This window comes from Manihot esculenta, chromosome 2 (assembly GCF_001659605.2).
Source record: "Manihot esculenta cultivar AM560-2 chromosome 2, M.esculenta_v8, whole genome shotgun sequence".
Classification (NCBI taxonomy): domain Eukaryota; kingdom Viridiplantae; phylum Streptophyta; class Magnoliopsida; order Malpighiales; family Euphorbiaceae; genus Manihot; species Manihot esculenta.
Window position 1 is genome coordinate 2,805,259 of NC_035162.2, and position 70,106 is coordinate 2,875,364.

At 34.0% G+C, this 70,106-nt stretch overlaps 9 protein-coding genes across 13 annotated transcripts; 3 read left to right on the plus strand and 6 right to left on the minus strand.

Moving 5' to 3' along the window:
- Positions 1-6,504: 6,504 nt before the first annotated feature.
- Positions 6,505-7,564, plus strand: LOC110609496 (probable calcium-binding protein CML13). Its single transcript, XM_021749093.2, has one exon. It carries the CDS (start codon positions 6,830-6,832, stop codon positions 7,271-7,273), a length of 444 nt encoding a protein of 147 aa, XP_021604785.1. The 5' UTR covers positions 6,505-6,829; the 3' UTR covers positions 7,274-7,564.
- A 2,123-nt stretch (positions 7,565-9,687) lies between these two features.
- LOC110609491 (maspardin) lies at positions 9,688-15,387 on the minus strand. Its single transcript, XM_021749084.2, has 8 exons — positions 15,138-15,387; positions 14,395-14,520; positions 13,600-13,698; positions 12,720-12,862; positions 11,856-11,964; positions 10,664-10,771; positions 10,426-10,566; positions 9,688-10,293 (listed from the first exon to the last, which is right to left on the minus strand). The coding sequence occupies exons 1-8, from the start codon at positions 15,207-15,209 to the stop codon at positions 9,877-9,879; spliced, it is 1,215 nt and encodes a 404-aa protein (XP_021604776.1). The 5' UTR covers positions 15,210-15,387; the 3' UTR covers positions 9,688-9,876.
- Positions 15,388-17,109: 1,722 nt separating this feature from the next.
- On the plus strand, positions 17,110-19,968 carry LOC110609489 (primary amine oxidase). Its single transcript, XM_021749082.2, has 5 exons — positions 17,110-18,532; positions 18,611-18,724; positions 18,808-19,257; positions 19,341-19,438; positions 19,532-19,968. Exons 1-5 carry the CDS (start codon positions 17,240-17,242, stop codon positions 19,743-19,745), a joined length of 2,169 nt encoding a protein of 722 aa, XP_021604774.2. The 5' UTR covers positions 17,110-17,239; the 3' UTR covers positions 19,746-19,968.
- A 202-nt stretch (positions 19,969-20,170) lies between these two features.
- LOC110609490 (flavonoid 3'-monooxygenase CYP75B137) lies at positions 20,171-23,191 on the minus strand. Its single transcript, XM_021749083.2, has 2 exons — positions 22,044-23,191; positions 20,171-21,033 (listed from the first exon to the last, which is right to left on the minus strand). The coding sequence occupies exons 1-2, from the start codon at positions 23,019-23,021 to the stop codon at positions 20,413-20,415; spliced, it is 1,599 nt and encodes a 532-aa protein (XP_021604775.1). The 5' UTR covers positions 23,022-23,191; the 3' UTR covers positions 20,171-20,412.
- A 6,152-nt stretch (positions 23,192-29,343) lies between these two features.
- Positions 29,344-31,426, minus strand: LOC110609493. Of its 3 annotated transcripts, none has more exons than XM_021749087.2 (2): positions 31,268-31,426; positions 29,344-30,215 (listed from the first exon to the last, which is right to left on the minus strand). In XM_021749087.2, the coding sequence occupies exon 2, from the start codon at positions 30,181-30,183 to the stop codon at positions 29,644-29,646; it is 540 nt and encodes a 179-aa protein (XP_021604779.1). In that variant the 5' UTR covers positions 30,184-30,215; positions 31,268-31,426; the 3' UTR covers positions 29,344-29,643. The 3 variants fall into 3 exon arrangements, with proteins under 3 accessions (XP_021604779.1, XP_021604780.1, XP_021604781.1); XM_021749088.2 differs by having other exon boundaries at positions 29,344-30,401; positions 31,268-31,415; XM_021749089.2 differs by having other exon boundaries at positions 29,344-30,209; positions 31,268-31,412.
- Positions 31,427-35,747: 4,321 nt separating this feature from the next.
- On the minus strand, positions 35,748-37,835 carry LOC110609497 (MYB-like transcription factor ODO1). The gene is made up of 2 exons (XM_021749095.2): positions 37,421-37,835; positions 35,748-36,800 (listed from the first exon to the last, which is right to left on the minus strand). Exons 1-2 carry the CDS (start codon positions 37,681-37,683, stop codon positions 36,221-36,223), a joined length of 843 nt encoding a protein of 280 aa, XP_021604787.1. The 5' UTR covers positions 37,684-37,835; the 3' UTR covers positions 35,748-36,220.
- A 6,285-nt stretch (positions 37,836-44,120) lies between these two features.
- On the minus strand, positions 44,121-48,649 carry LOC110609492 (FAM10 family protein At4g22670). Its single transcript, XM_021749085.2, has 11 exons — positions 48,171-48,649; positions 48,037-48,088; positions 47,763-47,918; positions 47,559-47,646; positions 47,364-47,444; positions 47,193-47,257; positions 46,930-47,070; positions 46,054-46,170; positions 45,774-45,965; positions 45,343-45,400; positions 44,121-44,572 (listed from the first exon to the last, which is right to left on the minus strand). The coding sequence occupies exons 1-11, from the start codon at positions 48,278-48,280 to the stop codon at positions 44,475-44,477; spliced, it is 1,158 nt and encodes a 385-aa protein (XP_021604777.1). The 5' UTR covers positions 48,281-48,649; the 3' UTR covers positions 44,121-44,474.
- A 1,233-nt stretch (positions 48,650-49,882) lies between these two features.
- LOC110609495 (non-specific lipid transfer protein GPI-anchored 7) lies at positions 49,883-51,713 on the minus strand. Of its 3 annotated transcripts, XM_021749090.2 has the most exons (4): positions 51,311-51,710; positions 50,890-50,928; positions 50,638-50,676; positions 49,883-50,199 (listed from the first exon to the last, which is right to left on the minus strand). In XM_021749090.2, the coding sequence occupies exons 1-4, from the start codon at positions 51,633-51,635 to the stop codon at positions 50,114-50,116; spliced, it is 489 nt and encodes a 162-aa protein (XP_021604782.1). In that variant the 5' UTR covers positions 51,636-51,710; the 3' UTR covers positions 49,883-50,113. The 3 variants fall into 3 exon arrangements, with proteins under 3 accessions (XP_021604782.1, XP_021604784.1, XP_021604783.1); XM_021749092.2 differs by lacking the exon at positions 50,638-50,676 and having other exon boundaries at positions 51,311-51,713; XM_021749091.2 differs by lacking the exon at positions 50,890-50,928.
- A 13,638-nt stretch (positions 51,714-65,351) lies between these two features.
- On the plus strand, positions 65,352-68,161 carry LOC110608684 (21 kDa protein). Its single transcript, XM_021747962.2, has 2 exons — positions 65,352-65,848; positions 67,709-68,161. The coding sequence occupies exons 1-2, from the start codon at positions 65,480-65,482 to the stop codon at positions 67,946-67,948; spliced, it is 609 nt and encodes a 202-aa protein (XP_021603654.1). The 5' UTR covers positions 65,352-65,479; the 3' UTR covers positions 67,949-68,161.
- Positions 68,162-70,106: the final 1,945 nt, after the last annotated feature.

Below are 70,106 nucleotides of genomic sequence, written 5' to 3' on the forward strand. Positions count from 1 at the left end.
ATAATTTGATCAATATCATTTTGTTTTATCAGTCTACTTAGAGATCAAGAAATCATAAGTTTGAATATTATAAATTTGACATTGACCATAACTTATATTCAAACTAGATATCATGTAACAAAGGGATTAATACATATTTTGTTTATTAGCCTTTATCGGACTATCGATCATCATATTAATTGGGTAGTCATAACGTCTTGCTAGAGACCGCTTATGATTTATAAATCTTGTTGGATTGAGTCTATTGTCAATTAATGTGAGTCTATTAGGTCACACACAATGGAACGTCATTCATGTGCTATGTCATATTAATGGGTCAAGAGCCCGTTAGTATAATTAATAATAATATTAATAAACTTAACTAAGAGACTCCTGGAAACTTAACTCCTGGAAACGTCATTGCTTGTCCCGTGCAGGTAAAAAAATCTTACTAAGAACAGTGCTCCAAGCACTTCCTAATTATGTGATGAGTTGTCACGACCTCCAACAGATGATGAATATGTTTTGGTGGGGTAAAGGTATTAACCATGAAAGGGGAATCCATTGGATGAGTTGGGATAGGATGAGTCAACCAAAATTTGTTGGAGGGTTGGGCTTCAAGAAGTTAAGGGAGTTCAACTTGGCTATGGTTGGAAAGCAAGCTTGGAATATTGTGACTAATCCTTCTTCTTTGGTGGCAAGGTTAATTAAAGCTCGTTATTTTCCTGATGCTAATTTTATCACGGCTCGTCTGGGGTCCAATCCGAGCTATTTTTGGTGAAGCATTTGGGAAGCACAATCTGTTATTAAGGCCGGTATGTGTTGGAAAGTTGGAAATGGACATCAAATTCGAGTCTGGGAAGATCCTTGGATCCCAAATTTGCCTTCCTCCTGGGTGCAAACATCGCAGCTTGTTAACTCACAGGTAAACTTTGTTCATGATTTGATGATTAATGGTTTTTGGAATTTGCCATTGTTACGTTCAATTTTTAGTATGGAAGAGCAGCAGGCCATACTGTCTATTCCCCTCCCTCGATTTGCTGCTAGTGACAGATTGATCTGGAAGTTGGAGCCAAAGGGTCAATATTCAGTTAAATCAGTTTATAAATTCCTAACTAATATTGGGGATGGAGTTGTGGGAGGTCATATTAGTGCGATGTGGCGGAAATTATGGAACGTCAGGGCTCCTCCTAAGTGTCGCGACTTAGTGTGGAGGGCAGCCAATAATGCCATACCAGTTTTGCAGCTGCTTCAACAGCGACATGTTCCTGTGCATAATTCATGTCCTTTATGTAATTCTGTTAGTGAATCTGTGCTCCATGTGCTGGTTACATGCCCTTTTGCCAAGAGGGTATGGCTTGCGTCTTCGATTGGATGGCTTTTTCCTCAGTCGGCGTCATTTTTGGCATGGTTGTGCTCAGTTTTGCAGCTGGTGAGAAAGGAAGACCAAGCTATGGTGGTAATGATCTGCTGGGCTCTTTGGCAGGCACGGAATGATGTGGTCTGGTCTTCGAAGTGGTCGAGCCCTGCTGCTGTGGTGTATCGGGCTAGGACAATCCTCTACGATTGGTGTAATGCGCGACACGTTGATGACAGTTCTTCTGATGCTGTGCCAGCTCCTCCACCGTTACATTTCTGGGTTCCACCGCTTCAAGGATTCTTGAAAGCTAATGTAGATGCAGCAGTCTTCCCTGATGGCTTCATTGGAGTTGGTGGAGTGCTTCGCTCATATGATGGCTCTTTTGTTGGCGTTTGTCAACATAGACTCCTTGGTTACTTCTCTCCTAAAACAGCTGAGCTAATTGCCATTAGAGAAGTTCTGAGTTGGATTAAGAGGCTGGGTTATGATCAGATAGTGTTGGAATCAGATGCTCTTACGGTAGTGAAGGCTTTGCTTTCTTCTTCAACTTCTGATTTTTCTAGTTTTGGGTCCCTTGTTGATGATTGTAAATCTCTAATAGCAGAGATGAATTCAGTATCTGTGAGTTTTGTTCCTCGATCTGCCAATAGTGTGGCACATCTTATAGCTAGAGTTGCCTCTACTATTTCAGACAGGATGGAGTGGCTGAGCACCCCTCCACAATTGATTGTTCATGCTTTAATGTTGGACTTCCAAATTTGAATGCAATTACATTTTTAGTTCAAAAAAAAAATAATATTAATAAAGATATTATTATTATTATTAATTATTTTTAATTATTATAAGATAATAATATCTGCAACCTATCTGTAACGGTTACGGATAAAAAATCTTTTCATTTTCTTTTAAAAAAGACTTATTGCACAGATATATTGGTATCTGCGATTGTGTGTCTGTTATGATCACCACAACTCTTTTATGAAAAGAAAAGTGTGAAAACGAAAAGTTTTTTAGAGAAAACAAGTGAACAGAAAACACATTTTTTTAGAGTTTTACAAAAAGCGTGAGGAAGATTTTTGTGATCGTTTTCTATGTTGTAGATTTGGAGCATATAGCTATTCCATGTAGCACTCCAGACAAAAATATTCATATGGATACTATTGAACGTGTTCGTTTCAGAAGCAGCATCGACACCATCAGTATTGATAGAATTTTCAAAATCTAAAAGGTTAGTTTCTTTATCTTTCTCTTCGAATTAAATGAAGCACTAGGATCCTAAAAGGGAAAATAGAGATCTTTTATTTTTTCACTGCGTATTTTTTGTTGCAGTGATCTCTAGGATTTCTTACACTCGGAACTCGATTGTATGAAAGAACAAATGGCTAGAACCAAGACAAGTGCTTAGATGAGCGAAAAACATACTGAACGAGTGGCTGCTAGCTCAAGAAAGCACTAGAATTTCTGCTGCAACATCAACAGCTATTGGTTGGACAAAACCTCTATCAGGTTATTTCAAAATTAATGTTGATGGTGCGAGTTTTCAAGGTGAGTATGCTGGTTTAGGGTGTGTTGTAAGAGATGATAATGGCCTTTTTGTAGCTGCTCCTCAAATTTCAATCGTGGGTAATTTTGAACCGCGAGATATCAAGGCGATGACAATTTAAGAACCTCTAAGTTGGTCTAAGGAAGAAGAGTGATCTTCTTTAGTTATAGAGACAGATGCTCAATCTTGTATTCAGACTATTACTAATCTTAATTACAGGAATGTCTCAATTTTCGATTTATTAATTTGTGATTGTAAATTTCTTCCCCTTGATTTGAGAGATGTCAATCTTTATTTTGTAAGACGTACTGCGAATAATGTTGCTCATAATTTAGCTCGAAAATATATTATTTCGATAGGCATGCGGTTTAGAGAAATGCTCCTCCATTTTGTATTTCGAATTTGTTGATGGATGAATAAAATGGTCTCACAATTTTCACTAAAAACAAACTAAGTGGATTGATAAGATACATTGATAAATTTTGACAAAAATTTATTTATTTTTTCGTTATGCTAAATATCTAGCAATAGAAAACAAAGTTTCCGGCAGTAATTTTCAATCCCTATATGCAACAATTTTGTATCTTCTATTGGTATCTATTCCAATATAATGATATTAATAATATTTTCAAATTTTATAAAATAATTTTATGAGAAGCCATTTTAAAAAAAATAATTTTTCTTTTTTATTATAAAATATTTTTCTTTAATCAAATTTTAAGTATTTCAAATGGTAGGAAAATGTGAAAAATATAAAAAGTATTTTTTTTTCTTCAAATAAATGGAATATAAAAAAAAATAATTGTACAAATTAAATGACCAATCAGTAAAATAGCTTAAACTAAAAAAATGCTTATTTCCTTTGCATAAAGTACAATGCCCTACTTCTCAATAAAATAATGTAAACTAAACAAAATCAATTTTTATACTCAAGTTGAAAAACCATGACATGACTATTAAAAAACATAGGATTCCCTTGAGTCTTCATACAAAAATTCTCATACTTACATAAAATGCAATTATGATGGAAATTGATTTTTTCATGCTTTTAGTTTTTTTTTTTTATTGCTACCGACAGTGGAAGCATTAGGTAATTAATAAACCATGAAATAATCCAATGATGACAACCTATGAAGCCTACAACATCTTCATGTTAAACACAATCAACCAACGAAACAAAATAATCTTTCAATGCAGGATTAGCAATAAAAGACAATTAAACCAAAATTGTACCAAATAATATTAAATTTAGCGGGACAAAGCTACTGGACACAAATTTAATTAATATTGTTCCACAAGAAAAAGAAAATAACTTGCCAAGTTTATCTCGTTGCTAAAACTAGCGACAAACGCTAAAAGCGTTGCTATATTAGCAACAAAGAGGGATTTTGTCCGTGGGAAATAATCTTTTAGGGATTGGAAAAATTCCAACCACCCATTTTGTACATCAAATTAAATTGAAAATTTGAATCAATTCAATTTGATATTTTTCTATCAATTTGTAATTTTTTTTTTTTAAAAATCCAGTCTATTAAAATTAAATGTGTATCAAATTTGAAAACTTAATTGCCATTTGATTTATGCTAAAAATATAGCATAATTAAATTGTATATATTGAGTTAGTATGTACAAAATATATTAATTATGTTTTAATTATATAATATTAATGTGAAATAAATATTATTAGTTGTGACATTTGATTCATGTCGAGACTTGACCCATTACAATTATATATATTTGTAAGAGAGAAAGAAGGCAAGAAAGAAATGTTGAACATACCAGAACGTGTACTAGTGCACGTGTTTTGTATTAGGGACATGCTCGGCATTTCCATCTCATCCTCTGTCAAAAAGTAACAACTTTTCCATTTTGAGATTTGAAGATCACGACATATATGCGACAATATCGGGCTGGGGGGGACGTTCCATAACTAGTATTTCTTAATTTAGCAATTCTCAGTGGTCCTGAGCAGCGGATCTCACCTTTCAGTAAAACCATAATATCATTATGAAAGAAAATTACCTATAATATAAATTATGAATTTCATGTGAATTTAATTTTTATTTTATGTTATAAATTTATTTGAATTCGATCCAAATAATTTATTATTATTATTATATATAATGATCTGCTTTAAGAAATAAGAATTATATTTTTCTATTTAAATGATATTTTTTACTTTTTAGCGAAATAATTTCTCTATTTTCAATTATAGAAGTTTAATATGTGAACTGTTAATTTTTAATTTTTTTCTAACAGCATATGTTTTTAATGAAATGATATATGTAGGATTGGACTAAAGTTAAAATATTAAACAAGATTTGAAATTATCATATTTAGTACTGAAGTTTGTAATGGAAGAATTAGAGTATGTATTAGTTGAATAGTGGGATTATTTTTTATTGGATTAAATTAATTTAAATTAGAACTTGATGATCTGAGATTCAGAAAAATAGGGTTTTTAGAATAGGCTCTGTAAAACTTAGAAAAAGTTTAAATCTAGAAGAGAATATTTCTTCTTTTATAGGTTTCCTTTTGTCTGCTAGTGACGTGCCAATAGGACGAGTATCAGTAGACCATCTGTCTCTGCCACGCTGATACGGACGTACGAGGGAATCAAATCTCTGCCCCATGCGTAACGGCCTCTGATTCTCTCAGGGCGCGGGTAGGCGAGTTTGCAAGATGGATAGATGAATCCTCTTTCGGGTTCTGGGCTAGACCGGAGAGTGGGGACAAAGCAGGGCCTAAATGGGATCGGCCCAAGGTGCAAAGAAGACATGGCCGGTCTAGTGGAGAGAGCCAGATAAACCCGGTCGTGAGGCTTAGTGGACTGGACCCAGCTGGCGTGAGTGGCTTGAGGATCTCTAAGTAATGAACTATTTTCATGGGTTTGGCCCTAAACGGGAATGAGGTAAACTTAGAGGTCATCAGAACTTATTATATTAATCTGAAAAGTGAATTTTACCTTTTTAGTACAACTAAGTTTAGTTATCTAAAAAAAAGTTTAGTTAAAATTTAAATTATAGAATTAATTTGAAAAAGGGGGAAGGCGTCCAAAATGAACGTAGTTGGCTAGCAAACATAGAAATCTTAATTTTGCAGAACGGATACCAAGTAATGGGCTGGGTCATGGAGAAGCCCAACAATCACAAATGTCGAAGTAGGTAATTTGATTTGAATTTTGAAGATAAAAACATGTGACATTTATGAAGAAAAATACAGACTTTTGATACGGTTGTAACATAGATTTTATTTTAGATTCAATTGCTTTTTTTTAATCTTTTTACTTAAATTGGGATTTAATACTTATTAATTAAAATTTAATTATATTATATCGATATTTTAAAAAGTATTAATTTTTTTTAAATACGTTATTTCTTAAATTTATTTAAATATATTTATTATAAAAAATATTTATTTTTTAAAATTTAAAATTAAATTAAATTAATTTATAAAAAAATAAAAATAAAAGTCCAGTAAAATACCCGGTCTTGTCTATTTTATCCTATACCGGTGCAGAATTAATTTCTCAAATGCTAATAGTAAACACAATTGTCTATTGTTAGTACCATTGGAAGGAAAATAAAAATTTTGTATAAGAAAAATTTCGGAGCCGGGCATTGTCTCGTCTTAACATCCTGTGTCTGAATGAATCTGATACCCCGTTCCAATTTCCAACACAGAAAAATGATTGCCAGTTGAGACGACATTCTTCCCTACCCCAGTTCATCAATCATTACAGTTCAATCAATGCCTTCAAACGCCACTCCATTATGGAACGACGCCGTTTCTTCCCTGAAAGCCTGCCCTCTCCTTTCGTCGTTCCCTTCGCTTCAAAATTCAAGCACGCAACACAACGTGCACCACTATTTCCAGACACAAACTAACAAGATTCGGAGAGCATTTTTACAGAGAGAGGGAGACACTACCCGGATCCGATTCGGAAAATGGGCAAGGATCTCAGCGAGGAGCAGGTCTCTTCCATGAAAGAAGCCTTCACGCTCTTCGATACCGACGGTGATGGGAAGATCGCCCCTTCCGAATTGGGGATCCTAATGCGCTCTCTTGGGGGAAACCCCACTCAGGCCCAACTCAAGACCATTATCACCGGGGAAAGCCTAAACACTCCTTTTGATTTTCACAGATTCCTCGATCTAATGGCCAAGCACATGAAGACCGAGCCCTTCGATCGCCAGCTCCGTGATGCCTTCAAGGTGCTCGACAAGGACTCCACTGGGTTCGTTTCCGTTGTGGATCTGCGCCACATTTTGACTAGTATTGGAGAGAAGCTCGAGCCATCCGAGTTCGACGAATGGATCCGAGAAGTAGATGTCGATTCCGATGGGAGAATCCGCTACGACGATTTCATTGCTAGGATGGTGGCCAAGTGACGTAAGATCGGTTAAAAATTCGCGGGCTTGTGCTTTTTTTGCTTTTTAAATTTTCACAAGTGCTTTGGTCAGGTTTGCTTTTTTGTTTTTGATTTGGGGAGGCTGGGGGTTGTTTGGACATTGGAAGTGATGGATAATGATGGTGTTCTTCTAATTGTTGAAGTAATGCTAAGTTTTCCATTAAAGGCGTTGGGGCATTCTGTATGTGCATGTTTAAAATGTGTAGCTAGTGTATTGACGCTTTTAGTGAATCTGTTTACTTTCAGGCAATCTAAATTTGCTGATTTTGTATTTGGCTTTCTTGGGCTAACAATTTACTTTGATTTTTTTATTTTATTCCAGATTTCCCTTTTTTCTTTTTCCCCTTTTTGTGGCATTTCATTTGTAATGAATTTGGTACTATTTTGGGATAATTGTAAGGAGCTTAAACTTACATGAGGGCCAGATTTTTGTAGACCCTTGTGCATTCAAGATAATTGTAAGGAATATATTTTATTACCTACAGTTGTCTTTGGTATTCCCTTCTTTGTATGTTTTGTCAAAAATTGACTGATGAAAATGCTGCTGGAGACTAGTAGTAGTTTCTGCTTTCATACTTCATGATACTAATTTGTTGATTGGTTGGGGTTCTAAACCTAATTTATGCCCTGATTTTGACCTCATGCCTCTCATGTATGGTTTAACCAGTCCTAGATCAAGTTTTCCGTTTTAAAATTGAAGAATGAGAGAAACCAGTTGTAGTTGCAGGAAAATAGGAGGGTTTTAGTAACGACTGTAAACGTTTACTATCACAATCTTGAAATTTCATTTTGTCAATGGCAGAGTGAATAAAAGTTTCTACTTCGCGGGGTTGAACTTTGAGATATCAAATTAGATTTGAACCTGGCATACTTAAGCTCAGAAGGTTGTTCGATAAGTAATTCTTATCTGAAAAGCAGGCTGGTCTCCGCTGAGATTTTTATGTATTGGGGCAAGAAAGATTTTAGAAGCCTAGAGTTCAGTGATTTATTCAGATTTATGGCGACTCTTATTTCATTCTTTGGCGCAATGTAGAGTTTACATGATCTTGTCTTCCCTTAAGTTATGCCTAGGTTTGTCCCTTCTACGTTCTTGTCAGTTTGAATGGTTGTTTGTTAGGGAAAATGATTTATTGTTTGATAGGTTTGTCCCTGGCATCACATGTTGCTCCCAATGAAAGAGAAGTTCCTTCAGCTTGTTTTTTGATATTTATAAATAATTATGGTATCAAAATGGAATTTACCAGGCATGTGGTCCTATAATTTGTCAATCTTTAACTGATGTGGAAATTTGTATTTCTGAGTTTGGTCAGTTGAGCAGAGCACCAAATGGAAAAGCAAGCTTGAAACATGACTGAAGTCTTCATTAATATCCAGGTGAATTGGAAGTTTATAGGAGTGTTACATTTCTTTTCCGTGATGAGCAGCAGAAGATTTTAAGTACCCATTTCTGATGGAACTGAGGATTTGCTTTATGTAGGTATTATTAATTTTTAGTTTTGTTTTTGCTTGTGGAGGAATTGAAGCTGTATTTGATTTAATGGATAAAGCAAGTCGGTGGACAAGCCTGTTGGGTATTACAAACCAGAGTAATTACTGTACTATGATCACAGGACATCTCCGTCCATGGAAGAAGGAAAAGGCTTTTTTTTATTTTTTTAATGTTGTTAATATTTGTATGTCTAATTCGATTAATATAATTTGTGATGATTACCATTCTAGTATCAATTTATGCAGTGAGTCAACTACAGCAAGCACTCTGGTGGCTTAGTGAAGATGTGGCAGCTGCTTTAATGTTAGCTAGTCAGATTGGATCTTTATTGGGAAATTGGGGTTCATTAACTAAATTAGGAGCTGCCAGAAAATAATATTTTATTTTTGTTATTAAAGAAACAATATTTCTAAACTATCGTTGTCTTTGTTACTTCATCTTTGGAGCCATAAGATATCGATTAGGGTAAATTTCAAAATCTCACATTTGGCGAAATTTATACTTGAATATTTGTCTTAAACAATGGTTAAATGTTCCACTATAAATATTTTATTTTAAGCGACATTTCAAGTCTCAGATATCAAATGTAATAACTTCAATGTTAAAAAGTTAAAAACTCGAGGGATTAAAATGTTATCTAAAAGGAGAAATAAATAAATTATATTAATGAATTGAATATAATATAATGGAAGTACTCTTAAGAGTACGTATAGAGAACAATGAAGCATATATTTCATTTACTATATATATTACGCTCTTTGAAAAGGTAAGGTGATGGTGTAGGCGGTTCTCAAAAAGCTGTCCTTCATCATCTTAATCGGTAACCATGGACATAGGAGATCTCGGCCTAGTTAATTCAAAGATCTGCTTCGGGTCTGCAACCAAAATGCAGTGGGGAAGAAATCTTTCAATGCACAAAATTCACTCGACCATTTTAAATCATGACAATTTAGAATGCCAAATGTACAAAATGTACAACAATGTCAAACACAACTAATTCTCAGCCAAAACATTAGCAACCTCCATGAAAGTCAATTTGCAACAAATGGTTGTGGAAACTTAGCAGAGACAAGTGAACAGTCATATCTGAGTGTCTATTTTACACCAATTGCCCGACTTTCTGACAACAATTTGGATGTAATGTACAAGGATTCCACATAAGAGGCAAGTAAAAGTGGAAGATAACTTTCACAAGTAGACAGCAAAAGGATTTCAGCAGTTGTGATGTACTGTTTCTTCAATGATTCACAAAGATGTGAAGTATCTTCCTGAGCAATGAGGCAACTTTTTGCATTACTAAGGAGCTGCTCTACAGCATGTGATTCTGAACTTTCTGCAGGAGTCAACGGATTTTCTCCAGACTGACTTTCAGAGCTTCTGTCATCTTTAGGTTGGTCATCTGGATCCTCTTTCTTTTCCTCCTTCTCACTGTGACTCCCACCGGTGCCATCTTTAGGGATGCCACGGACCAAGTCTGGTCGAGCTTCAACCCCAACTCGTCGCAGGTGTAGCTGCATAATGCAGATACCCAATCAGTAATAAAACAGTAGTTGCTAGGCAGAGGAAAGAACACACTCCCTCTCTCTCTCTCTCTCTCTCTCTCCACACACACACAGATAAGCAAACATGGATATTGCATCAACCTGAAGATGCAAGTTCACTTCATCTGGGCGAGAAAGAAATGGGAAATCGCCTCCTGACTTCAAGTAAGCTCTCCTAGCTTCGGGATACCTTTCACTCAATTGGTCTTTGAGCTGCTGAGGAATTGCACAATAGTCGTTTGTCTTCAAGGAGACGGTGGTAAACATGCCAAAAGAAATGCTCAGTTGGTGGAAAGTCTTCTTAATGCACGTGTACACAAACAAATTTCAAATAACTTACATCCATTATAGTGATATATGAATCTGAAAGTAGAAGCGATCCAACTGAAGCAGCATCAACATTCAAGGTCAATCTGGAGGCCAAGTCTTCTCTTGAAAGCGTTTCAACCTGAATTAATAATCAAACATCACAAAATTCAAAGACTCATCAAAGTTTTGACCCTATTCTCATATGGCAGATGTTTAAATTGGCAACAAAGACTGAGGCTACATTTGTTCTATAGAAAACGTTATCAACATGTTTTGCAATTTGGCATGCCCAAAAGTGAGTTCATGGAAAATAATTTCCCGTAATGGAAAAGCCTAAGCTAATTTTGGGAGACCACCTCTCTGTCCCTTTAGTTATTTGTCTGCCATTGTCATAATTCCACTAAGTTTGGATACTTTCTCTATGCATTCGATGATCCTTTGTCATTGTTTCCAAACAAGTTGACATTTTACTTTATATTTTTTGCGCCAACAACTAATTTTCAGTGCTAAAAACCTAGCAGAAAATGACCTATTTCCTCACAAACAGGATATATAGACAGGTTAACTGAGTGCAAGTAGCAAAGGATCAACCTATGGACAAGAAAAGGGGTTTATTCTCCTCACTAGTAGCTTAGACGAATTCTTTGGAAGTACCAGAAAAGAGAAGGAAATGAACACACGATCTGTTGAAAGCATAATAACGTCAGTCGGCAAGAAATTTGCATCCAAAAAGCAGAATAAGCAAGGTGCACCACATCTCAATATTTTTTTGAAGACTTCTTTCCAAAAATAACTGAACTGAAATGCTACATCAGTTCTTTTGTTTTCTAATCACAACCCAATATTCAAGCTGAAAAACCTTATGCAAATTTATTCCTTTTGGGTATTTCATAGTAAAAAGAAAAGTGCCTCACTAGACGGGTGTTAACATTTTTAGCAAATAACAAGAACCAGTAATTCCGACTCTAAAACCAACAGGTCTGCAGTGCAACAATCTGAGCAGTGATCTTTGAGGATACAGCAAAAAGAAAAGAACATGACAGATTAAACAATTTTAGAAGCATGTATCTTACAAACAAAAGAATCAGCTTCTATGATAAAAAGATTAGAACAATACTAAACACATCAAAAGAGATTTAACTAAAGACAGCACAGAGATTATACTAATGGATAAGTGCAATTGGCTTTTTAGCAAAGTCCAAAGAATTAGGTAAAAGACCTACCTGAGAAACAACAAAGTCCACAGAATCTGCAATAAACGGTTCATGAGGACCATCACGAATTCCAGTTAAGACATACCTTTTCAGCAAAAAAGATGGTGTCCAGCTAACACTGCATGAAAAATGTGCAAGTCAATTTTATTGACAAGCTTATGAATTCACACATGGTTACGCTGAACATATCAGGCAAAAAAATAATAAAAAACATAATTGAGATTAGAACATAAAAGTAACAGTTGATACCAAAATGATTTCAAAAACCAGTTACCAGATAATTTTACATTTTTAGGCTGCCTTGTGCACTTTGTTAAACACAAAGACTCATCAACTCACCCCCTCATTCACAGTCCCTTCTGCAAGGATACTGTGATCAGTTGCTAGACAGATGCAACTCAGTAAAAAGAGCTGGATTTCTATGACTTTGTAAATTACCATGCAGATGTATCCATGCACTTTGTCCAACACGTTTACACTCAGCTTAGCTACAGTACACAAACTGTTAAGCCCAAACTACTTGAGTTCAGTTATATTATTCATTTTCCCTCATTCCATCTTACCAAAGCCATTTTCTGAACTTCAATTTTTCTTATCGTACAAGATATTGATATTAATCAATACATATATTATGACAAGTTTGTGCTTTGCCTCTTCTTTCTTCTTTTTTTTTCTTTTTTTATTGTCATATTCCAGTTCGTTTAACCATGCCATAATGTATTTTTATATGTGACCACAATGTTGCACGCATATGATATCTTATCATATGAAGCAACTAATATTGCATTCTGCTACGGAAAATGACAATGATTTAACAAATGGAAGACAAAGTTAATAAACAAATAAAGATGGGCATGATAAATGATCACATACACAGGAGCCCATGGCATTGCAGCTGCAAAACTGCTTGTGTCCAAGAATGTATTTGACAGAATCAATGATCTCACTCGTCTTGGACGATAATGTGCAAAAAGTTGCGCTAAGAAACCACCAAGAGATGTGCCATAAAGATGTATCTGTTAGTACACATTAATCAGTCTAGTCAAACTATATGCCAGTTCTCAGTAAGTAAAGATAGCAAACAAGATAAAATAGCCTATGACATATACAAACATATAAGCTAGTAACTTTTGTCACGATACAATTTTTCTCATTCTCTGCAGCTTAACTGCATAGTTTTGGTGAAAGACAATTAATAATAATGAACAAACTATACAGCTAGAAAAATACAGTAGGTATCATGTGGAGAACTGCTGGCAAAGCACCAATAGATCATCCTTCACCAGAAATACACAAGAACGTTAAAAAGTTCTTGACTCAGAATCATATAGAGATAGCCCAGACTGATGCACCAAAAAGAGTTTTAGAAAAAAATTATCTGACAAGTTAATAATGTGAAATACGTCTGGTGCTTTTATACCAGTGAATCAGCTTCAGAACAAGTTATGAACCCAGAGGCTCTAACAAGGTGGTACCACCTAGGCTAAGTGGCCACTCCATAGTCATAGTTAAAAAGCCGAAAAAGGGGGAAAAAAAAAGATACTGGCTCCTGAGGGCTTGGCTTTTTAAATATTTGGACCATGAATCAACTCAATCATATGCAAGGAAAGGTTCAAATCAGTAGTAGGAATTTTAAATTTTAAAAAAGAAAGGCACATAAAGGAAAAAAGCAGTTGGCATGCTACAACACTACTGTCTACATAATTCAATATGATTAATTAAAATAATGCAATGAGAAAGTTAAGGTTCTTACGTGATGAACATCAATGACATCCAAGAATTTTTCAAATGCTTGAATCCACTCTTGATGATTCCATACACGAGGAATATCAACAGAAATCACCCGATAACCCTGAAAAATTGCAAAAGACACATTATGTTAAACAGCTTTAACAGGATGATATTGACAGCAACTATGAGTAGTGAAACTTGAAACCTAAAAACAATGGATAATTATAGATTATGATTAATTTTTTGAAAACCGCAACAGACTGGATTGGGCACCAGATTAAGATCAATATGCTTTTTCTTATTTTTACCTTGAATATATATATATGTCCGACTAGTTGTTGATTGGTTAAACTGATTGAACCAGTTAGCTTTCCATTTAACCAACAGGTTGAGGTTCAAAAAATTGGTTATGAAAACAGGAAAAGATCATCAATAAATCTATTGAAATAAACAACAGAATGTAGCAGCTTCAGAACAATAGACTTTCCATATATACCAATACTACAATTGTTAGAAAGAACAAATCCACACAAATGGAAAAGATTTAACAATTTTACTTTGTTTATTTATATTTTATTTTAGAAACAGTAATCCAGTAACTACTTATGATTCTTATCCAACATAGCATCAAGTACCCAAATGAGGTACTTGCTGTCAGAGGAAGAACCACAAAAGAAAGATATAATCCTATGGATATCCATAGTGCAACATGACCATGAGAATGAATCTCTAACAATTTGTCCACAAAAGAAAGAGAAGAAAGGAAATTTTCAACCGTGCCCATCTATTCTTATAGCTGACTACAACATTATATTACCTTCATGGACAACGACATAATCTGTTTATAGTAAACATCAGCTGTCCCTGCTATTCCAGGAAGGCAAATCAGCGGCGGAACCACTTTAGGACCAAAATCATAGTAACGCCACTGCTTCGTGCCAATCTATAAGGAAAAAGAATAAGGTGGAATTACAAATTGAGATGCAGCAAACAAAAATATCAAAAGAACAATAGTATTCTTCATTTGCGTCCAAACAATTGACATAGAACAAAGAGTCTAAGGTTACAAACAAAGCCAGTTGTATAGTAAAATGAAGCTACGGATTGAAATTCAACGTTAATACTGAACAGACCGAACGCTAATAAAATGTTCAAGTTCAAGGTCATAAGAATACAAAGAAAAACAACCGAAAATTACAGTTTAAGCATCTCGCAGCAAATATTTCATCTTTCAGATTGAAAATTGAAACTTACCCTACCGATGGGATACATACATACATACCATGAATTTCATCAATGTCTTGATACAATACATTATAACTAAAGGAATTGAAAAAGGAGTAAGCAGAGTAAATTAACAAGCTATAATTGAACACACCCAGATCAATAAACGTCGAAATTGAGAAAAACCCAATGCAGAAAACTGACACAGGAAACTATAACTAAAACCCAGCAAAAAAATAAATGTTAAGACAAAACCCACAATGAAATTAATGCTAAAAAAGCAAAAATCGAAAAAAAAATGGGAGGGGGGGATAAAATAGATTAAAAAACACTAACAGGGATCTTGTGGAGAGGAACTTGAGACTTGAAGTAAACATAATCACCGGGCGCCGAGAAGACGCCTTTCATTGCTAATAATCCAGGCCTCGAACATAAAATCTCGTATCAGTGGGAAGAAGGATGTCAGATTTGATAGAAGAAATGAATCACTATCATTATTAATCCCCTTTTTCTTTTTCTTTTTTTCTCAAGTATTATCAATTCGTTTTTTGGGATCAATGTGGTCACTGTTATCGATTGATTTGATCGCGCAAGTATTCGTTGTTTTTTCGAATTCTATTTATTAATTAATTAATTTCGGCGAAAGGTCTTGACTGGATGATAGAACTACGTGGCTAGTCTTCGGTCATTCATGGAGAAAATTTTATAATCGGACGATTGTTCTGTGATTAATGAAAACTTATATTGGAGCATTAAATTTTTGAAAAATGTTTTTATAAATTTGTTTCCTCTACATTCAAAAGTTATACTATTATTTTAATAAAATATTTATTACATATTTTATAAAAAATTTAATACATAAATTTTCCACTTTAGATAAAATGTGTACAGCTATAAAATGCAAAAAATGTGCAATTAGTGGGTTAGTGTTTTAAACCACAATTAATAATTAGTAATTTTATCACTTTAAATTATGAATTTGATATAAGTGTTGTATATGTAAATTGGATATTCTACTTTGAGAAGATAATGTTGCTTTGGCCAATTCCTCAGGCCCGAGAATTCGTTCGGTTCGATTTAAAATCGAATCTCATTAATAAATTAAAAATTAAAATTTTAATATTTATAAAATTTAAATTAAATTAATTTTTATTAAAAATTAAATTAAATTAAATTAATATAATTTAATTCGATTTGATGAATTTAAATTTTTAATAAATTTTTTAATTTTTATATTTTATTTTTTAAAATTTATTTAAAATATTTTAATTTTAATATAATTTAATATCTCTATATTATTGAAAATAATATATTATTATTACTAAATCGATTCGATCTGATTTTTTTAATTTTTTTTAATTAAAATCAAATCGAATTAAAATAATTAAAATTTTAAAATTAAAAATTAAATTAAATTAAATCAAAATAAATAAAAAAATTAAATTAAAATTTAAAATTAATTTGAATCAATTAATTTTTTCAGATTTAAATTAAATATTGCTCGCAGACCCTTTGACTTTGAGTACGTTTTTATTTCCAAAGATAAAAACTACATTGACAAAGGGTATGAGCCCAAATACAGGAGACAGGACAAAGTCAGCCCACAAACAGATAGCCCATAATTCAAACAATAACTACAACTAGAAAGTAACCTAGCTGTAACAAATGTTGAAGGGACCAACGTCGTCGCCGCTACCGCGCAATCAGAGGCGTCCCATCACCATCTCATCGGAAAAATGTTTCTTCATTCCAAGCACTCGAAGACACCTAGTATAACAACAACCCAACAAGTAGAGGCCCATTATATATTGATAATAAATTCCACTCAGAGCTACAAACTCTTAATTATTCAAATCTCTCAAAGAACAAATACTCAAATGGCGATGAGAAGATGCCATTTCCATAGAAATCTTTACAGGACAAAGGAAAATATTATTAGGCCGGCAATTGACAAATCAGCCCTGTGAACGGCATCAAAGACCTTTCTATTCTAAAGTTTTCAGTTATTACATCGCTATCAAAATGCACGTCAAATAATTAAAGTTTATATGTTCGTCATCCCATGGACCGATTATAATAATAATGAATATCATTTAATTTACATAAGATTTAAAAATAAATTAAATATTTTTCAATAATATGAATTAAAATTAAACATTTAATTGACTTGTATTGCTATATTTATTGCAGAGCTTCCCTCTTGCTCTAACATTCAATAATATCTTTTTTTTTTTCTACGGACTCCATGCTAATTTCGCCCACACCCTATGGGTGTTTTTATTCATTTAAAGAAATAATAATAAATCAGATAAAGCAATTGGTTTTATCTGTCCTCTTTCTTCCCATCATAAAGATTCCAGTGTCATTCAATCATATTGATTGATGGAACCGACCATCTGTTAAAGGCTTTGCATACTTGCCTTCCACTCTCAGAAAGAATGGAAACTGCTTCATACATTAATTTCACCTTCATCTTATTCATAGTTCTATTCATTACTGCATATTACTGGTATCCTCAAGACAAACTAGATTTTCAGGGTTGCTCCGAATCCACCCCATGTTGCACATCCAAGAATCGATTTTCCTCCAACTCGGGATTGGCTTCAGAGACCCAGATACACAAGCTCAAAGTTGGAACCCCTCAGCACCCACTAGATCCACTTACTGTACGAGAAATCAACAAGGTCAGAACCATCCTCTCATCCTATGAGCCCTTTTTGTCTTCCTTCCCACCTATTCACTTTTTATCACTTGATGAACCTGACAAGCAACGGATCTTGGGGTGGAACCAAGGTGATCCTCTTCCTCCTAGGAAGGCACTTGTACTTGCACTGCTTAATGGACAGTCTAATGTGCTCACAGTTGATTTGGAGTTGAGCCGAGTCACGAGCCATGAAATCAAGCTTGGGGCAGGGTACCCTATGGTGTCTATGGACGACATCTCTGCTGCAATCAAGGTGGCAGCATCTCACCAAGAGTTGAACCAATCTGCCATCGCAAGAGGGGTTCCCTTATCGGAATTGTCTTGCATCTCACCCTCACCTGGTTGGTATGGGCCTGATGAGGAAGGGAGAAGGGTTATTAAGGTCCAGTGCTTTTCTAGCCAGGACACAGTCAATTTCTACATGAGGCCACTCGAAGGGCTAACCATAACCGTGGACCTTGATGAAAAAGAGGTGGTAAAATTTATTGACAAGGGGAGAGGAATTCCAGTTCCAAAAGCCACTAACACAGATTACAGATACACAGCACAAGAAAAGCCGCCAGAAATGGAGCCATTAAACCCAATATCAATAGAACAACCAAAAGGTCCAAGCTTTAGCATAGAAAATGGGCACATCGTTAAATGGGCAAATTGGGTTTTCCACCTGAAGGCTGACCAACGAGCTGGCATGATCATTTCCAAGGCTATGGTTAGGGACTCGGAGACTGGGGTGCTAAGAAGTGTGATGTACAAAGGGTTCGCTTCAGAATTGTTTGTGCCTTACATGGACCCTGATGAGAACTGGTATTTTAAGACATATATGGATGCGGGCGAGTTTGGTCTAGGGGCAACAGCGATGTCACTTGTGCCACTAAATGATTGCCCTAGGCACTCCCACTACATAGATGGAATTTTTGTGTCTTCTGATGGGAAGCCATATGTTCAACCCAATATGATTTGTGTGTTCGAACGGTATGCTGGAGATATCGGCTGGCGTCACTCGGAGGTCCCTGTTAATGGTTTCGAGGTGCGTAACTTTGTTAAATGATATCGTGGTTACTGGTTAGACTTGTAGAGATATTGAAGATCTTAAAACTGTGGACAGATTAGAGAATCAAGGGCTAAAGTGACACTCGTGGCTCGAATGGCAGCATCAGTAGGAAACTATGATTACATATTTGATTGGGAATTTCAAACTGATGGTTTGATTCGCATTAAGGTCGATTCTTTTACCATACACTTTAACATCACCCTAACTCCCATTTCTTTATCGAGGGTAAATGTCTACTTTGTATCTAGCAGGTGTCTCTTTCAGGGATGCTGATGGTGAAAGGGACAACTTATCGAAATGTGTATCAAATACCCAAGCAAGAAGAAATGTCGATCCCATTGGTCTCTGAAAACGTCATCGGTGTTGTACATGATCATTTCATCACTTACCACCTGGACATGGATATTGATGACACGAATAACACACTTGTTAAGGTTCATTTAGTCAAGGAAGAGACTTTGCCAGGTGAATCACCCAGAAAAAGCTACATAAAAGCAAAGAGAGAGACGGTAAAAACAGAGGAAGACGCAAGAATTAAGCTTAAGCTCTATGACCCTTCAGAATTTCACGTAACCAACCCTTCAAAGCGGTCTAGATTGGGAAATCCTGCAGGGTATAAAATTGTTCCTGGTGGGAACGCAGCTAGCTTGCTTGATCACCTTGATCCTCCGCAGAAAAGAAGTGCTTTCACAAACAACCAGGTACTTTACAATCCTGATAAATGCATTTGTAGAACCTTATTTATATAATTATGGGATTGAAGTTGGATATAATCTGTTGTTAGATATGGGTTACCCCATACAACCGAACCGAACAATGGGCCGGTGGACTGCTAGTGTACCAAAGCAGGGGAGATGACACAATTGCTGTGTGGTCTCAAAGGTATGTCCAGATTAGAAACCCTGAACATTTATTTTGATGATGTTCTATTCTTTGAACAATAAACGAATGCTTCTTGTAATTAATGATGAACAGGAATCGTAATATTGAGAATAAAGATATTGTGTTGTGGTACACATTGGGATTCCATCACGTTCCGTGCCAGGAGGATTTCCCTGTAATGCCGGTTGTGTCTTCGAGCTTTGATTTAAAGCCTGTAAATTTCTTCGAAAGCAGTCCCATTCTAAGAGCTGCACCATTCTTGGAGAAGGACCTACCCGTCTGTCGCCCTGCAGATGGACGGTTTTGAAGTTCTTGAGGTAGAATCATATCCACTTTGATTGGAGTGATTCTCACAAAAAATAAATAAAATAACTGGAGTGTGCTCAAAGCTCCATGGGTCAAAATTTGATGTGGACAGGTCTGCTAATAGTTCCGGTTCTGAACAATAAACTAAAATTTATTTGTAGATGGCTTAATGTAGAAGCCGATTCTCATATGTATTCGCTTTTTGTAAATATCAAATATATTATCCATCTCTAATGTAAGCATATAGTTCCCCATAACTTAAATAGGGGTTAACAAAAGTAAGCCAGGACATGTCCAAATAATATAAATTTATTTAAATTTAAAATTAAATTATTTATATTTTATATCTTTATAAAATATAAATTATCTATAACTTATCTAATTAATTTAAAATAAAAGCATAATTAATTAAAAATAAAATATTACTTATATAAAAAGTAAAAAATATATTTTATATATGAGTGAGCAGTATAAAATTATAGTGTATTTGAGTAAACTGTTACTGCACTATATTTATTATAAAGTTATATTTACAGATAACTACCTAGTGATAAATGTATTTAAATAAACCGTTACCGCACGGTATTTATTATAAAGCTATACTTCCATATAGCTCCTTGTGCCTAAGCGGTGGAGTACAATGGATAAACTATTAGTGCCGCTAAGAGCTATTCGTAGAGTGTTGGATCAGATAACCTTGGTGTTGGAATAGCCAGCAGAGGATTCTTCAACTTCAAAACAATCCCAAACTTTTCCGACAGGTCCACTGTTTTCCTTTCTGGCAATTTCCAATCAAAGGAGTGCAGAAGGGTGGCAAGTAAATACAAAAACATCCTCTCAGCCATTGCGATCCCAGCACAAATCCTGCGTCCAGATCCAAATGGGAAATAACTGAAGTCACTTCCACTGTAGTCCCATTGACTATCCAAAAACCTCTCAGGTCTAAACTCTAATGGATCTTCCCAAGCTGAAGGGTCTCTGTGGATCGCCCACGCGTTAATGAAAACTCGAGCACCCTTTGGAATGGTGTAGCCTCCCACAGTGCAGGTTTCACTAGGGCAGTGAGGGACTAACAGAGGGAGTGCAGGGTGCAATCGCAGTGACTCTTTCATGATGGCATATAGATAAGGTAGTTGGTGCATGTGAGACTCTTCTACAGAGTTGTTCTTGCCAACTACTGCATCCAATTCTTGCTGAACTTTTTTCATCACTTCTGGCTTGTTCATAATTTCTGCCATCGCAAACTCAATTGCGTTTGAGGATGTGTCTGTACCACCCACAATCATATCCTGTAAATAAAGCAAACAAATTAAATTTAAAAAAAGGACATGTTTTAGAAAAATGGGAAATGGTATGTATATAAACAACACAATACAGTTAAATTTGAGAAGAGCAATTTTCATCTTGGAAGGAAAATTATCTAACGGTTATTGAATTTAATACCCATTTTAGTTGTGCTCAAAGAAATTTCAGATTCTCAATATTTGATATGACAAACTAACCATTAAGAAGTAAACATATAATAATCCGCCATATAACAGAGAGGCCAATAAAGGAGCTGATTGGCTGGCTAAGGCAGCCCACTCAACACCAATTGCCTTCCAGATGATCAAGGATATGCCAGAAGGCCTAGGACATTCTGAGTAAAGATATGAGTATTCCCAGTTGCTCTATCTGAGCTGTAAGCTCTCCCCCTATTTACCAAAGAAAAAAACTAAACATTGAGAAATCAATTTGGGAGTTGCACTGATGAAAGCACCTCCTAACGAATCTTGTTTATATTTCTACATATGCAAACATGCAACTTGCAAACCAAGGTCACAATCATATTTGGATTTTCTTGAAAAGAGTGATTTTTTTTTTCGCTTATCTGCAGAATAAGCGAACAAAAGAAATCAGCTTCGCAAGTCTCGACTTTCTGTGATAGAGTTAACCCCACACGACACAAATATCATCAAGTCTATTGCATAGTGCAAAAAATTCTCGCCCACACAGTTCTTATCGCTGTTCCCTCTTCCTTTCCACCAAAAACATAAGTTCATAACCTTGTCTTAGCCGGTATTTATCTTCTTTTTTCCTTTTTCCTCAATATATGAGTTCAAACTCCGGTGAGGCCTTTCAGATCTAGAGGTGACTCCAAAGCCAATGGGCTAAAGCCATTGTGACTATTTATTAAACTGTGTTATTAGTCTTGATTATACAGATAAGTGAGCTAAATTTTCTAATGGTTTCTGGTTTCTTAAAATTCAAATTGCTAATAATATTCTGCATTATAAAGAAGAAGAGCAATTTTACATACCATAAGCAAGGCTTTGAGGTGAGTCATGGTTAGCGGTGTCTTGGTATCTCCCTCATCCTTCACCTTCAACAAGAATTGCAAGAAGTCTTTAGAATCTTTACCACTATCCCGACCTTCTCCGTCCATCTTCACCCGTTTATCAATCACCTTCTCAAACATCCCATCGAACTGCTTCGCCAACTTATCCATCTTCTTCAGCATGCCTTGCAAGTCAAATCGACTCAAACCCGGAAAAAAATCCGAAATATTCGGCTTCCCCAATAACTCGGTCATCTCCGCAATCACTTCCCTAAACTCTGCTCCTAGGCTAGCCCTCTCCTTCCCTTGTATCGTGCCTCCCCATAACATATTGGTTATCACGTTTAATATAGTTAAAAAGACTTGCTCTCCAAAGTTCACCGGTGACCCGGCCTTACTATAAAGGTAACTTACAGTTTGTCTGACCTCGTTGCGGCGAAGTGGGTAAAAGGAGTCCAAAGTGGTGTTGCTAAGCATTTTCAGAACACATACCTTTCTCAGCATCCTCCACTCTGGCCCATATGGTGTCCAAACGATATCGGAACCACCGTAAGCGGAGGCCCGGGCCACATCCGGGACATCTCGATTAGCAAAAGTTATGTCCTTGTCTTTGAGAACTTCTCGGGCCAGAGATGGAGAGGTGATCACAATCCCAAGCTTGTATCCGAGTTGGAGCTTGTAGATTGGCCCGTAAGTACGGGCCAAGGATGCAAAGTAAGAGTGAAGTTCCGGGTCAAGAGAGGCGAGGTTGCCGATGAAGGGGAGGGCCGGTGGGCCTGGTGGCAGTGGCGAGCTCCCTTTGTTGGAGTTGACATGCACCCATGTATAGCAAAGGACGGCGAAGAAGGCGCAGAGGGCCAATAATATAGAAGGAGAGAGATCGGTGCCGAAATTTCCAAGAAAATTTGAGATGGTCGTCATTGTGGAGTTGTGGAATGAGATTAAAGAGGTGAACAGCATTATTTAAATAGAAGCATAGCATAACAAAGAGCAGCAGACTAGAAAGTTGAAGATGCTTCGGTATGAGTAAGGACAAAAGTAAATTGTGAAGGTGCCGGCACAACGAGACTTCGGTATCTCAAGACAGCAGCCAATAATAGTAAGAGACGGGAAACCAATAACAGTAAGAGACGGAAAACCAATAATAGTAAGAGACGGAAAAATATATAATCTTTTTTAAAAAAAATACTATATTTTTTTAAAAATATATTTTCTGCTAATTAAATATTTTAAATATTAAAAAAATATAAAATATTTTTATGAAAAATATTCTCAATAAAATAAATGAAACTTTATTTAAAATTAAAATTTTATTTACTTAATTTTTAATTATTCAATAAAAATTTTAATATTTTTAGTTTAAAATTTTTCCCAAAGGATTGGATTTAATTAAATTTTTAAAAACTTTGATTTAAAAGAAATGTTAAGTTCAGTAAAAGTGCTATTTTCTTTTTTCTTTTTTTGTTTTAATTCTCCTGAGAGTGGATTAAATTAAAGGTTCAATAGGCAATGAGCCAAATACAATTGCCTGTTGAGCTACTGGATCTGGATTGCAAAGAAAAGAATGATCGCGAAGGCCTTTGGAAGCAAGAGCATATGCAGCCTTATTTCCAGGATTTTTTAAGGGATGCGATTGGCAAGTTGATAAATATGTGGCAGTTCTAGTTGCGCATTCCTTCATTATTATGACTTTGATTTGATGGACCCAATTTCTTTCTAAATAAATATTTGTCCGTTTATGCCATTTGACATTAATATATTAAATATTTAAGTTATAATTATAATTATTAAATATTTAAAATCATATTAATTAAATATAAATTAACTCTATTATAAATTATTAATTAAAAAAATGCATAAATTTATTGTTTATTATGTTTAAAACTTTATTGATCATGCTATAATTTTTTGTAAAATAGTGTCCGCAACGAAGCCGGATCTTCTCCGAGGACAACTAATGACAGTGCGTGTGGAATGAGAAAATGGATATTTACTTTCCAGCAAAGCAAGTGCTGTAATTATCAATGTACATAGTTTTTTGCTGTTCAGAAAAAAAAAAAAAAAAAAAATATATATATATATATATATATATATATATAAAATAAATTTAAAAAAAATAATAAAATAGCGATTAAAATTTCACACTTATAATTGAATAAGCATTTAATGATTTTTCTCAATTAGAGACTTATTGATCATTCTTTATTAATTTCCCTCATCTCTGACTTCCATTGAAGCCACGAATCCAAATCCCAACCAACCCAACTCCATTCAATTTATGTTTTCTTTACTATATATAACATTTAAAATTTTAGAACAATTTACTAAAAAAAACTATCATTTTTTATAAATTAATATATATGTTTGGCCATCACATTAAGTAAAATTTGGCGATTTATATTTATTGTTAGAGTAAAGAAAACAAATAATAATAATTTTTTAGAAAAAAAAAAAAAAAAGAAAGAAAGGGAGTAGGACTGTAGGAGGCCATGTGATTTGAGAGGTGGACATTGAAGGAGTGGTCAATATTCAATAACAAATTAACAACTGCGTGATGAAATATTTATTTAAGCAAAAAATTCAAGTGAATGGCAGTTGCTTTTGCCCAACTGATCTTGACTACTTCGTCTTTTGTTTATAGATTTTAATTTTGATTAGAGACCTCTGTGTGTTTTTATTTTTATTGTTTCAGTTAAATGGTTGAATTTGTGATATAACTAACTACTCCCTCTCTCTTTCGGTAGATAGAGGTTTTTTTTTTCTTATTTTTGAGGCATATGCCTCTTCTTTGCTGGATCTTGCGGCTGCCCCATCCTTTTTGGGTGGAGGCTGCTCTTTCCCTTTCATCTGGATGCAGATTGATTCTCTTCCTTCGAATAAAATTGTACATAATTTTTATATGATTGTTTTTCGGTAAATTGTGTTTAAATGAAATGAGTTATTTTAATTTGCTTTGTATTTATTTTTCTCTGATTTTTTTGAATATGCATGTGAAAGTTTTCATTATTCGTGCATCATAATGAAATATGAATGAAAAAAGAATGGTGGAGCAAGAGGGGCAAAACCTCATATAGTTTCTCTACCATTTTTCTACCTAACGATTAATGTTTGAGTTTTCTTCCTTTAACTCCAAAGATAACTTCTTGATGCGAATGTGTAAAATCGGCATTCCCTTTTTAAAGTTTCAACGCCCCTCCTATAGCGATGATACGTATGTTTTTATTAAAAATTTCGTCTTTCTTTTTACTTTAAAAACTTTTTTTAGTCTTCTCTTACTTGTAGTTTAGATATTTTAACTATCTTTTGAAAAGTTTCATATTTTATTTTAAATCATCCAACAATAGTAGTTGAAATTTAGAGAGAAAGAAATGACCCTCTTCTTTAGTCATTTGGATCAGATTATGAAAAAAAAAAAAGACAACATCCTTCTTGAGTCTCAATATATTATTAGTGATCTCTTTAAAGCTTTTTTAATGAATATCTTAATATCTTTGATTAAAAAAAATTAAATATTAACTTTTTAATTATATCAGAAAATTTTTAAATTTATTGAAAAAGTAAAATCATGATTAATAACTATAATTTAAATTAAATATTAAAAAATCATTTAAATTTTCATTTAAAATAAAAATTATTTTAAAAATAAAATAAAACTAAATAGAATTATAATAAATAATTTATATGTTAATTGTAATGTAAAAAAGATTGACAATATTTTGAAATATTAAAAATGGAAAACTAAAAAAAATATTTGACAATTTTAAAAACATATTTTAAATATTTTTATAATACTACATGAAAATAGCTTATTGATGTCCATTTTGATTACTTTTAGAAGGAGTGTAAGAAAGCCTATTTAATTTTCAGAATTTATTTACTATTTTAAATATATTTTCACCTTAATAAAAGTAATTGTAAAAATATAATAAATTTACAGATCTGTCTCACATAAACATCTAATAAATATAATTACCAATTAATATATTATTATTTCATTAATTAAGTGGAAAAATTAACTTTGGAACTGACTTTAACTTTATTCGTTTGACCACTAACAGTAACTAGTAAGCATAAAAATGAATTATTGGAGTAAAACAAGACTTAGGGGACGAAGCCAAAAATATTGAATAAACTAGAACTTAGAAAGGTGTAGAATGAAGAGAGAGACAGAGTCGAAGTTTAGACGAAATGTGGAAAGGAAAATCAGGAAAAAAAAAAAAGAAATGAAAGAAATAAAATAAATTATTACGACCTTAGCTCTATAAAAAGATTTTAAATTTAACTCTCTCAATTTTATCAATGCTATTGGTAAGTTAAATAAAAATTTTGAAGAAAAAAATAAATAAAAATAAAGAATAAATTAATATATATATTTTTTAAATATCTTATGTACCCATGACAAGTCATTGCCATTGTTTTAAATTAAAATGACAGTTGTCTCAAATCAAAGGAACCAAGGAAGTTGGGGGATCACCTCTTGCCTCATTAATAATAAAGTGTTTTTTCCCCACCAATCACAGGGCTCAACTTAACAACTCCATAGAATATAAGATCCATAGATATTGTCATTTACTAGGAATCATCTCTTTCCATATCACACTATTCTTTTTGGCAAAGCATTTATATAAAAAACTGAATTCTTAAAATTGACCATCGACGAATATAATGTATTATTTCAACACGAAGTAGCTAAAATTTTAAATATTTAAAATTTTTCTCTGTTATCAAAATATTTTAATTTATCTATTGAACGAGAATGATCTAGGTCCTAAACTTTGAATTTTCTTAAAAAGAGAATTATGAAGGAAATATATAAATGGCAAAATTATTTTCTATCTATGGCTGAAAGAGAAGTCCTTATTAAAGGAGTAGTTCAAATAATACCATATTTCGTTGTCTTTTTTTAAACTCCCAAAATGCTTTATTTTTTAGATTCATAAAATGACAGCTAAATTATAGTGGAAGCAAACTATGAACAAAAAAGGAGTCTATTGGAGAAGATGGAAGGACCTAACGAAACAAAATGGAAGTTGAATTGATTTCAAAGACTTAAATTTGTTTAATGCTGCTTTATTAGCAAAGCAAGCATGGAAAACAATCTAAAATTCAAATTTTATATGAGTACGATATATGAAGGGATTATACTTTCCGCATACAATTTTTATGAATGCTTTTGTTGGCTATCGCCCCTCCTAGGGCTGGAAGAGCCTATTGGTTGGACGTGATTCTTCCAGCCCTGTTGGTTGGATGTGATTCCTTGAAGACTGACCTTCAATGGCAAGTGACAAGCCCATCTTTTCTTAATGTATGGACAAAATCCTAGATCCCATCTCTACCTGCATTCAAGGTCTCTTCAATTCCGCCGGAAGATTGTCCCATTATGTATGTAGTTGATTTAGTAGATGTTCAACATATGCAATGGGATCAAACAATCCTATGAGAGTGTTTTACACAAGCAGAATGCCTAAAAATTCCTCTCTCCTTTGATCAACGGGATCCTAAGCTCATTTGGCATTTCTCAAGATCTGAAAGTCCTTCGGTAAAAGCAGTTTATTATAATCTGAAGAAGGTTGACGATGCTAACCAAAGCAGATCCCATACTCTCCATCTTGTGGTTTGTTACCGGATTTGGTCTCTTTCTGTTCCTCATAAAATTCGTGTTTTCCTTTGGAGAGCCAGTAGAAGTGCTTTAGCCATCAATTTGAATTTGTTCCAAAGAAGGTGTGTGGACTCGTCAATCTAAGAAGAATTTATTGTGCATATGTTGTTTTTATGTAATTTTGCCAAAATTAGCTGGTTTGGTTCATCTCTGCGGTATATGCCTAATTGATTCTGGGTTTTTTTCTTTCACGAATTGGTGACTTTCCTTGTGTTCCATGAGTAAGGAAGTGGGGTATGACTTTTTACATTTGACTCCTTTCTTATGTTGGACGATTTGAAAAATTCGTAGTACAACAATATTTGAAAGTGTTTCTCCTTATCCGCTAATGGTTATTCATAAAACTCAAAAATGCTTTAGAAGAATGGCAGCACCATACAGTTCTGCAAGGACATTATGATTTACAAAATTACAGTTTTGTATCTCAGACACCTCACATGTTTTTTTATCTCAAACACCTCACGTGTGGCAACTCCCTCTAAGGGAAAGGATAAAAGCAAATTTTGATGCTTCTTTTGACCCAATATCTTATATAGCAGTGGAGTTATTATAAAAAATCATCTTGGTTCTTACATGAATGGCAATGCTGTCACTTTTTATAGTACTTCCCCTAGTTGAAGCTTATGCTTTGAAATTTGCTTATTTGTTTCTTTACTAAAGAGGCTTCTCTAAGTTACCAATGAATCAGATCGCGCTGTTTTAGATTTTTTGCTGTTGAATTTCTCCCGCCCTATCCCTTGGGAGATCAAAGCTTTTCGCAAAATTTTAGACAATAATCCGGATTTTAATGTTATTCATATTTATAGGTTATGCATACTGAATTGCCAAAAATACTAGAAATCGGTATCTCTTGTCAGGATGAACTTCTAATCCCCTCATGAGTTGGATCTTTTCCTTAAGGATTGTATGACGGCTCCTCTTCATATATAATAGCTATCTTTTTTGATAAAAAAAATGTCAATAATAATCTGCTGTCCCTGGTTAGAGGCAAGACAGACCATCGATTGTTCTATGTTCACATACAAATACTTTTAATTTTACCAATATATTTGTCGTCTGTTCTTCGCAGCGCTCATCATCCAAATAATGCGGATCCAAGTAGCCCACTAACTTGTCTTTCGGCTCCCCAATTTCATCCTTGCCATCATCAAGAGAAGTGAAATTCATAATTTTTCTCAAAGCTTTAGTTCTCATGAATGATTTTATAGGAAAAAAAATTCTAATAAATTTTTACTTTATTTTCATGCAAGATAAGCATTTTTTAAATTAAAAAGAACTAAATTCTTTTATTCCAACAAGTTAACTACAAGAAAAGCAATCATTCTTAAATCTAAAGGTTTTTAAAATCAAAGAATTGAAAATAATTATTCAGCTCCTTTTAATTGGGAAAATTTTTGGTCCCAATTGCTCTACTTCATTCAAAATACTATGCTTGATCAATATCTCCCTTCTCCTTCTGTAAATAAATTCCTAACTAAATAGATCTACTGTTCACTCAGCTGCACGCTCGACCGATAATGAAGATAAACTATACAGGTTTTTCTAAATTCAATAATTTAAATAAGAATAAACCCACCCTATTTAAATCAAATAAGAATACACCCAACTAACGGCACAAAGTTGTGATGTGGAAACGTGTAGGCATTCAGAGCTTAATACAATGTCCAAATCGGAGAGTTAACTTGTTGGAAATCAACTAGAACACAGTTCAGACTCTGAACTTCAGAGATACAAAGAAACAAAAGATCTAACAAATCCTAAATAACATTAGGAAAGGAACGCATACGGTCCAATATCAGTAATAAGAACCTAAGTATGCTTTATTTGCGCCGCAAAAATGTAATTTTATCATTTTGAAACTGGCAATTAGCATGGAATCGTGTATATTGAAGCATTGGAAAATTTTTCCTCCATGAAAAACTATTAATCTGCTAAACTCACTTGCTGCTTAACTCTGTGAACGCAATCATAGTAGCTCCTAGTAAGAGGGGCACATTTCAGTATATTATTACCACTCTCCTTGTAGCATGCCCGGCAAGCTTCATAATCAGCCAAACAGGGCATAGGCTTCTGATATGGAAGCTTAAATTCCTTATCACGAAGATCCTTGGCTCTTTCTGTTACTACTTGCAGCATGCCATCCTCCTGCTTCTGCAACTTTTCCAGGACCCTTTCACTTTCTTGAAGGGCAGATCTAATTGCATCTAACTCTGTGCTTGAAGAATGCGCAGATGGGGTTACAGGCAAGAACAATGGCGGTTGTACTGGCCTTGTTGGAGAAGGAACCCCTTTGTGCGTTTCAGGATCATCATGAAGTTGCTTTTGATTCAACTTACTTTGGGGATGGGCAGATTCTTGGGGTACCTTAACCTTAGTTTTCTTAGGTTTCCTCTTTAACTTCTCATCGTTATTGACAAGTCTACTAACAAGGTCAGCACTAACATGAATTGAAAAATCACCCATAATAGTGACTATCCTGGAAATAGTACCTGAAGCTATCCACGGAAGATATTTTGCTAATTAGCAAAAAATTCAGAATTTATGGCTAATATGATATGTAGCATGAGACACACTTTCTTCATATCATTAATATTAGCAAATGCTCGTTTTGACACTAGGTGACATGCAGGAGGTGTTCGAAAATCTGAATTCAGGAAAGTAAGAGTTGAAGGGCATCAAATCTGATCAATCAGAAAAAAAGGATATGAGGACAGGTTTAAGGTGTCTGTTCATTATCTGAATACAAAAAGGAACGGCAGACACGATTTAAAAATCCAGGCAAAAAATAGAATATGCATTCCAACTTCAAGAAGCTTAAATAGGAAGAAGTTAGCTTAACCACAACTCAGATCAATTAGCTCAACCATAAAACCAGTCCAACAAAGGAAAGGGTACATATTTGAGGTTCATTATTAAAGCAATTCAGCCCTTCTTTTACTAGTTACCCATGCTTAAATTCAAGTTGATCATGGTAACAAGTTTATCAAAAGATGCATTGGTGAGTATTAGACAACATAAGAAATTACTACTATGGGCCTTCATCAAACTCGAACTTGTAACTATAAATCAACCAGTGAATTGAGCAAATCAATTCTCTGATCATCGAGTTATAAAAATAATTTAATTCTCAAAACATTTGCAGAAGGCATAGGGGAACACAGAAAGAAGAAGAACATTCAAGCAATGATAAACTACACAAGCAAACACAAATCCAACAAAACCAAATTACCTAAAATCACTAGGTATTCACATATTACAAGTCTACGAGCAAGTAGGCAACGGCAATACTAAGTTTATCATGTAACGCATAACAACTAGTATCGCACACGCACACCATACACGAAACCACCAAATAATGCCGAAATTAGCGCCGAAAATGATATAATTAATAATAAAACCTACAAAATGTAACTTTCCCCACAAGGACTCGAAGATTCTAGGGTTTATTCATTTATTTATATATTTCGAGGGGGCTTGGGGGAGAGGCAGCTCGTTGCAAGTTGAAAAGAAATGCGAGAACGGAAATCAAAAGCGAAAACTTGCATACCAGTAAGAGAAGAAATCAAGACAATAAATCCAGAATCGCTCCTCGATCACGACCACTTAGGGTTCTTCCTTTCTACCTGGAGAATCGACAGTTTATTTGATTTAGAAAAACGACGAATGTGAAGCTTGCAAAATTTTTTTTTGGTGGTATTTCTGGATTTAATGGAGTTCTAATATGCTGGGACAGACCATATGGTAGTTACCCTGAGTTCTCTGTTTTAGCCTCTGACTAATGGCTATATCATCATTTAGCTAGCCCCTCATGCCACGTGTTGAAGACAGTTTAAGATATTCGTTTTGTTGAAAGTCTATCAGCTGAATATAGCTCATTAGTCGTCTGACCATACTCGGAACAATTATCTCATATATTGCAAATTTTATTTTGGTGAGTGTCCAAACAAAATCCCAAATTTAGGCTTTTTTTTTCAAATTATTTTCACAATTGTACTAATCTTTATTATTATTATTATTATTATTATTACCTTGTATTCTATATTTTCCATGCGAAAGACAGTGGCTGCATGTGAAAATCCCACATTAATAGAATATTAAAATGGTATATAATAGTTAATAAGAAATTATTAAATAATTTAAATTAATTATTTTAAATTAAATAAAAAGTATGTAAAAAATTATTTGAATCATTTCCGTGAAAGCCCACATCACCTATCTTAATAATCAAGATTAATATCTCCCCAATAAATCAACAAGGCCGTTACTTCACTAGCTTTAAGTTGTAAAAATTAGAGGAAAAACACAGAAACATTGTTTAATATGGGAATATGTCCAGCCCTAATCACATCAACTATTGTTTGCTAAAAACTGAGGGTCTATTTGGTTTTCTCGGCAAGTGGGCACACAGATCGATTAACAAAATTAACTAACCCAAATTCAACATTTGACTTCACAAATTCTTTGAAAACATTGCTTTCTTCTCACACTAACCGATTCTCCATATACAAACTTATTTATCACAAACAAGAGTGCAGGGTTCTGTGCTTTATTTTGTTTTATTTTTATGGCCATAATAGAGAAGAAGGTGGTGTTGGTTGTGTTGTGTATTGTTGTTGTGGGAGGATTTATCAGGGCCGCCATTGTTATCAAGCGAAAATTTTTTTCAGGAATTCATTGGGTCAGGGAATAGAAATAAGTCAAAGAAATGGAGGAGAAATAAGAATAAGATTTTTGAGAAATGGGAATTGGTGATTTAGAATAAAGGGTATAAACATAGGAGAATTTAATTTTTTTAGGAAAACATTAGGAAAACAAAGAAGGGAGAAAACCAATTTGAAAAGTAAATGGGTATTTTTGAGAGAAAAAAAATCTTTTCTTTGATTAAGTTTTGAAATATTCAACTAATAAATTAATAAAAATGAAAAGATATCTAATTTAAATAGAATAAAAATATAAAAATATAAATATTCAATCCATTAATTATATTAAAATTTAAAAATTAAAGTATAATTTTTTTTACAAAAATATTATAATATATAAATTTATAACAGTTTGATCCAAATTGATTCTAATAATTTTTAAAGTGATTTTTCATTTCACCCAAAATAATCAATTAAATTATTTGATATTTTCTAGCTAATCCTTCCAATTCTTTGTGCGCGGCCGATGAGGGATTTGCATCCCATACTGAGTGGGACGTCACAATAATCCTCAAAGATTTAATGATGCCCAAATCACAAAAGTCCATGCCAGGGTCACATACTGCCAAGCCCCACGGGTATATGTTTACTTATTTATTTTATTTTTCAGAGAAGAATGGGCATAATAAGTTACTTTAGCTTTATTTAGATGGAACGTAGACATCAAAAGAGATGGGCAACTTTTAACCTCATTGTAATATAGACTCTTACCTTGTTCTTTTCAAAATAACAATCGAAAGCAGAAGCATCAGCAAAAATGTACCCTTCATAAAACATTTACCAATATATCATCATCATCGTTCTACATTCCACTTTCTAATCACTCCATTTTTTTTACCTAACTACCTATTGCTCCTCTCTACCATTAGCAATATACTTGATAGTCTGAAATCTGACAAGAAAAAAAATGGAAACACAGTAAGTAAATATTTGATTCACAAAAAATTAATAACTCTGATTGTTTGGAGTCAAAGTTAATAGGGTTGACCCTTCTGCTTCATTCAGATTGGTGTTTTAGAAGAGATTAATAATTTTTTAGATGGAGTGGTTAAAATCTATTTCCTAAGGTGATTGGTCCAGAGATATTTATATTTGGATCTAGAATATTCAGACGGTCATCTTTTCAGATATTAATAGTGGACAATCGGCTAATAAATACTGAGCCGCTTAATCTATACTCTATCCATCCTACACATTATTCCTTGTCAGCTCTATAACATACACATTCATGGTCTTAGCATAACCCAAGATGTTTTAAATAAATCAATATACTTTCTTCGAGTTTTGGTAAGGTTGGCTTTGCTCATTTTGAATATAGATGAAGTTAGAAATATGGAAAGTCGGACTTGTGCATTATGCAAGTCGAACCTTTCACATTTAATTAGATCGAATGACTTTTATGCACAAAACTCTTTTATTTCTCTTATACAGGTATTACAATCTTAATGAAATTTATTATTATTATATTATCAATACTCACTTGCGGAGCATGCATGCTCAATTCTTTAGGTGTAGAGTCTCCACACATATCCATCTCTTCATATTTTCATCTTTTCTTCTTTTCTTTTCTCTCTACCTCTCTCTCTTTTTTTTTCCTAGTTAAATACGTACCAGAAAGTTACCTTGGTCTTCAATACAAGGAACTGTAGTTTTTGATAAAAGTACCTCTCTCCTGCTCTCTGGTACATTTCCATTTTTATATATATATATTCTTTCATATGTGCACATAGATTAGTTCTAAAACGTTTAGCTTATGTGACTTGGTAAATAATTTTTTATATTGCAATTATCTGCTATAACTTGTTACTTAAGAAAATTCACATCGACGTAGAAGCCTATAGATCACAGTGTGCATTTTGATAGCAATTGACTTCTAGATTAAACTTGTTAATTAATCTTGCTAATTTTATTTTCCTTTTCTTGCTTATATTATTTTTATTATTTTTTCAAGGTATATATTATCAACTCATTTTCAACTTTTTCAAGCTTGATTGATACCTATATTGAATTTGAGGCCTAATTTGATGGTGTCGCAATCGAGTCAATATTATATAAAATTTGTTGAGATTAACTTGTATACCAAATCATTTTCTTTGACATTATTTCACTAACAAATCTTATTCATCAAGTGATTAAGGTGGCATGTAATTAATTAGTGGTCATAAATAATCAACAGATTAAACTAGTGGTTGGTAGAGATAGACATGACTGAAGCAGGCATTCCCTGTTAGAGACTGAAAATTCAAACTCTGTATGCTTTATGCCATTATCCTAGATTAGTATATTAGGTAGTATAATCTTGTAAAATAAGTAGCTATAGGTATCATCTGAATTCTGAAATACCAGGCTTCTCCTTTGAATGATCTTCTCTCTAGAAGATGGGCACCTTAATTATAATTAATTATCAAAAACAATGGATTACAAAATTCTATATGGATAAAGCAAGCTAAATATTATAATAGCATGTAGAGCGTTTGTCAAGGGACTCTATCCAACCATGCAGTAGGGAGATCATTCCAGTATCATTAAACTGAAGGCCATTGATAGATTATTAAGAATTTAAATGGTGATAGCTTTTGAATTTTGTAAACAATTTAGAAAGATGGTAAAGAACTGACTGAAGGAACAGCTAGCTAGCTAGCTGTGGTGCTTGACAGCGTTTGATATATAAATCAACGCGCACTAAAAACTAAGGTAATGGGCATATTTGAGAGGATAATGATTGAGATTATTGCTTAAAGTGGAATTAAATTAGAGCATTAGTTTTGTCCTGAACATCTCTTCTCTTCTCTTCAATGTAATGAGGGAGATAATGACAACTTCTTTAAAACAAAACAAAATTAACACTAATGGAGTGGGTATATACGTGCTCACTTCAAAAGCTACACTTAAACCTAATATTTATATTATCTTCTGCAACTATGAGTATTCTTAGCTAATTCAGAGCTTCCTTCTTGTTCCACGAGTGAAAGTGCACAATATCATACGATGCTCAATTGTATATACGCATATTCATGTGCCCTACTAAACGGCACTGTTTGTAATGGCTACTTAAATAATGGATAAAACATTTGCTTAATTTAATTTAAAGCCTTGTCCTTTTTCTTGCTTTTAATTTTCTGTTTCAAAGTTTTCGTTTGATCATATATATATATTTTTCTTTTAAAAAAAAACTTAATATATTTCATAATATAAATATCGATGATAAAAAAATTTAATAAATATTTTCATAACATAATTAACAGAGAACAAAATTGAAATTTAAATATTTTATATCGTTCAAAATAATTGAACTAAAAGAAAAGACTGACTGGCTGGATGGTATTATAACCAACAAACACAAATAATATATTATCTACTTCCATTATTTGCAATATCATACAATTCCATATACAAATATTGTTATAATTAATTTTCTGAAATGCCCACTTGCATTTTTTTTTATAAAATGGTCCAAACATGTCCCTATCTCTTACACAAAAGATTACAACATTCGTAAAAAGCATCAAGAATAATTATGTCACAATTTAATGATTTTTTGGGGAAGGGTTTGGTGTAGTGTTTTTGACTTGGTTGGTGAGAAACCTGTAAAGAAATCAGGATTTGCTTCGACCCCCCAACGATAATCTGATGCATAACTTGTAAAATTCAGCACTTTCAAAACCTAATTTCACTTCATCAGCTGCACATGCAGGATGATCTTCCTTTCTGTGCCATTTTCTTCTAACTTTTTCCTCGCATGCATTTAAACCTTAAATTCTAGGATTTGCTTCGACCCCTCAACGTACCATAAGTATGTCCTAATGCTTGTCTCCCATCTCTAATGTGTTAAGCGACTTAAATTCCAGATTGTCGAAGCAATCAAACCCAAAATCATGGACTCCGAAATCTTGACAATCCAATAACCAGGAACAATTGTCTTCCCAGGATGGATATGGATAACCCATTTCGCCATTATAATTAGTATTTCCCATTGCAGGAGGATTGTTATTGTTCCATGATGAGTCAACTAGGGGAGGCTCATCCATCCACAAGCTATTCAATAACGTTTCGTCTTTGCAAATACTATCTATCAAAATCGATTCATTACTACAGCAATTTTCATGCGGTGAGCTTGTATTTTCCTCCGAGTTAACGATGCCATCGTTTTCTTGCATACTGCTACTATTGTTGTTGTTGCTGTTGGCAGATTCCGGCAAAAGATTATCAGTCTGGGATATAGATGAACTCTCCTCCTCCGTCTTGGCTTCTTTATGGAAGGGTTCATGCGTAACAGGATCAATTCCCATCTTAAGAAGCTTTTTCTTGATGTGGGTGTTCCAGTGATTCTTGATCTCATTGTCTGTCCTTCCAGGCAACCTAGCAGCAATCTTGGACCACCTAAGCAAATAAAAGGAAGTGGAAATATTGAATAATTAGATACCAAGAATTTCAAGAAAATGCTGAACCTCAAATGTTTTTGTTAATTGAATCTCAAGAAAACTGAGGATAATATGGAAAATAATAATTGGAAAGCTAAACACCAAGATGGGATCATTAATTGTACAACTTCCTTTAATCTCGTTGACAAACTTCTATAGCTTGCTTGCTTGTTAGTTAGTTCAGAATATAAACAATATAACAAGAAAATGGTTTAAAATATTATTGTTGAAATACAGATAAATCATCACGATCATAATTAATCAAATCCTTGGCAAAATATTAGGTGCACCTTCCCCTCGAGACTATGTATGTACATACTTGTCACCATGTCAAACGCTTCTGAACTGCATTATTCTTCTCCATAGAAAACAAAAGTTTAGTTTTACAGTAAGAAACTATACGTATTATGTAAATATAAGGCGGCAGAAGACGTGTCCACGACGAAGCCACCACACCAAACGCTTATTAATTAATAAAAAACAGCAAAATGCTAGAAATTTAATAATGCTTTTTGTATGCATGATCATCTGTTTCACTAACAAATCAATAACACGTTATATTATTGAGAGATTATCAACCTATTGCCGAGACGAGCATGGAGATCAATCACCAATTGTTCTTCTGCTTCAGTGAGAAGGCCTCTCTTCAAGTCAGGGCGAAGATAATTAGTCCAACGAAGACGACAACTCTTGCCACACCGCCGGAGTCCGGCAAGCTTAGGAACAGCTCTCCAACAGCACTGTCCATTGGTGAGAATAAAGTTGATGAGCTTCTTGTCTTCCTCAGCTGTCCATGGTCCTTTCTTGACCCCAAGTTTATCACAGCAAGGTTGCCTACCCATAATCACACACACATACACATACACTAGATAGAGAGCAAACACCACCACTAGCTTTGAACAAGTTGCACTAATGCTAGAAAGTCTCACCAACGCTCCTTGTAAAGACTCAAAAGCCCCACACCCGCATTTATATAAAGTCCTCAACTTTGGTATACCCTAAAATAATACACACTGTGTGTACACAAATATATAGAAACAACATGTATGGATATTGGAGGGAAGGGTCCACCATTGGTTTCTGAAAGGGACATGGGAACTAAAATGGCTTTGTTAGTGTATGTGTGGATACAAAATAATTTTACAATTAAAATATATTTATTGGACGGGGTTGTATATATAAACAAAAACAGCCAATTTTTGAAAATGAAAAAATAAAAATAAAAATAAAAATCTTCCCATTTTCCTACACAACCCCACTCCTCCTGATTGCACTCTTACTCAACCATTCCATCACCCATTTCGTCATCACCAAGTTTACGTGTCCTTGTTGGGATAGGCTTTTCATATCTTGTGGCTGAGAAGTAATTTTTCTTAATCTGCATTAGCAATATTAGCCGTTTGATTTGCAGAGAAAATCAACCTCTCAGATGGGTTTTAAGTTTTGGCATCACTTTTCTTTGTGGCAATCAACACATGTTAGATATGAAGAGAAGCAGAAAAGACTCAGCCTTCAATCCTCAAACACCAATTATTTAATTACTCCAATTTTTTTACTATCCCAACCCCACGCCTTTTCTGCTAAAGAAAACCATGCATTAATTATTAATTTTTTGCCGACATTTTTTTTTTTGCTTTTTTAAATTTCCGGAGATATAGGATGACAGAGTTGAATTACAAGTAATTTTCTGCCCGTACTTGGAAGACATATCAAAGAATTATATGTCGTCTTAGCGGCACAAAAAATAAATAAAAATATATATCGCTTTACGAAAAAAGATAGAAACGTAATTAAAAGAAACTGTAAACCCAGGAATTTGGGGACTTTCACAGTGATATTTCTATTTCCAATTAAGTGGGTTCAAATTATTATTCTGTTCCCACATTCAGGGATTAAAAAAAAAAAAACATGAACTTATAGTTTTATTTCTATGTCCATGTTATCTTAATCCTTTTCCCGAGAGATAAAAGAGACAAGATCTTTAAACAGACATAGCTGTAAGAAAAGAGTGCAATGTCCCTTCTTTTATTTATTTCTGGTGCTTCGTGTACAAATTTATTTTTTAAACACTTGAATGCCAGAAACTCTACAATTTTTTTTTTTAAATATTTTCCGTTAAATCAATAAATTTTTAAATGTTAATTTAAAATTTTTTTCTTAATATCAATTTCTTTATTCCTATTTGTTTTCTTTTTTTTTTTTCATAATGCACCAAAAATTGAAAATGGATAAATGTTTAATTTCAATATTACTCTTCTGAAATGTTTAATTTAGCTCATTATTAACTTTAATATATATTCAAATTTTAATTTAAAAGTTTTAATTTTTGTCAAACTTAGCCCAGAAATTAAAATTCATGAACTAAATTAATAAATTTTGTAATTTCGTAATTTAGACTAAAAATTAAAAGAAAACTCATTTCTTGTTTTGAGCTAAAATTAGGTGAATGAAACTTTTTTTTCAAAAAGTAAAAAAATCAGAGATCCTTAGATAATGTTTAAGGAATTAAATAAAATCAATGCAATACGGAAGTGAGTGTATAATTTACGAGAGTTTTTTATTAAGAGCCGTTTAGGAAAGTCTTACATTGCTTTTTTTTTTTTTTTAAAAAAAAAAAAAGAAAGCTCAACAGTGTCCGAGAATTACTCCAAATATTTAAATTTAAAATGAAAATCTGTTCTTTTTAGAAATTAATTTCAATTTTTAATATATATATATATATATATGAAATTTGAGAAGAAACCCAGATTTGCCTTGTTTAATTTCCTTGGAGTATGCATTACATGAGCTGCTTAAGAACCTGCCAAATCCCAACTTATCTTCTAAGTTCTACAATCCCAAATGACGTATTTAAAGAAAATAATGTCCTCATTAATTATACTTAGCATATGATATGGATAATTAATAAATAGTATATTAATTTTATGTGTTACGGGGAAATTACGCTATTTGTGATAAGATTTCACTCTTTAATAAAATAAAATTGTACACTATCAATTATGCTTGGATATTTAAGAAATTGAAAATGTTTTCATAGAGAACTTGGTCAATATAAAATATCTTTTTAATTAAGAAAAATAATATTTTGGAAAATCTTATTAACAAAATTAAATTTCATCAAATAATGAAAACTAATTTATTTTATTAAGAAATATCTTTTATAAAAAACATTACGCATGGACAGTTAATTATATATAATTTTGAGCTAATTAAGTATATATATATATATATAATGCAAATCACTTTCATGCATATGCGTGCACATCATGGCAAAAGAGCACAAAAGAGAAAATGATTTATAGATTCATTTGACAAGGACGCTACATTTATATTAACACCAACACAACCCATATGACCCGAATGTATAAGCTTCAAGAAATGTTCTGGTTTTTGGATTAATGAACATGTTCTCTAATAACCTATGAAATATATCCTTCTGTATCGCGACAGATATATATCTTTTTTATGTCTGATTTAAATTAAAAAAAAATTAAAATATCAAGATAAATAGGATTTTTGACTTTTTCATATTCTGATATTTAGAAAAAAACTTCAATCTAACCATCAAGAATCTTAATCAAGAATCTGAAATAAGAGTAAATTGGACTAACATCCTTAAATGATCGTAGGAGATTTTAAATGCTTGTGTGATAACAACCATAATGTGACTTTTTCTGCAATTCTAACATCAAACTATTCTAAAAATACACACAATTTCATTACTATCCTCTTTTATTCGGCCAAATTCATTTACCCCACTAAACTTTTAATACTAAGTCACATGCTGTCATGTTGTAGACCATCGCGATTTGAGGTTTCCTAAAATCTAGAGACCAGTTAATCAGTTAAAAGTGGAAAACGGTGGTTTAACATCTCTGTTTCACATGTCTTCTGAGAGGGATTTCCATGTCAAAGTCTTGAGTTTCGTCATCTTGTTATCTAAAAGATACAGGCAAGTTGGGGTTAGTTCATGATCCCATTTCTTGGTCTTTGACTTGCATCTCTTATCGCCTAGGTTTTTATATTGTTCAATGTGGACCCTTTACCCTCTTCATTTTCACTTGCTCATATTTTGATAACGATCAAAAATACTCTTGGTAATAAAAAGTCATCCGTACATTTTTATAAACAGTGCCTCATAATTTTAGTATGTATAATAATTTTAAAATGATCGGATGGATATCGATCTCACATTATGAATTACAAAAATGATCAATGGTTACTTAACTCAAAACCTATTAGATAATTTTAATTTATTTTTTTTAAATTAAATAAAAAATAAATTTAAAAGTTAATTAAATTATTTTTAAGATGGTCGATACATTAATAAATTATAATATTTGAAAATTTAATTCCGCCTAATAATTATATAAATTTAAAATAATAACAAATTTGTGTTTAGTTTTAATTGGATTGTTACTGTATATCTCATTTAATTTTGGTTATTTAAACTGTGTATAGCATATATAGATTAACCCAATTCATCAAGCTAAGTAATTGGTAGCCACAATTGTATAATCATAACAGATTGCCTCTGAAATCTTTTGCCTCAGCTATCCTCTTGCCACGTGTTAAAAAATCAAATGGGAATTTTCAAATTACTTGCAAGGCACTGCATCTTGTACCTTGACATTAAGCTATTGAATTATAGTATGTTATTGTTAATTAGTTTGTATTATTTATTAAGTTTGGCAATGTTTAATGATTAAGAAGCATCTTAAGGATAAGCATATTAACAAGAAAAAAACACTTGGGAAGTGCTCAAAATCTCCCAACAATAGAAATAATGCAAAAGCCACCACGTCTAAGTTTTCTCCCAGCAAGAATACAGAATGAAGATTTTTTTTTCGTAAACCTACCCAACTCTGCATGGTTTTTTTTAGGTATACACTGTTTGTATAATTTAGATGTTTTGTAGGTAGAAAGACAGCTACAATTGAACCCCACCAATACTCAATGTGGTGAGTTAGCTGAGAATGAGATTACTTGTATTGTTGGGTCTGTCTGGTTTTGTCTTAGCCACGACTGTAGCAGTTGTGAGTTCATGATCATAAACCACCATATATGAGATCCAACTTTTATTATTATTAGTTTTATTTATTATTAAAATGATTAATTTTCGTTTGTGTATCACTAGTAATCAAGGACAAACATGTGAAAAATAATAATACAAATGATCAATGCAATGCACTTGATTAGTCATATATGCCTGGTTAAATACCCTGTCTGAAAGTTCTTTTATGATAAAGAGGGTTAACTTGAAAAATGATTTAAAAAAAAATTCTAGTCAAATTATGGTGATATAATTTGTAATGATTTTGAAGTATTATTGTGCCCTCTCTTTAATTTCTTGATTAAAATATTACAATTCTTGAATTATAACAACATATTTTTTGGGTTATTTAATAAAATAAATAAATAAGATTAATGACATTGTAACGGGCTTAATTAATTCAAACCAAATGAAAATATCCCACTTTGCTTCAATAATGAGCATCCAAAGAGTAAATTGCATAATTATGCCTAAACCATCATCAAGCACACATTACAGCGACTTGCGAACTACCAAATTAATGGGAATTCATCACAAGCATTGCAATGACTATTTTCCACAGAATTATATAAAATTTTATTAATTTGCTTAATTACATAATTTTAGAGTTTTTAATAGTTGCCTCCATTATATATATTAAATGTCTTAATTACATAATTTTCGAGTAATAATCTAACTCATTAGCAGAACCTTAATAAAATTAAGAAGAAAACAAGTAGTGAAAGAAAGAAAACCTAGCTAATCCTAAAAGCCTATGGGTGGCTTTTAGCTAAAGAAAGGAAACAAAAGCTGCGTTATTTTCGACATTGCAATCAAGAATTGGAGAGCGAATGAGAGGAGAATCATGCTCAGCCCACTGGGAGAATTAGGACATAAATGTTCAAGTAGAGGTAAGACCAGTTGAAAAAGGTCCATAAAATCAACTCCGCCATCAGTAAAATAATGACCAAACAAATACCAAGTTTAAAAAAAAAATAAAAAAAATTCCTTATATGGGTCAAATTGCTGCTTTTCTGTCTCAGGAAAATGAAAGACACATCAAGGATTAAGAAAGGTGATTGGTTGATAAAAAGAAAAGCTATATATCTAACTTGTGCTTGCTAATATGTGGATTTTGGTGAAACCCCATTGAAATGATGGAGACTTATCTTGTTAATGTTTTCTCTCTTTAGGTTAATTTAGATTTATACTGCTGCAAATATATTTTACATAAGATAGCTTATTTTCCAGGAAAATTAAAAACGGGAAGAAAAAAGCTGGAAAAAGGAAATATATAAATAGCATGAATTTGGTTTAATATACTTTTATCGAGTTATTGATGGGTTGTTACAGTTACAATTGTTAACCGCTAAATAGTTACAGTTGTTAACTACCTTTTAATAACTTTCTCTTCCGATATGATTCCTCCATCATATACTTTTACTTGAATTGGCTATCTTTGTACCGAAACTTTCACAGATTCATCGATAGCAACATGAGAGTTGGTGCCTCTTATGGGTTTGGTGGCTACATTATTTGAGGTGATATAAGTAGGTAACTGAGGGATATGATTGGACAGATACCTGAATTCAAATTTCAGCATCTCTTATTGACCAAGTCTTTCGAAGCAAAAAGGACATTTCATTGGTCGGTAATTCCCAATGGGTAACAGGTCATTTTCCTCTTCTTCCAACCATCTCAAGCTTCAATGTTAAAGTACAGAACTAGTTTGGCTAAGGAGATTTTGATGCTCAAGTACTGCTGAAGATGATGGGTTTGGTGGGGGCACCTCCGTGGACATGGCCAGCACAGGAATTGCCAAAAATTTCATTCCTTGCACTGATTTCTTTTCATCTTTTCTTACAGCTTGACAAAGAAAGCTCCAGAAATGGTATTTCCCCAATCTCATCATCAATCCAGAAAGCTCCAGCATCTGTTTCAGCGGACGGCTACTCTTCTATGCGGTGCTAATTTTCGTTTGATATATTGTTGTGGAATTTGTATTCAGTTCCAAACTAACTAATCATGCCATTGCCTATGCTACCGGAAGAAAATGTCTTCTTTAGCTCAGCGATCCAAATCATCAATTGAATTACGGGATTACAAGGGCTTCAACAAAGCAGAAGATTGTTGCGAGGCCAACTTTTGAATGATCAACCACCAGTTGTTCAAATCTCGATATATGAAAAGTTAAAAAGCTGATATATAAATTGTTTAGCATGCATTCCCAATCATTGGATATAAATCTAAAAGCTACAAATCGGTTTTTCAACCACATAATTAAAAGCTACAAAGCATAGGCGATAATGTAACCTTTATCTCAGAAAAAAAAAAATTCACATAATCAAAAGGATACTAAAGTACACTACCCAAAAATAATGCTGCCTCAATAACATGGTACTGGTCTGCAAATTTCAACGGAACATTTTCAATTTACGAAATGAATCAGTTCCGTTTACAACACTTCAAACTATCCACGCTCGAGATAATTGGATAGCCAAACAGAGTCCACGCTAATGAACTCAACAGCAATTGGAAAGGAAGAACTACACAATTATCAAAGCTATGAAACTAGCACATGATGTCAACTTTGAACCTCATTCACTTTGGGCCTGCAAATTTGCTCATCATCTTTGCAATTACAGGAGCTACCTTGGGATTCGCTTGGTGCTTAGCAAGATTGGCTGGGTTCTTCATTACTGCAAAGCCATCATCCAAATTCATAAGGATAATTATGAGATATGCACAATTTGTTTTGGATTCATTGGAGAATTTCAGTAATCGCGAATGATATGGTAATGCGTAGGGGCATGCAAATGGTCATGGTTCACATGGATTGACAAAAAAGGAACGTTGAAGGGAACCCTTTACCCTCGACACCATCATCAGTGGCATGCAGAAAACACAGACATATACCTAATTCCACTAACCTTTCATCAAAAGCTAAAATTTAGGAACAAAATATATGGTCCTGAGTCCTCAATCCTGATATTAGTCCAGTAAGAATTTTCTCTGAACATTTTTGGTACTACTGTACTACATAGTTCACCCACAACTATGAGATATTCGAGCAGCATTAGCTTTAGCTATTGAGCAAACAAGTACGAACATAAATTGGATCACCACCAAAATCTAAAAAGCATAGTTTCATCCTGCAGTAATTAATCATTGAAAAACCAGGAACATGACTAATTTCATCTACTTCCAAGTGAAGGTTGATCTAACTATTTAAAAGCCCGAGTTAAATGCAAAATGATTGTTTCAGTAAAAATGTAGAAGCATAGATAAGTTGTTCAAAGTTCAAGAATATGAATCATTTAACATCATTACTAGGACAGGTGTTTCTAGTGAAATCTTATAGCCAGAATAACATAAAATCTCAACAACTTGCAAATTGTTAGACAGTTTGGGTTAAAATGTAAAATAAGAAAACCCTAAAACAATAATGTTAACAGGCAAAAAATTGTACCATCTTGAAGGGCAGCCATGACTTCAGGATCACTAAATGCAGCCATCAGTTCTGGGTCCTGCGGAAAAAGAAAAAAAAAATGAAAATGAACTGTAGCACACACATTGAGAATAAGAAGAAAAAAAAAATATTCACCGACTCAATAATTCATTTATGCATAACAATTCAGGATTGGCCAAAATTTGTCCACATGCCTCCACATCTTGTATGCACACATATTTGCTTGAGCATGTGAATTTATCTTAGTGCAGGAGACGTTATCATATCATCTAAGTAAAACATGCGATCATAAGTCAATTTCCTTATAGTTGGACAAGATAAATGAAAAAGGTTCAAGAAAAGGAAAAACCCTTCAAACTTCAAACAGGAACAGAAGTACAGTAAATTCTTTATGGAATATAAAAAGGGAAAACAATCTCAAATATTCTTACGTTCAAGATTTTACTAAAATCAACATTCCCCGGCATCGCACCTGGGAAACCTCCGGGCGTTCCACCAGGCATCCCTCCTGGCATTCCACCAGGAAACCCACCTGGCATTCCACCTGGAAAGCCACCAGGCATCCCTCCGAATTTTCTGCTGGAAGATGATTGCTCTTGCTTCTTTGCTTTCTCATACTCAGCCTGTATACAATGTTCAATAAAAGCATCAGAAATGAAAAGATAGCAACCGATGAACTAAATTTGTTGAACTATGAATATAACTAGCTACCTGTGCTTTGGCACGTCGACGTTGTCTCTCCCGCTCAATCTTTCTATCCTCTCTATCTTTGCGCAGCCTTTCATACTTCCTACGATGATCCTCAATCCTGCGGGCATTGGGTTCAACCTACGTAGTAAAACAGAGCAGTTCCAATGAGATGTCAAACAAAATTGTTTGCACCAATGAAGCTCTTCTTATTTCACATAATATGCATGTTATGGAAAGCTAAATAGTATACACCAACAATCAAATCAACTTATTGCTTCCAAAAACCAGAACCGAGTCAGCTAACACCCCCCCCCCCCCCACTTCCCCTTTCAGTCCCATTGAAATTGAGAAGTTAAAATGCAATTGCAAACCATAAGAGGATGACTTAAATCGTGGTCACGTCCGCGGCCAAATAATGGAAACAGGCTTTAACAATAACTAATTTATAGCTAAATTAATAATATAAATAACACGGATAATAAAAAATAATTTCTCATGCTCCAAATTTGACAAAAAGAACTCAAATTTTATAAGATATAAATACATAGAATTAGAATAAAAGTTGATAATTTTAGTTTAAAAGAAAAGAAATGAGATTTGTAGAAGCCAGTTAACTTCCTATAAATAGCAGCCTTTACATAATTTAAAGGCCTTTATTTTATTCTACATCCCCAGCACAAGCATGCATGGAGCATGTTATTTAACATGTGATTAGAAGTTGCTGTTCTATAAGTCTGTATCAAGCATTTCTCAAAAATAATTTGTACTAGTTCAATTTCGATTTTTTTTCTATTTATTCAGGAAATAGTATGTAAAAGTTTATATATCTACTTCTAAGAGATTTTGTCTGACAGTCACACAAATCAGAGTGCGTGTGTGTGAGAGAGAGAGAGAGACCTTCTTGAGCACAGCACTTATTTCCTCATCATAATCTAACTTTGATGCCAGATGAAGATCCTTGGCAGCCTCTTCCCACTGACCAAGCATTCCTTGTGCCATGCCACGAGACTTGTAGCCCTTAGCTGAGTCTGAGTTGATCTGAAACAAGAAATTATCAGAAATCAAACTTCCACTCAAAGTATCAGATTACAGCATGCTATCCTACATATATAAATATACGTAGAAGATAAGCAGTGCAAATAAGTTGGGAAAGCAACAACCTCAAGGGCAGCGATAGCATCCCGGATGGCAGCATCGGGCTTCTTCATTTTGATGTAAACAGTAGCTGTAGAACATTATATATGCACAAAAGTTAACGATAAAAACAATAAAAAACACACCAATACCAAACTAAGCAAAATATAACTTGCAAAACACTAATGAACATTTACCTCTGGTCGCATACATGATTGCTGAAGTCGGATTGAGGGAAATAGCTTCTGATAAATGGTCAATCGCTTCCTCCAATTTGCCTGCAGTGAAAGAAAATCCAAGTAATGCAATCACATTCTTATAAAAGCACAAAATCAATCCATATCACATTAAACGTTATACATAAGCATCTATCTAATCATTCACTTAAACACCTTCAGAAATAGCCTCCATAGCTTTGGCCTTTGCCTCTTGCGAAGCCTCGCGTTTCTCCTCTGTGACTTCTACTAAGGGGTCACCCATCTGCAAACACCGAATACCATAACCAAACGCAATAAGTAAACCGTATGCAAATAATTATCAGATACTATGAATGGAATAAAATCAAAAGCACAAATGATGTAACTCCCAAAAAATACCTTCTGAGGAGGATCATTATCAGGTTCCACAACCTCTCCTTCGAGCTCAATGTCTGATTCGATTATCTCGTCCTCCTCTTCTTCCTGTTCAGGCTCTCCTTGTGGACCTTCTTTATCCTCCATTTCCTCGTCGCTCTCTTCCACGACATAGCTCTTCTGCATCCCCAGAAGAACATAGTTTTCCCGTGCAAGAAATTACATATACAAACACAAAACTATTCATTTTCGCATAATAAAAAAAGGGAAAATAGTGAAAATGAGAAAATAAGAGTACCGATTTGGAGTCGGCGTGGTTGTAAGCAGAGGTAGGGAGCTTAGCGCCAAGACTGAACCAATGATTCGAAGAAAGCAAAATGAGAGAAGAAAATAAAGAGTGAAAGTCCAAAAGACATAAAAGTATTCTTTTACCTCTCGAGGTAGTCGCGGAAGAAAGAAAGGGAAGGATCGCTGAGAATGGAGGGGCTGGATTTGCAGTGTTCGATGAAAAGCTTCAGTTCTTTAAGTTTAGTCGCGTCCATTTTGAGAGTGGCGGAGGGAGTGGTTGATCAAAGGGACTTTGGAATGGAAATGGAAATGGGAACGGAGGAGACAAAGTGTAGAGCAGTGTTGGACGAAGTAGACTGAGCGGGCGGTTTTTCCAGTAGCTTTCTATCAGATATGGGACGCCATTCGGTTACTTTTATAACCAATGCGGTTGAGGATTGGATTTGGACCCATTGTGCGTGAATCAATCAGTTATCAGTTCCAGATTGAGGGGGCTAGTGTGACCAACGGTACTATTAGATTAGATGTGAAATATTTTTCCATACCCATTTATCATGGATATTCATGAAAAACATAAATAGAATCCATTTATTTATAACTTTTTATTTTTATATTTTTTTAGCCTACAACATAGTATTATGTATTTATGATTGCTAAAAATAGTAAGTTTTTACAACAAATTTAATAATTATTATAATGAATACAATTAAGTTTTAAAAACGAAATTTTATAATTATATTCATTTAACAATTAATTTGTTGAAAAATACATTTAAAGAAAACATAATGAAATTTAAAAAATATATTTAAAATAATAGTTATAATAACACTCACATATTTAGTCCAGTAATAAATATATTTGAATATCTTTAAAAATTTTAAATTTTATTTTTTTAATTTTTAATTTTTATTGAAAGAAAAAACGTAACAGAATATTTTATAATAATTATAAGTATGGATGCTAAAAGTATAACACAAATGAAAAAAAAATCTATTACATATATTAAAATAACCACCACTTCCACGGTTTGTACCTCTTCTACTAAAATAAAACAGATGAACAACCCTCTCCCTCACACCACTGGTAAAGGTTGGATTAACCGCACATATTTCAAAAAAGAATAACACATATTGGAATTTGACACGTCAATTGCTGGAAATTTCTTAAACGATACGGCCTAATTCTAACGTGGGAATTTTACCAAATTATAGACTTGTATATTTCTGTTTGTTTTTCCTTTGCTCAGTTGGAGTTTTTCTATTTTGTTTTGTAGTCTGGACCGGAAGTATGGGGTTTTTGTATTTTGATTTTCACATGTTAGTATGTGATTAAAAATTATTAAATATTTTTATATAATATAGTCTGTTTCATGTTAAAAATTTATGATTATTTTTCTATTTCAACGTAAAACACAAGTAAATTATATTTTTAGGCACAAAAACTAGTATCCAAACTAATCATTATAATAGAATCGGAACTATAACCAAACCCGTGCTAAATTACAAAACCTGGACTAAAATACGTAGTACTAATTTTTCTTATAAATCTGATTAAGAAAAATTAAATAAGTGAAACTTTAATTTCGATTTCAATGCTTAAATAGAAGCATACTGGAAACGAACACTCTAATTTTCATGTGAGTAGAAGCCCGTGATAATCAGAAAAATGCAAACTTGTCAAAGTTGGACGTCCGTGTGGGCCTAATCCACTCTATTTTTGTAAACGGAGTGGTTTGCAGTCCCAGAAAGTACGGATTAATAATGAGGCCCAACCCCAATGAAGTCGGTCAACCCAATCTTCCCGATTACTTCAATTTTCGGCAACTTGAGAATAACAACAATGACCAAACCCAAAAGTGCCAAGAGAAACGAAATTTCAATTTTCAAAACAAATGCACCATAAAAGCAGAATAAATAAGAGACCTTGACCTACAGCGGCAACAATGTTCAAATCAATGGCATATTTAAGCAAGAGAAGAACAAAAATCTCCAAATGCGGAAAATACAGCTCCCTGATACATGAATGATCTCACCACCATAACCACACATATAAATAAACTACTACTAATCAATCTTATCTCTCATGATCTAAAAAATTAGGGAAGAAGCCCATAATAAGAGCAAGCCAGAAAATCCCGTCCATGCCATTTTGTTGCCATCATTTCCCGGCACTCCTGTAAAAAGATCACAACAAATGCCATGCCATTTTTTAGTTACTATTCAAGATCACCAAGAATCATTTCAAAGGAAAGGCATGCGCAGCAAATTATACTTTTATGTTACTATTAGACTATTATTAATTATGTGGGGACAAATATTAACAGCCTCGTTAAATGTGTGCTCGTTGGCCCCCAGTTATTAAAGTAAAATCTGTGGCACCGAAAGCACCAGCGAGGACCCGAGGGCAGGAGCAGGCCAGGCAGGCATCACCCTGAAACCCTTTTCACAACCCTTCCAATCATGCCAGTTGTGAGGGTGATTTGCTTGGAAAACAACAGGATTCATCTCGCTCCATTTTACAATAGCTTTGAAAGATCCAAAAATCAAATTGAAGAAAGTGAAATTGAATCGAGAAAGAGAGTTGTTTTCAAGCCATGGGAACAGAAATTTACCTGGGGGCGGTGGAATGGCAGCAGTTGGCTCGGCGGCATCTGAATATGAAGTAGATGATTAGCAGCAAACTAAAAATAATCACATAATTGAGGAGGGAAAAAAATAATTATGAAAGTAGACAATAGATGAACTTCGAGATTCTCCATTCTCTAATTTTCCAAATATATGTTGATTTGTTACAATCAAACAACTGAGACTTCCAAGGATAACAAGCTATAATTTATTTTTCTGTCATGGGAACAGAAATTTACCTGGGGGCGGTGGAATGGCAGCAGATGGCTCAGCGGCATCTGAATATGAAGTAGATGATTAGCAGCAAACTAAAAATAATCACATAATTGAGGGGGGAAAAAATAATTATGAAAGTAGACAATAGATGAACTTCGAGATTCTCCATTCTCTAATTTTCCAAATATATGTTGATTTGTTACAATCAAACAACTGAGACTTCCAGGGATAACAAGCTGTAATTTATTTTTCTGTCTTTTTTCTATCTTCAAATATTCTCCCCAAATGATCAAAGCGCAAAACTTTACAAATCCCAACTAGTTATTCTGAATCCATTAGATAATTAGACATTCCAAACCCAAAAACTTACCAATTCGCTTCAAATCAGTTAAAAGCCCAGACAAAATTCTAATTTCTTAACGCAAATACACATTATCAACTTACCTTTGCCGCAAGCAGTGAGATCGGCGTTAACACCGCATCGCTTGGTGAGCGCGATGGCCTGAGTGACGTTGACATTAAAGCTTTGAAGCAAACCAGGGGTGTTGTAGAGGTTGCAGAGGCAAGTGAGGTCGTTCTTGACGGCATCTTTGATGGAGCCACAGCAAGACTCTGGAGGCGTGGTTGTGGTGTTGAGGTACTCGCCGCATGGGATTAGCTTCTGCGCACAATTTGCGATGTTCTGCGCTTGTGTTGTGGTTGTGCTGGTGCTGACGAGGAGGACGGCCACCATCATGACCACAACGGACATGGTTGTTGAAGAGGCCATTTTCTTTCCTGAAGGAGGGAAGGTGGGATAGAAGTGGTGGGGGTACTTTGCGTCTGTTCAGCTCTTCGGTCTCCTCTATATTTATAACGGTCTCCTTCAGTAGGTGTTGCTTTCTTACAAGAAAAAGGAAGAAAATTAAAGGCCCCACGTCGCCGCGATGGACGTTAAATCCGCTCCGGTCGGGAAAAAAATAATTGAAAGAATAAGAATTTTAGTAAACCAAATAATAATCGCAAGGGAAATTATTATTAAAGTTTTAGAAAATTTATTAACTTATTTTTATGTTTAAATATTTTTATTTTTTATAAAAAAATATTAACACCTTAAACATTAATTATGTAAATTTTTTATATATTATTTTTTCTATAATTTTAAATATTCACATTATCTAATTTATTTAATCAAAGTTAAATTAACTTAATTAACAATTTTTATAAAATAACTAATTGATTTAATTTTATAAAATAAAATATTTTAATTAATTAATATTAAAACAATCACAAACTTATGAATTTTTCTAAAAATACAAAAAGTTTATTATAATTGTACCTAATTATAATTGTTTTTCTTTGCATGTGCAAATATTCATTTATGAAAATTTATTATAATAAATTATTTTATTCATGCAATTAGCATTTATCATTAAAATTGTTTTTTTTATAAAGCATTTACCAACTAAACTTTTCATATTATTGAAATGTATTAATACATATTTGTATACATTAAAACCGTAATTATAATCATAAAATATGTGCAATTTAATTATATTGAAGTAGCTACTTAGCCTTCTTCTTCCAAGACGTTTGTTGGACGAGGAAAATTGACTCAACCAAGTTCACAACGAGACAAAAACTAGCGTGTTGAAAATTTGACCAGAGGAATTAAATTTGGTGAGGTAGTGGAAAGGTCCTTGGAAAGACAAAACTTTAACTAGTTAATTAAGAAGATTAGTCCGTGATAATACGAATTTTTTTAATTAATTAATATTCAATTTTATTTAATTGAATATATAGTTAAAAGTTTTCAGTGAGTACAAATAATTATAAATACCACATAATTAAAAAAAAATACTCCAAAGAGAAAAGAAAGCTCTCATTTCTAATTAATTAATTTCTATATTTATAATTGAAATTAAAAAATTTTATAATAATTTAATCGATTATGTATGATTTTATTTCACATTTTGATTGAATATTTCAATTATGTAGATATGTTCATATTCAATTTAAAATAGAATAATATAATTCGATCGATAAATTATTAAAAGGCAGTGGAGGGGTTGTTAAAATCTAATATGCAAAGTTAATATACAATTTTCAAGAAAATAAATAAAATATTGGATTAACAATTTATTAAATTAATAACAAATCATTTTAGTTAAAACTTAAAAGAGTTTGATTCGCGGTTAGCAAGAGTAAAAGGAAGAAATCACATGAGAGGTGTGAAAAGAAGCGTAAGGTTAGAAATGTATATGTCAGTTTAAATTCTACGATTGGGGTTGCCATAGTCCTTCCATTGCTGAAAAATTTTTTGAGTTAGCAAAGTCTTGTTCACACGCAGATACAGTTCACACGGGCCAAAAGAAAACTTTATTTAAAGAAAAAAAAAGAAAAATGAAGAAGCAAACAAACAACAGATAGTCCACTCTAGAAGTGTCATTATAAATGAATAGTAGACCATTAAGAGACCGTAAGGCTAGAGCTAGAAGTGAGTATATTATATTTAAATAAAAAAATTTATCAACTTAAAAAAAAAATTTCAATACAGTTTAATTTTTATTTTTAAAAAATTTAATTATTTTAATTTAATTTTAATTAAAAAAATGGTATAATTAACTCGAAATATAATGAGTAATACATGTTATTTTTTATCACGTATAACAATCATATTATAATTAATATTTAAATATTTTAATTTAATTTTATAATATTAAAAAATAAAATATATACAATAAAAAATTTAATTAATTGAATCAAATCGAATCAGAATAATTTATATTTAATTTCGATTTTTTAAATATTAAAATTTTAATTTTTAATTTAATTAGAGTATCGATTTTAAATTGAATCAACGGAATATTCACCTTCACCTAATTTGAATTATATTTTATAATAATTTTAAAAATAATATTTAGCATTTTAATTGAGTTAAAATATCAATTTTAGTAACTAGAGAAGTAATTATAAAAAAAATTATTTTTTATAAGATTAGTGCATATATCATAACAGTCAGAACTACTAAGTAAAGCCGTGTTGAAGTTTCTATTCTCATTAACATTCCCTACCCACTTTCTATTGTAACAAAGGCGAATGAAGAAACCTACCTTTATAACTATTTTATCTTTTTTTTTTTTCTTACCACATGGTATTACCAAAATCGAACAAAGATATTCTTAATGGCCGGGGAAAAATATACAACAACACGTAAATATATAATGGAATTTTATAAAAAATAAATTAGTTTATGTATTTATATTTTAAATTTGTAATGAATTTAATTGATGCGATTCAAATGAAATTTTGTTGTGATTGATCAATTTATAAGAAAAATGATATGACGTGGTTGGCATTTAGAGACAACCACCCTAACGTTCAAGTCAATAAACTGAAAAAAAAAAAAAAAAGCGAGTGTAATGAATTGCTTAGAACTCAAGAGTAGTTGTGTAAGAATACATATTTTGATCTCTGTGTTTTTCAGCTTTTATACTATAAAAAGGTGAAGTTGGTTATCAAACTCCCTGAAAATCTGACTAGTACCGGCTACTAGATAAGAGATTCCACAATTGTAGATGTAATGAGAATCTGCTGGATTGTGTTCTCTAATGGTAATTTTTTGTGAGGTGAACTGAAAACTACGATATTCGGATCTTTCTTTTCACATATGGGACCGCGTATCAGCTTATTAGACTCTTATCAAAGAGTTTGATACCACATATGGGACTACGGTATTCGAAAAATTAGAATTCCGACACTAGAGTTTAGCCGGGTACTATAGTGATAGCGGTTGTCAAAGCCGTCAAAAATAAATCTATTTTCAATCAACAAAATAATTTGTAAATAGTGACAATAGGGTCGAACCACAGGGATTTGACACTACGAATTTTTCTAATAATGACTTGGACAAATAAATAACAAAAGTAAATAAAAGGAGGGGGGTTTGTTTTGAAGAATTACAACTGAATAAAAGAAAGCAGTAATTAAATGAGTAAATCAATGGGAGAAGGATTCTAGTTGAAGTATGGATCTATTTCAGCTTGTTTAGAATTGATCATTTATCTTTTTGATACCCCTATTTACTTCAATAAATTAGTTTAGGATGTGGAAGACGCTTCTCACAATCCAAATTTCTCCTTAGTTTTAGTATGATTAGGAAACGTTCGCTAATCAAACACTAGTTAACAAGTTACCAATGAACGTCCTTGGAGATTTTTACTTTTCAACTGTTAACTGCCTTAAGACTTAGAGAAACATAATTCTAACCTTGTCAACCGCGTGGTCAAGTTTAGATTATGCAACCGATTATACTTGAGTTTAAACAACCTAAGTAATTACAGACCTAAATCATTCAAACAATATATTACTCAAGCAATTAAAAGCAATAGGCCTTAATTGATTCTAAAAGCAAAGTAATAATAATAGAAAGATCAAGTTGCATAAATATTGAAAATAAATAAGAGTTTAATAATGGAGTGTTAAATCTCCCAATTCATCACAAATCTGAAATTTTCCAACTTCAACTAGAAAAGAAGGGGTTTAGCCACTAACGGTGGACAAAAACACAAAAAGATAGAAGAAAGGAAGATGGAGAGGCTGCCGCAGGCTTGCTGCTTTAATTCTACAGTGGTTCCGATGGTGGAGATGATCCTTGCTGGTTTTGATGCTGTCCCTTTTATAGATTGAGAATCCTAATCCAATTAGGGTTTGGAAATCCTAATCTTGACTTGGTCTTTTGTAGTCTTTGATTCTTCTTTTGATTTTGTATTTAATTGTGAATGGAATTCTTTGAGTGAAAAGACCTTCTCGTGGCTCTTGGAATTGACTTTGTAGTGTTTGAAGTAGGATTGGACTTCTCCACTTTTGAATTTTGATTTTCTACTCTTCTTTCCCGCGCTTCTGGTTTCTCTGGCGTCAGTCTGATTTGGGCGGGTGATTTGGGCAAATCACTTGCCCAAATCGTTTCTGTGGATCATTTTCAGGTTTCTGCCTTTAGCCTTCTGCTTTGGTTTCTTGCGGGTGATTTGGTCAAATCACTCTGACCCAATCAATTTCCCAGCTTTTTCTGTATTTTTTCTCCAACTTTCCATTTTCTCCTTTTTCTGCAAAAACATTACAAAAACATAAATTAAGCTGAAAAAATGTGTAATTAAATAGTAATAAAGATAGAAAAAATGTGGCTAAATTATGTTTGATCATATAAAGACAGGAAGAGGCATATGTGAACCAAAAGCTGGAAAGGTTGAAGGAACAACTCCTAGCAGAACTGGGGGCACAAAATAACAGCAGTCCCCTGCTGCCTACGTCCTCCCTGTTCACGAGATGGGTGCAGCAGGAGACCATTCCCAGGAAGTTTATGATGCCACCGATGGCAGCTTACGATGGCAGGGGAAACCCCTAAGAGCACGTCTTGAATTACAAGACGTTTATGGAGCTCCAGACTCATTCAGATGCCCTGATGTGCAAAGTCTTTCCCACTATCCTCACAGGGCCAGCTCGTGTATAGTTTAACAGCTTGACAGCCAGAAGCATCAAAGGCTTCGTGGACTTAGCCAAGTCTTTATCAGTAGATTCATTGTGGGAGTCCCGGCGGAGAGGAAAACAAGCTACTTGGAGACGGTCCGACAAAGAAGGAATGAGTCTTTAAGAGAATATGTGGCCAGATTCAACTCTGAGGCTCTGCAAATCCCCGAGCTTGATGAGGCAAGGGCAGTGGAAGCCATGCAAAAATGGGCCATATTCCCTGAGTTTTTTGGCTCATTATGCAGAAAGTCGCCCACTACCCTAGCTGTAATACCCGGCTAGACTCCGGTATCGGAATTCCTACCGTCCGGTGGAATCTCGGATGTCGGAAGCCTCTAGTAGGGTAAAACCATGTTTTTATGAAATATTTTAATGTGTTTTATGTTTTAAGCATGAAAGAAAATGAGTTTTTGCATGAAAATAGCATTGGAGGAAAACTCAGGTTCGGCCGCCGAACCTCAAGTTCGGCCGCCGAACATGCATGCGTTGCGGGTGTGCTTTAGGCCCCCGAAAGCATAAGTGAGGGAAGTCCAGGTTCGGCCGCCGAACCCCAAGTTCGGCCGCCGAACATGGCATGCATGCGGAGGCACATTCGGCCCCCGAACGTGGTCTGGCTAGCCACTATAAAAGGGTCCCTTAGCCGAAAACGGGCGAGCTTTTTCCCCATTTTCGGCCAAGGTGAGCTCTTCGCCGTCCCTCACCCATCTTTGATGTTTTTCCTCTAAATCTTTCAAGATTTTCATTTGTTTTAACTTTGTTTTGAAGATTAAAGATTTTGAGCAAAGTTTTGGAGCTTGGAGGTTCAAGAACCCAATCTCTCCCAACTTCGAGTTTAGGTCGTCTCTCTCTCGATCTTCAAGAGGTAAGAGCCGATCTTAAGCTCATTGCATGTTTTAAGTAAGCTTTAAGTAGATCTATGGGTTAGAATGCATGTTTAGGTTATGGTTATGTTTATGGGTATAAATGTGTGTTCTTGAACAATGTGAGTTTCTTGATGTGTTGTAGATGGGGTTTATGTTGGTTTGAGGCCCCTAGGAATATGTATGCTTGTGTTTGTGTGTTGTAGAATAGGTTTGATGCATGTTTGATAAGTTTGGAGGCGAAATGTGCAAAGGGAGCCAAGTTTCTGCCCTTTGGCAGAAACCAGGTTCGGCAGCCGAAGGATTTTCGGCCGCCGAACATGGCTGGGGAGGCAGCCTTTCGGCTGCCGAAGCTTGCCCCCGAAAGGGAGACTTTCGTCTCTGTCTGGCAGTTTCGACCGCTGAAAGTGCCGCCGAACATGCATGAGTTTCGTCTCTGTCTGGGAGTTTCGGCCGCCGAAGGTGCCGCCGAACCTGCCTGACTTTCGGCTCTGGAAGGACTTTCAGCCGCCGAACCTGCCGCCGAAAGTGCCCTGTCCAGGCCTCCTTTGCATGATTTTGTATGGTTGTTTCATGATGTTTTAGGGAGTTTTTGGGGAGTAGTTTATAGTTATGTTCAGGTGTGTTTGGTCCCTCATTTGAGTCCACCTGTGTAGGTTCGGACCCGAGGAACCGAGGACCCCAGCAGTGAGTTCAGCTGCTTCGGTGTTGTCAGAGTCAGCCAGAGGTGAGTGGAACTAAACTTAATCTTTTAAATTAAATGTTTTATCATGTTTCATGCATCATGATTATGCAATAGGATGATTGCATTAGTTTCACGAATATGCCGCATTGCATCGATTGTTATTGATGTGGGTGAATGTTGGATGACCCAATTAGTCCATGACAGGAAGACCAGGACCCCATTCTACGGCCTGGCACAGAGTAAGGAAAGACCAGGACCCCATTCTACGGCCTGGCACGGTAATGGGACTCGAAGACCAGGAGCCCAGAGGAGGCCCTGGGATAATGGTAAGTAATGTATGTATGACAGGAAGACCAGGACCCCATGCTACGGCCTGGCACAGAGTTAGCTTGGACTAATTGGTGACAAGTTCACCCAACCCTTATGTGAATTGTCTGTGTTATGATACATTTCATTGGAGCATAGTGTTATTATGTTTTATAGTTCAACTCACTGGGCTTTTAGCTCACCCCTCTCCCTTTTACCCCCAGGCTTGCAGGTACAGGATAGAAGAGGAGGTCGGTTAGAGTAAAGCTTGTTTGTGTAATAGTTAGAATGTGGACATGACAAATCGTAGTATGATGTAATGAAATAGTACAGTATAGTTATGTAATAATGTTTATGGATTATTAGAGGTGTGCTTGACCATAGAATGTTGTTATCCCTTTTAATACATGATCTTGGTTATTTTATGTCATTTATGCAAACCAATTCAACATATGTTATGTCACCCATTTGGGGGCACTGATGAGATCCCACAGAGGGATCAATGTTTATGATTTATGTTATATACAGTGCATGCACAGGTTGAGTATGGTTGATGTACATGGAAAGAAAAGTTTTAATTTTTATGTATGTTGTTGATCATGTATGGGATTATACAGGTTTACAGGTTATATGTCAGGCTTGCTACGGGTCCCGGCGGCCTTAAGCCGATCTGGATCCTAGCGCCGGTAGCGGTCCGATTTTCGGGTCGTTACACTAGCTGAATTAATGAAACGGGCTGAGAAGTATATCAGGCAGGATGATGCCTTGACCACAAGCAGGTTCGCTAGAGAAGGGGGAGATAGAGAAAAGGCAGTAGAAGACAGATGGCTGGGAAGGCAAGAGAAAAGACAGAATCGAGGGCCATAAATGCTGAACAGACACCTGTGGAAAAGGAAAGAGCAGAGGCCATATCAGCCCAGAATCCCCAAGGTAATCACTCCTCTAATATTGAGCAGATCTAAACAACAGGCCTTGCATTGGATTAAGAATCGTATTCATTCTAAAACTCAGGCTTGGAAGCAGAAGCTTTTATCTCAGGCTGGTCGAGCTACTTTAATTCAATCAGTCCTTACGGCTATTCCTTCTTATTCTATGGCTTTTTTTTTTGATACCCTAAGCAGTTTTGTACTAAATTAAATGGTATTTTAGCTAACTTTTGGTGGGGAGGTGATAGAGAGAGCCGTAAAATATATTGGCGTAGCTGGCAATGATCTTGTTTATCTAAACTTTATAGAGGTATGGGGGTTAATGATTTTGAAAAATTTAATCTTGCATGCTTAGCTAAGTAATGGTGGCTCCTACTCCAAAATCCATCCAGCTTATAGGCTCAACTTCTTAAAGGTATATACTTTCCTTGCTCTTCTATATGGGATGCAGGAGTCAAGAAGTAATATTCTTGGATTTGGTTAGGGATATTGGCTGGTAGAAATGTGCTTAAGGAAGGCGTCCGAATGAATATTAGAGATGGTTTTAATACTCATATTTTGCAAGATCCATGGATTCCTAGTATGCCTAATTTTCGTATGGTCAGGCTGCCTCATTGTCCTTTTCATATTAATTTAGTAACAGATTTAGTGGATCAGAGTGGTCTGGACTGGAATCACCAGCTGGTGCATAACCTTTTTCCTTTATATCATGCTAGGGTTATTCTCTCTGTTCCACTGGCTCCTATAGGCACTTCAGATTTCTTGGTTTGGCACTTTGAGCAGAATGGACAATATACTATTAAATTAGGCTACAAGTATCTTACCCAACAATCCTCTGCCCAAGCTTCTATCTCACTCCCTTCCTCTTCGACTATCTTTTTAAAGTTGATTTGGCAAAAGACATAGGCTCTTCAGGTTCAGTCTAAACTTAAAGTTTTTTTATATGGCGTCTACTTCATAATGCAGTTTCTGTAATACATAATTTAGTTTTACGTGGCATTCAAGTTTCTTTTATATGTCCTTTTTGTCTTACACATGTTGAAACACTAAAACATGCTCTTTTTCTTTGTCTCCATTCTAGAGCTATCTGGTTTTTGAGCCCTTGTACCTATAAACATGTGTTTGTCGATTTTTCGAGTTTTTCTGTCTGGTGGGGTACCCTATAGGATCAATTTAAGGCAGAGTTAGATTATGATGCTATTATGCAACTTATTTCTCTTACTATGTGACATACATGGAAGGCATGGGATAATGGAGTTTTTGAATTTATACTTTCAGATCATTTAACTACTTCATCTCGCATTACTCTTAGCATTGTGGAGTTTAGACAGTTTGGAGTTTTTGCTACTTTTTCATCATGCAGCTCTCTGCATTAATTTTGAAATGAGGTTTGGTTACCTCCTCCTCATGAAACTTTGAAATATAACATTGATACCGCCTGGAAAAATCAATTTTCTTCGGCTGCTATTTTTGTGGTAATTTACAAAAGTAATAATGTTTTAAGAGATGGAATAACTAAATGTGTTTGGAGTTATTCTCCATTAGCTGCGGAGGCTCGTACAGTCTTTGAAACTCTTCGATTGTGTTTAGCTCGACGTTTCCGATCAATTATTTGTATCATTGACTCAGAGATCTTATTTGCAGGGTTAACTAATGTGACTTTCTCGCCACCTTTTGACATTGTTACTACTGTTGTAGCTATTTAGTCTTTCCGCTCTCAGTCAGGTGATCTATCTTTTGAATTTATATATTGAAAGGGCAATAAAACTGTTGATGTAGTTGTCAAATTTTATTTAATAAATATTTTATCGTCTGATTGGATTGTAGCTAGCCTCAATTTCATAAATCTTATTGCACTTGCAGTCATGCAATACATAACCATATAGGTAAAAAAAAAAAACTTATTTTATTGCTATTTCTATTATTATAAAATTTCATTTTATATAAAATAAATTATAAAATTTTAAATTAAATATTTATATTGAAATCATATATTTACTGTTATAATTATATACAAAATATTAGATTTCAGAGTTGTTATATTATTTTGAATATGTTAAATTAATAAACATGTACGAATATAAAATAGAGAAAATTTATTTTTATATAAAAAAAGGCTTTTAATAAAATTTTTTATTGCATTTGTCTGATAATACTACAATAAGTGCCATGCATTACTTTTCAAAGATTTCTTTGTCCATTTAGGCAAAACACTAGATCTATTACACAGAGATTGTGCAGCCTTTGATGTGTTTTAATTTCTTATTTTTTGTTAATAATAGGGTAAAGCCAAAAAAAAAAATCATTTCCCTTAAAGAAAGTTGACAAATGGAATGGCCAATTGGCCATGCTTATAAAGACGAGAAAGTGGTTTAGTTGAGGGTGTTAAATCAGAGAAGATATACATTCACATGGGCATTATGAGAACATGATGCCTGCCAGTGCAGTGAGGTCTCATGTGGAATTTTTTATTATTAATAAACTGTTCTAACTTGTTTTTTTTTCTTATTAAATACCAATTTTCTTTCTCAATAATTTTATTTCCTTAATTTGCGAAGCTGGCAATTGTCCTTATACTGGTTTCTCGAATTGAATAAAGATGCTTTAATTATTTCTTTTTCTGCTGAGTATCCAAGGATATATTTTTTTAATTAAAGGAAGTTAAAAAAATATATATGTATATATATGGAATGTGATTAATTGATTCTTCATGATTAAGAAATTGTAAAAGTACAATACAGTCTTAAAGCCTTAACAACATGTGAGAATTATTAAATAGGACTGGAATTCTTTAATATTTAATAGATCCCACATGCTAGGGGTAGGGGACCTACTAATCTTCATGATAAGGTTGTATGAAGTATTTTTCTGAGACATAAGGCCCATAAACAGAAAATTACAAGGAACAATGTTATACCCATAACTTTAGGACGGGCTGTTCACTTAGCAAAGCCCACGCTTTCATCTCTATGTTTAAATTAATATTCGTTTGCTTGGAAGGAGTCTCCATGACATTCTGGAAAGATGAGTTTGAGATCGCGATGATGAGGCCTGGTTAGTGCCTGCCTTTAACATCTGATGTACAGAATGCGTTTGAGAGTTTTGCTTCTTACAACGTAATCGGATTCGGATATATCAAGATCGCGTAAATTTTGCTAACCCATCTGGCGTAGAGGATGACTCCTTTTCGTAAGCTGGTGGAGCATCGACTTCAAATGAGCAACTTCCTATGAAATGCATAGTACTTGCAAACTTCTCTGAAATGGATAACATAAGTTTAAAGCATACCAAAGTTTATTCTGATTTAGTTCTTCCTTTTTTGTTCAAAAGAAAAAAAAAAAACCATTTAGAGGGGTTTTTCCCCATGGATGCAATTTTTTATGCCACAGGAAGTGAAGGATATTTGCCTTCTGCAGCACTGCCGTTTGCTTCACTATGAATCGATTTATTTTTTCTTCCTTAATATCAGAATTCGCAGGTGAACGACGTCACTTGAAGACATGTAATTTCCAGAATGAATCAGGAATTTTTTTCGCATCCCCAATTTGAAGGGGGGCAGCTTCGTCTTGCTGCTGTTCCAAAAACAGAGTTTTGCTCTTCGAATTACACGAGAGTTGGAATCCTATTTGCATTACAAAAACAAAGCAAAATTTTTGTCAAATCTGATGGTTTTTCTAGGATATGGAGAAGAATGATTGAGCTGGAAGCAATTACAGAAGGATCTGCTGGAAGGGAAAGGTCAGTTGTCTCAGCAAACTGTTATGAAGAATTAATATTTGCTAAAACGATCCAGCCTGGTCCCTTGTCCGATTGCAAAAGCGTGTGCTAAAATACAGGGTGAACTTATAAATTTTTGTGGTGCACAATTACGTTTGCTATATGGCTTTGTCTATGCTGGTTGTGGGAGATGGTTGAACAGAATGAACACCATAGATCCTTGTGTCACATATCAGAGAAGAAGGCGGCATAATTTCCAGAAGCTTACATAGCAACCGATAGTCGTTAAATAAGCTGTTAGTATCTTGTGAGCTGTATTGTATGAGTTAGAGTTAGTTCCATCAGCCGTGTGGAGAGAGTGCAGCTGTGGATGGTACAGGATCAGTTATAAATAGAGAGGACTTACCTACTGTAAAGTGATTTCAGTATTCCTGAATTGCCAGCATGTTGAACTCTTTTTCCCTCTCAAACTTTCTCTCTCAACTTCTTCAATTTCTTCTAATTGCTCTTTTAGGGTTCCATCACCCTAGCAACTTGTTGACACTTCTTGATGAAAATATAGCATATAACAAGTGTCCACCGAAGTAACCAGCAGTGAACTTTCAGATGAAAATTTCTTTTGGTAATATGCTTAGAGGAACAAAACCACATTGATCTGTAATCACATGCTGACATGTTTAAACTCTGGCACTTCAAGAACAGACAATATGTGATAGAATATTCTACAAGTGAATTAAACTTTTCCGTTTCTGACCAATTATCAATGATATAATCAAAACAATTTAATGCCTAAACTTTTAAACAAGCTTGATCTGTACCCTGCAGAAAAGAAGTAGCTGCTTTCATGGAGAAGCTTCGTGCATCTATGCTCAAGTACATGACAATTTAGCATTCAGATGGTAAATAATAGTTCCCAGTTAAGTTGAATGTTATTCTAATTTTCATTGGGTTGGTTAAGTTTTGAGCCTTTAAAAGTTGAAATATTAGATGAATTATTGTAAAGTTATTCTTAGTACTAAATTTTCACATTATGTTTGCATTGACAGCCCCCGCCCCCCGAAGATTGGAAGTACTGAAGAAGAAATTTTTGAAATTTCTTGTAGATCATTATTATGCTTATGATTGATCTCATATGCACTGAAATAGAGATTACACTTACATGCCTATCATGTACAACTATCACATGCACTCGTCATGAAAGGTGGAGTTAAGCCCTCAGAGGAACAGTTATTTAAAATGAGTGCATTCAGTTAGAAAGCAATTAAAAGACAATAAATTCCAAGCAATGAGATATCTTTAGTGAACTTCAATAATGTGTTTCTATTATACGCTGACATGTTTCTAGAGAGTTGCTGTAGGAGAGGCTACCTGGTTGATCTGGACTCTGATCGGGGGAAAGAGTGAAGCCTTGCCTCTTAGTAAGAAAACAAGATCAATTTGCGAGGCATTTGACTTGCAAAGGCAGCATCATTTGCTGATCAGGTTGTTATTTAAGATGGGCTGTTAGCTGTAGCTAAAAGGATTAGGTGTCAATCCTTGATTTTCCCTATAAATGATAAAACAAAAAGGTTCATATAGGCCCAAACCAAGGTGCAAGATTACTGGACTATTATTTGTGATAATCAGAAAGTAAGCCAACAGCCCAACACTTTAGAATAATATAAATTTGATTCTTTTCAAATTATGAATCACTTAGTATTGCAAATTTAATATGCTTTAGATATTGCAGCTTCTTAATGATGGTTGATGCATTAGCATCCGCAACAGTGGAGTTCCTGCTAGCTAATGTATTGATTCCATAGTATGAAAATGCATACTGCAAAGGCTGCTGTTGGATTTACTGTGAAGGCACATAAAACAAGGATATGGGTTTTCATGGTTTACTAATTTAGAAATACCACATATACATTTGCTAGACTTAGATTATATCATCAAGTGTGTTTCTTTGATTGAAGAGACAGTTACTTGTATGCTTGTGCATTTATATTTATATATTAAATGCAAGAGGTTATGATCTGTGTGCAATCCATCGCCACTTGTCCTTGTATCTTTCAGACTTGATGATTAGGATCTGAAATCTGAATTAGATATTTAGTTTTGTGCTGATTTGCATATAAGTGATTTGATCAAAATACTTCAGTGAGTAATTTTATGATAATTTATTTACGCCACTGACTAGCTTTTTCATCCTTCATCATGCTTGACCGCCCAATCTTACTTTTATGGTGTTTTTGTCCCAAACTGGACAGCCTACTGTGTGTTGAAGTCCACTTAGTGCATTGTGGAGGTTAGGCAGGTATAGATATACACAAAGATCTCCATTGATTAGGTAGACTATAGTATTCAATGGAAAAGTAAAAAACTTGGATGCTTTAAATTCTTTTCCGCTTTCTGAAGGCGGAAAAGAATAACTATATTAAAGAGAAAAGATGAATAAGCAAAGAATAATGGAGACAGAGAAAAGAAGGTATGGGCATGTGACATTCTTTATTTAATTTAGAAGAAGATAGATATCTCATAACTAACTTTTAAACCCTCTATAAATATTGTTCCGGTTCTTTCTTTCATTCTATCGGAAATCTTTCCATCTGGACCATTCCTATGCTTCAAATCCATGGCAAGTTTTGTTCTTTCCCTGGTAGTTCTCCTCTTTGCCCTGTACACGCCAGGCATGGCAGGGTCTGCCTCAAGCCCCGCAGACTTCATCAAAGCCTCATGCAAGGCCACACAGTATCCTGATTTATGTGTCCAATGCCTCTCAGGATATGCTAGTGCAATTCAACAAAATGAGCAACATCTAGCACTAACTGCCCTGTCAGTGAGTCTATCCAGGGCTAAATCAGCTGCTGCTTTTGTGGCCAAGCTTACTAAAGTTAGGGGCATAAAACCTAGAGAGTATCAAGCTGTGAGAGACTGCATAGAAAATATGGGTGATAGTGTTGATCGACTCAGTCAGTCAATAAGAGAGCTTGGTCATATGGAGGGGCTTTTTACAAAATTAGGGGTTGAAGAAAAATTATTTGTAGATTTAGGGTTAGAAAAAAGTTATTTGCGAATTTGGGGTTTGACTGCCAGGTGGCAGCCGAAAAAGGAGTCTGGCGCCTATTTAATAGGCGCCAGAGCCTGGCGCCATTTAAAATGGCGCCAACCTTTTTTTTTTTTCTTTTTAAGAATGGCCTGGCGCCACTTAGAGTGGCGCCAGGCCATTCTTTATTTATTTATTTTTTTTTATTTATTAAAATGTTAAAATATTATAATTATATTAATTAATTAATATAATAATATATAAATATTTAAAATTATAAAAATTAAATTTATTTTTATTGGACTGCTATTATACAGTCGTACATAATTACATAACAATATTAATGTCTTAATATTTTAGAGAGTTATGAAATATATTATTATATAATTTGATAACCGTCGGACTTTTCTCACTCTAGGGGAAGCTAAACCCGAAAAAGTGAAATAGGTCTAAGGTCTCAGAAACTCACTTCATTTAGTCGGTCCAGCATCTTCGGTCTTGATACAGACAGACACGAGGCAGATCGGGCTGTCCGCGAGTCTGAGTTAAGCACGAGAAGTCCAGCTCGGTAATGTGACTTGAAGAAAAAGAGTAATTAGATAATATTAGATATTTTTATAATAATAAATATTTTTTATAATTTTAATATATTAATATTTAATAAATTTTATTATTAATTTTTAAATAAAAAATTACTGTATTAATTTATTAAAATAATAAAAAATTTTATCAATAAATAAATATAAAAAACATTATTGAATTATTTTTATATATCTAATTACCATCGAATTATTTTTATATATTTATAAAAAATTTTATCAATAAATAAATATAAAGAACATTATTGAATTATTTTTATATATCTAATTACCATCGAATTATTTTTATATATTTAATCATAATATAATATTAATTTTTTATTTAAAAATTAATAATAAAATTTATTAAATATTAATATATTAAAATTATAAAAAATATTTATTATTATAAAAATATCTAATATTATCTAATTACAACCGAGCTTAGATCGCTAGTATGGAAGTATCAGAACCTCTTTTCACGTGACGGCTATTTAATTCTTATAGCGTGCATGCGGGCAGAGCTGCGAATTGACTAAGCTTACTGTTCTTCTTCAAATCACATCACCGGGCTGGACTTCTCGTGCTGAACTCAGACTCGCGAGCAGCCCGATCTGCCCCGTGTCTGTCTGCATCAAGACCGAAGATGCTGGACCCACTAAATGAAGTGAGTTTCTGAGACCTTAGACCTATTTCACTTTTTCGGGTTTAGCTTCCCCTAGAGTGAGAAAAGTCCGGCGGTTATCAAATTATATAATAATATATTTCATAACTCTCCAAAATATTAGGACATTAATATTATTTTGTAATTATGTATGACTGTATAATAGCAGTCCAATAAAAATAATTTTAATTTTTATAATTTTAAATATTTATATACTATTATATTAATTAATTAATATAATTTTAATATTTTAATATTTTAATAAATAAAAAAAATAAAGAATGGCCTGGCGCCACTTAGAGTGGCGCCAGGCCATTGTTAAAAAGAAAAAAAAAATAAAGAATGGTCTGGCGCCACTCTAAGTGGCGCCAGGCCATTCTTAAAAAAAAAACAAAAAAATTGCTGGCGCCATTTTAAATGGCGCCAGGCTCTGGCGCCTGTTAAATAGGCGCCAGGCTCCTTTTTCGGCTGCCACCTGGCAGTCAAACCCCAAATCCGCAAATAACTTTTTTCTAACCCTAAATCCATAAATAATTTTTCTTCAACCCCTAATTTTGCAAAAAGCCCCATATGGAGCGAGCTGTTGGTCGAGACTTTGTGTGGCATATGAGCAACGTGCAGACTTGGGTTAGTGCTGCACTAACTGATGAGAACACTTGCCTTGATGGGTTCGCTGGCCATTTCATGGATGGAAATGTGAAAATTGCCATCAAGCATAGGATTACTGATGTTGCTAAAGTCACTAGCAATGCGCTTGCTTTGGTTAATCACTTTGCATCTAGACACCGCCTGTCCGGATCTGGTAAAAAGCCTTAGATTATATCTATGTGGGTCGGTGGTTCCTGTGTGATAGGGATGCAATACTATGATGTTGGTTCCTGCCTGGCTAGTTTTGTCTTCAAGTAACCAAGCTGGCTAGCTCATGTATAACATGAGCAATATTTCTCCTGTTTGTCTTGTATGATAATTGTGCCTCTGTTTCCTGTAAATAGTACTAAGCATGAGCAATATTTCTCTCTTTGCTGTCAATTGGAGGTCTATTTTGTATCCTGAATTTTTTTTTTTGGTGAATTCTAGATTTAGATTATGAACCGAAATTCTCAACCTGTTTGAATTTGATTAACTAAGACAGCCTTTCTCAGTTGCTTATTCATCTCATCTCGCACAAAGCAACTTGGAACATTTCCAGTCTTTTGTATCGGATGGGACAAATAAATTTTAAGACTTAGCATGTGTAATCAAGATGACTGCAGCGATGTAGTTTTAAGGAATTTATACTCTTTAATGTTGAAGCTGACTTTATATCATTGTTGCTGATGACGTGTAATATAGGATTGCTTTATTGGAAAAAAAAATGCAAGCATATTTATTCAATCCAAAAAAAAAGGTCAAATTAAACTGTCTGAATGTATATCCATAATCCCGATAGCTCAATGGTGAAATTAAAGCTCTAAAAAAAATATGAAATTAAAGCCGACAGCAATTTGGTTTCGCTGGCATTGGCACTTCTACCTAAAGTATTGTCTTTTATGGTAAAGTAGTAGTAGTAGTTTTTTTTTTTTTTTTTTTTTAATTTATATATAATATGGGTTGTGCAAACTCACCCCCCATAATTTCATAAATAATGATTTATGAATGACCGTAACCTAACTTTTGGATTAAGCAGAGGAGACAATCAGGCCGCAATCGGCGGTAAAGCACACAAAAGAAAAGTTCAAAGCAATTCAAGATTATACTTGTTTTCCAGTTATTGGATACACAAAAGTGGATTGAATTTCAAAATGAATTTTATTGAAAAAAAAAAAAGAATTGTCACTGTTGAAAGTGCGCAATATAAATGTGGTCTGGTAGTGTGCAATCAAACATCCTTTCGGAGTGCTTCTTCTTTGAAAGCAATCCTCTCGTAAGTTTGTTTGAATTTAGTGAACTGTTATCTTGAAACTGCTCTGCAATTAAGGGTCAAGAACTAAAAAGAGACATGGATTTCTACGTTGAAAACTCTAAATATGTCTCTGAATTCTTTATCAAAATTTAAATAATTTCATTTTTATTTTTAGGCTAAATAAACTCGAATTTTTATGTTTAAGTTTAAATTAATATATACTTTACGTAATAAAATATCATTTTTTTGTCAATAAATTTTTATTGTCAAAAAGTCAAACTGTACAATACAACCGTGCACTATTTATATACAATTCCCAAGTAAATCAATCTCCCTCACTCAATCTATCAGTATAAGAAAACAAATAAAGCTAACCAGCAAACTCAAGCTATCAATCAGCTAACCAACAAACCCAATTTTAAGCATCATTTCAAAGTATCCAACGCAGACCCACATAGCACACATGATTCACAGCATCATTCAATGACTTTAATACCATAAATCTCCAACCATTCAATAACTTACATATAAGCAGGAGAGAAGAGATATCCACATGAGCAGCACGGTAGCAACTCCAGCTCTTATTCCGCACTCATACAGTATATCTGGATGGGCTCAGTCCCCAGTCCTACTTAAGTCCACCTGCTCTAGTCCACTGCACTGCTAATTGTTCCACCTTCTTTCATTAATTTTAATTTCATAACAGTTGCTACTTTTTTTACCATTGACCCTACGTCAACTTCAAATGATTAAACGCAACCTGATTTCTCTCCCCATATATAATATACAGTAATAGTGAATACAACTCTCCTTATGGTAGCTAATAAAGTTTACTAGTAGCCTTTCATATAAGCCAACTGATTTCTCTTCTCCATTTCATAGGGCCTCTTTATCTCTGCAACACTTCCTTCCAGACTCTATTAGATACATCACAATCAAAAAATAAATATTTCACTGTCTCCTTGTAAACATAGCAGAAATTGCACTTATCATCAGACACCAGGTTCTATTTAATCAGTTTAGTTTTAATAGCTAACCTGTTTAGAATAACCATCCATACAATAAAACCATGTATGGATACCACATGCCTAC

Excerpts from the sequence above, each read along its gene's own strand:
- LOC110609495 (XM_021749090.2), bottom strand. The coding sequence starts at position 51,635 with ATGGCCTCTTCAACAACCATGTCCGTTGTGGTCATGATGGTGGCCGTC. Across the intron at positions 50,677-50,889 it reads TGCCATTCCACCGCCCCCAG|ATGCCGCCGAGCCAACTGCT; the intron begins GTAAATTTCTGT and ends CTTCATATTCAG. Across the intron at positions 50,200-50,637 it reads TGCCATTCCACCGCCCCCAG|GAGTGCCGGGAAATGATGGC; the intron begins GTAAATTTCTGT and ends ATCTTTTTACAG.
- LOC110609492 (XM_021749085.2), bottom strand. The coding sequence starts at position 48,280 with ATGGACGCGACTAAACTTAAAGAACTGAAGCTTTTCATCGAACACTGC. Across the intron at positions 47,647-47,762 it reads ATAATGATCCTCCTCAGAAG|ATGGGTGACCCCTTAGTAGA; the intron begins GTATTTTTTGGG and ends CGGTGTTTGCAG. Across the intron at positions 45,966-46,053 it reads GTCGACGTGCCAAAGCACAG|GCTGAGTATGAGAAAGCAAA; the intron begins GTAGCTAGTTAT and ends CATTGTATACAG.
- LOC110609490 (XM_021749083.2), bottom strand. The coding sequence starts at position 23,021 with ATGCTGTTCACCTCTTTAATCTCATTCCACAACTCCACAATGACGACC. Across the intron at positions 21,034-22,043 it reads ACCTCAAAGCCTTGCTTATG|GATATGATTGTGGGTGGTAC; the intron begins GTATGTAAAATT and ends CTTTATTTACAG.
- LOC110609491 (XM_021749084.2), bottom strand. The coding sequence starts at position 15,209 with ATGAAAGGCGTCTTCTCGGCGCCCGGTGATTATGTTTACTTCAAGTCT. Across the intron at positions 10,772-11,855 it reads TGGACTTTGTTGTTTCTCAG|GTTGAAACGCTTTCAAGAGA; the intron begins GTAGGTCTTTTA and ends TTATTAATTCAG. Across the intron at positions 10,294-10,425 it reads AAGTGAACTTGCATCTTCAG|CTACACCTGCGACGAGTTGG; the intron begins GTTGATGCAATA and ends TGCATTATGCAG.
- LOC110609489 (XM_021749082.2), top strand. The coding sequence starts at position 17,240 with ATGGAAACTGCTTCATACATTAATTTCACCTTCATCTTATTCATAGTT. Across the intron at positions 18,725-18,807 it reads ATGGTTTGATTCGCATTAAG|GTGTCTCTTTCAGGGATGCT; the intron begins GTCGATTCTTTT and ends TGTATCTAGCAG. Across the intron at positions 19,439-19,531 it reads ATTGCTGTGTGGTCTCAAAG|GAATCGTAATATTGAGAATA; the intron begins GTATGTCCAGAT and ends AATGATGAACAG.
- LOC110609497 (XM_021749095.2), bottom strand. The coding sequence starts at position 37,683 with ATGGGTAGGCAACCTTGCTGTGATAAACTTGGGGTCAAGAAAGGACCA. Across the intron at positions 36,801-37,420 it reads CATGCTCGTCTCGGCAATAG|GTGGTCCAAGATTGCTGCTA; the intron begins GTTGATAATCTC and ends TTATTTGCTTAG.
- LOC110608684 (XM_021747962.2), top strand. The coding sequence starts at position 65,480 with ATGGCAAGTTTTGTTCTTTCCCTGGTAGTTCTCCTCTTTGCCCTGTAC. Across the intron at positions 65,849-67,708 it reads GAGAGCTTGGTCATATGGAG|CGAGCTGTTGGTCGAGACTT; the intron begins GGGCTTTTTACA and ends CCCCATATGGAG.
- LOC110609496 (XM_021749093.2), top strand. The coding sequence starts at position 6,830 with ATGGGCAAGGATCTCAGCGAGGAGCAGGTCTCTTCCATGAAAGAAGCC.
- LOC110609493 (XM_021749087.2), bottom strand. The coding sequence starts at position 30,183 with ATGGGTGATTTTTCAATTCATGTTAGTGCTGACCTTGTTAGTAGACTT.